We start from the raw sequence: 72,089 nt of genomic DNA, 5'->3' as shown, positions 1-72,089 counted from the left end.
GGCCCATTTTAAGTGATTTTAGCTTTCTTTATGATATTTTAAGAAAAAATCCAGATCCAAAACCAAAACCAAAAAACAAAACACCAAGAAAAAAAATCCAAAGCCAGATTCAGATCCAAAAACCAAAACATGAGGGTAGGAGCACATCTCTAATAATTAATATGTAAGTTTGATAAAAGGTACCCAAATATGATGGTCAAAAAAAGAAGCAAGTTAGGTTCAATCCAAGGTCTGGTAACAAGTATCAAATATGCTTTGCAAAGATATAGGCAGGTCATGCTCATTCCAAGGTCTGGAAAAAGGTAGCAGCATTGCTGACAGGTGCAGGAGTTAGGAGTCAAACATGGTATAGTATATAGTCACCAATTTGGTGGCTGGAATCCCCCTAAAAAGGCTTCCCCACCCTATGGACAACCAATCTGGATGTTTTGGGTACAGAGATAATATATTAATGAAACTACAGGTCCCAGCAAGGTTGGCTGGGCATGACTGTAGAAGTATTAGCATGCATGGACCTTAATGGACCTACTGGCACCTGTAATACAATCTATGGATAATAGCAGTGATGTGCAGGCAGGTGAGGTAGGTTTGCAGAGCCTTTCCTGTCATACTTATGTATACTCCAAAGTTTTGACTATAGAAATTACAAGAAAAGTTATACAAAATGTTATAAATATCTTCTCTGTATTATTTTAATTATTTTTGTAGAAAAAAAAATTGGAGAAAAAAGTGTATGACAGGTTAGGCACTGCCTCCCCTGTCTATATTTTGCACACAACACTCATAAAAATACACCAAATTTCCAGCAATATATACAGTACTTCTGTACCTTTGTATAATGCCCACATGTACCCTCGGGTTCATATATGTATCTGGCTCTTATACTATCCAGTGCCTCCACAGCCATTTAACTCACTGCATGTCACTGGATAATAGACAATAGAAAAAGAAGACCAATGAATGTCTTCATGGATCAAAGAGGAGTATACCAAAGGATTTGGTGAGTACTAGGGATGTGCTGGCTCTGATTAGTTTGATTTTTCCCACCAAGTTTGGATTTTTCCTGCCAGAAATCGGTCTTAGAGACAGGCAAAACGTCATCTTTCATGGACAAACATCATCATTCCTGGACCAAAGTCCAGGAAAGATGATGTTTGTCCATAACATTTTTCCTCTTTCGGAGACCTAATTTTTAGCAGAAAAATCAGAATTTGGTGGGAAAAGCCAAACTGATCCAAGCCTTCATATCCCTAGTAAGTTCGTTATTGGTGGGTTTTTTTAATAAAAGACCTCAACCTTCAATGCATGTGTACTGTTGTAATTTTAATATTTTCATTATAGGTGGACTACAGGTGCCAGTGGCCCATTGATGTCTGGGCATGCTGGCATTTGTTGGTCCACAAGTGCCAGGATCAAATAACAGCTAAAAAATAATACTAAACAATCTGCACATCCACTTATACTTAACCCTCTCTAGGTGCAATAATATATGTGGGAATAAAAATAATGTATCAAAAAATATTTAACTGTCTCATAGCATGAGATTATAATAAACAATATGCTAATAACTCTCTGGTATGGTCATCTATACAACATAATATAGTCAAGATGTCAAAAATTAGATTTAATTAAACAGCAATAAAAACTAACATATGGATACATACTAAATATTTTATTTACTCACAGTCCCAGCGGCTATAATCCTTGTTTTAGGCAATCGGTGGCTGAATAAGTCACCTGGCTATGTGTTGCAGTGTCCCTGCCAGTGGCAAAACTTTGAGGGTAGAGTATGCCCGTATAATGCGGTGGGCCACCCTGTCATCATAAGCCTTGTCAGGAATCCTATGCTTTTAAAGTTAGATATATTTTTATTAGTAATTCATTTATTTATTTATTAACAGTTAATAGATTAAAGCAATAATAAAAATGTTAGTATATTAAAGAAAAAACATCTCCAATGCCCCAATGATAAATTGTTATTTTCAGAATCAAACAATTGAATTAAGTTAACTGACAAATCAATCCATCCTTCCTTTTTTACTGTTTTCCACTACATGCATAATCCATCTCCCTCTAGCCTCTGATATAGTTCTTTATTAATGAAAACATTCTTGGATTCAACTTTCTATGGGGCTATTTAGTTTATTAAACTGTCATCCTGTGTGTCACTGCAGTCCAACTCTGTTTCCTAGATGTGCCATGTTTGAAGTTGAACTGACACATGTTTTTCCGCCCACTGCCGTGGCTTACCTAAGACAACTGGCTAACTTGGTGCAACCTTTTGACCAAAACTGGATAAAAACAATTTTGTGAGCTGTGAAGTCAAAATTTACTAAAAATGACTGAAAATTAATGTTCTTGATGTTTATAATACATCAGGAACCAAAACAGGCCCAAATTATATGACTTTACCTGTTTTATTATTTTTTTGCAAAAATAAATAAAATACAGATTCAAAACCAAAACACATGAGTGGGATGTTTTGTCTTATTTTGGGAACCAAATTTTGGGGAAGGACACATACTGTGACTCAGTTCTACACTGAAACCCCAAATTCAGTACTTTGGGATATCTTAGAATCCTAAACTTTCATCTCTATAAAAACAGAATGATTACCTAGTATAAGCCAGGCACAAAATCTGCCAACACAAGAAGGTAAGGGGGGGGTGACACATCTATAAATTACATACACATCTCATAAACTTTGTGTGTAAATATGCTATTTTTCCCAAGATTAACTTACCCTCATTTTGCAAACAACTCTGCAGTAGCCCATTACTCTTTTTTGAATCTGCCTGCTATGTTTTATTGTGATGTAACATATAAATAATACCCCTAAGACATAGCTAATGCAGAAGCAAACATTACTTATGCAAAACTAATTTTTAAATAAATGTATCATGCTGTGAGAAATGTAAACAGAAAATGATATAAACAGCTAAAACAACATAATTTGGGCCATTTTTTATTCCTACAGTATTATCAACCTTAATAACATTCATTTTCAGGCATTTCCAGACATTTTTAACCACCTCACAGCTCACAATATTGATTTCACTATTTTTCACCAATATAGGCCAAAGGCTGCAGTGAGCTGCCAAGCTAAAGTAAGCAACAGAATAGTGGCACAAACACACAGCAGTTTTAAAAAAAAATTGGACATATATGAAACATACCACACAGCAGTGACACACAGGATGGCAGTTTAATAAACTATAATAATGACATCTATGAAACATACCACACAGCAGTTACAGACAGGATAGCAGTTTGATAAACTATAATAATGACAGTCGGCAATGCCCCAAATTGTGCAAAATGTAAAGAAAAGAGTTGCAAGATGGAATTGTCCTTGGGCCCTCCCATACACACTTTCAGTATGTAGGAGATTAAAAAGAACATGCACAGTTTAACAAACCAAGCACTTTATCGACAAGGACTAACACTTTTGTAGCAGAAATATTTGGTTTGATTGGGCCCCACAAAACATTTTTTGGAATGACTACCTCCAACATTAAGAAGAAGGTTGATGATGAGGGTGTTGGTGGTGGAGATTTCATGTGCTGGTCCAAACTGCTGGTAGCTGATACTGGACTGCTTGTTATTAATTTACAAATTATTATAATTTTGTTAAACAAATTGCATGAACTCATTGCAAATCATGTAACAGGGAGGAGGTGCCTAGATTGTTAATATCCCATTTTCTGCTAACTTTGGCTTTACAAATGGTACAGATGTCTTTACAACTGTTGTCAGAATTTAGATTAAAATAATTCCACACCCAAGATGTGGCTTTTCTGTATTTCTTTTTATCACAATCAAGAACTGCTGCCACTGGTTGCTGATTTACACAAAAACATCCTCATCATCAACATGCTCATTAGTGCCAGGACACAAATTTTCCCCTCATCCTCCTTTTGCACTTCCTCCACACTGTCATCCTCATTTTCTATTATTTCACCATCTAATACTAGCACAGCCATCATGGAGTCAGTGATCCCCTGTGAAACTCGGTTATAGCTGTTATACTTACTTCCTCTATCAAAGGATTGTTTAATAGTCAATTGTTTTTTTTTAAAACTACTAGTAGTAGTCTTCTTGGTCCCTTTCTGGGATGAAGATCCACCCCCAGCAGCAGGAGCAGCAGCAAGCAACAGACATATCACTCAAGTATCCTTATGAGGAATCACGGATAGGAAAGAAGTCAGTCATGCTTATGAATTTGGATGCAGCAGGACAATTTCCAATTATGATTGAGGATATTGATGATGCAAGTGTTGGTGGTGGAGACTCTCTAACAGAGAGAAGGGATCAGCTAGGTGACTCTGGATTGATTGTTACGTTTTTAGCCAAAGTTTCTGAATTTTGCAAACACTTTTTTTTTATGCACTGCAAATGACATAACAGGGAGGAGGTTCCTAGATGGCTAAGGTCCTTACCTCTACTCACTCTTGCTTTGCAAACTTTACAGATGGCATGACAACTGTTGTCCGGATTTTGGTGGAAATTATTCCACACAAGAGAAGTGGAATTTTTTGTCTTTTGCCCCGGCATGACAAACGTTTTTTTCATATCATGGTCAACTGTTACCTGGTTTACACAAACAACATCGTCGGGATCAACATCCTCATCATCCTTGTTAGCAACAACTACATAAATATCCTCCACATCCTCCTGGTGCAATTCCACAGAAGCATCCTCAATTTCTACATCACCATGTTGACTTTTGCTGCTCATCCCCACATTTGCAGAGGGCACACAAATGGTGCAAGGAGGATACCTTTGAAGTACATTATTTTAAAGCTCAGGCTCACACATGGCAACTGCAGACACACTTGGACACTCCTCAGGGATCTGTGATATTTCTGAGCACACAGTTGGATCATGTGCCTTAGCGATTTTATTTTTTTTGACACTTCTACATGGAGAAGGGCTTACATCATCATAAGATGCAGAACCACCAGTCATAAATAAAGGCAAAGGCCTTTGATACTTTGTGTAGTAAATGGCATATTACCAATTTTTTATTTCACTGCTGCTAACTTAGCTTTTATTTTTTTTCTTTAACACTGTAAAACATTACTTGTTTGATCTTAAATGTGCTGACTTAAGCCCTTTGGCATCAGCCTTCATAGATGATGTTGACCATCTTGCACCATCATCATGACTGCTGGCAGCAGCTGCAAGACTTGTATGGGTTTCTTGCTCTCCTCTCATTTGATCATCATCTATATCAACAAACTTACACTGCTGTCTGACCAGCAGTGTCACCAAATAATATTTTTTTTAGACTGGGGAAGATCACCCTTGAATGAGGCAGCAGCCCTTTAATGAACAACACAGACAACAGCCTTCTATATGGACAACAAAGCACCCCTTTCAAGTGCGGGCAGACCCCCTGCACAGTCACAAATACATGGATGATAAACTGTGGCAGTGTCACCGAACAATAATAGAGCAGCTAAGTTGCTAATGCACACACACAAAAAAAGGAAAGAATAAAAGCACTTTAATTTTTTTTACAATGGGGAAAAGCAATGCCCCCCTGGACAACACAGCACCTTTTTATGGAGTGTAGCCCTAGCCTGATGGACAAGCCAATAACACAGCAGCAGCCACAGTTAATTGACAGGACAAGTAACACAATAGCTGCAGCATCCACTGAACGAAGCTCCCCTTTTTATACTGCAGTGTAGGCCCCTTTATGAACAAATCTGCAGATTTCAGCCCAAGACCCCGACTGGACACACACACTGAATGACTGACAGTGACTACATGTTGGCTAGCTTCTCTCTCCAAAGCCCTGTGAAAATGGTGCAGATCTCAGGGACTTTTATATATTCCAAAACCCACGAGAATCTGACAGTGGGAAGATTATGTTTTGCCTCATTTTGAGATTCGAGTCATGTGACAAAACCCGAGCCAGTCTTGGATCCAGCTCAAAATTTCAATGTTCGGGGGGGTCTGGTTCTTGGAGAACCAGACCCGCTCATCTCTAAATATAACGGGGTAGTCAATTCAATTAGACATTGTAACATCATGGAAATGCCACCAATTGCACTTACAACTCACCCCCATTGTGGTCATATGGGGCTGCAACATAAATCCAGAAGTCCAGAGCTATATTAAGTGATGCATATACAGTAGTCACACTTACTTACTACAGCAGTATTTCTGGAATGATAATAGGATAAAACTTCACATATACAAATAATTTAATATAATGAATTTGTTAAAATAATACAAAATAATAAAATATACCAAAATGTATAAAAATTAACCAAAATTGAAAAGATGTGATGGAAAATAGGGGCAGGTAAGGATGGGGGTAGGTACCACCTCTAATAACTACCTGTTTCACTGGACTCTCTGCTTGTTTAGATAGTATGGGGAAAAACTAGGTCTTCTGGGGTTATATAGGAGAGCAATAGCAAGGTATCGATGATGGACAGATATGGCAGAGACATGTACACAATGCCAGCTGACCTAAACTGTCATGTAGATATTAGGAGTTTATACTCTATAATACCATGCTGAGTTCCAATATCAGAGAGGATTTATGATATTATATATGTGCTGAGTAATTGAACTTAGAATTAATATTTAAGTTTGATAAAAGGTACCCAAATATGAGAGTCAAAGACTGAAATAGGTAAGGAACATACCAAGGTATACAAATATGTTTTGCAAAGATATAGGCAGATCATTCAAATTCCAAGGTCTGGAAACAGGTAGCAGCATTGCTGACAGACAAAGGAGTTAGGCATCAAACATGGTATAGTTTATTGGTAATGAGGAGAGTGCAATCGAAGGAAAGGTATCAAAACAACTTTACCAATAACAAAGCTCACGTACATCAAGGTTTAAAATCTCGCAAATCACCCAGTTCTCTGCCCTTAAACAGACATTCATAGTACCTCCTGGGTATCGCTGCCTCTGGATGGAGCAGAAGACGTCACCGCGTCTTACGTCAGATAGTCACACCCAACGCATTTCATCTATGACTTCATGAGGAGGTGTAGCTAACCCTTCTATTAGCTCTTTTTTATACTCGCTGCATCTTAGATGTTACAATTGTAATTATTGTCTAATTTTCTAGACACAGCTTTAAGAATTGATACATAATATACATATGTTGAACTACTTTGTTTCCAGCATTTATAAATACATTTTACAATCCATAAAAAACATTGCAAAGTGTTAAAAATATATAAAAGAATATCAATTACACGTTTTTCATTAATTACAATTGGAATACAGCCTTTAATAATAAAAACCATACTCAACATGATAAAAGACATGGTATAACAAAAAAGGGGAGTCAATCAACTATAATAAATTGACAATTGTCTTAAATTTTAACATATATCTTATCTTTCCTGAAAGAAAAAAACAAGAAATATATTATATAAAATTCTGACACAAATTGGCACATTATTCCTTAAAAAATACATATAAATAAATACATATAAAAGTAATATATAGACAATCTTCATAATCTGTCTCTAATATTTGTATTGGACATATATCTATCAATACTCACAGAGAAAGCTCTGATGGTAATTAATAGACATTTTCCAGAAAACCAAAAGATACAAACAATCTTTTTCTAAAATCCAGAACAACCAAGGTATTATTAATATATGGTATCAATAAATGGCCCTGATAAAACCTCCACCCGTCATCTCTAAATATCTCCCTATTTATATTCGCTAATCAATCTGGATTTTTTACAATGAACAAGAACAACAGGATGGTGGAATATATGTTATATATAGAAAATGGGAATGAAAAAATGACATCTAATTCACACACCCTAATCGCGTGGTGAGGCCATTTAAGAGGATGACTGGGATAAAAATACAACAACAGACATCACTCAATGGTGCCACTGCCTCAGACTAGTCATGCAGGAAAGGAGTGATGTCAGTTCTCATTCAATCCATATGGTAAAAGGCTATTTAAGATATAGATCCAATAAGTCTCTCGTTTTGACAGTTGTTTAAAGATATCTCCCTTACTTTCATCCAATTTTATTTCTTCAATAGCTTTAAAACTAAACCCTGCAAGGTCGGAAATTACAACATTGCCGTGGAACACTATGAGTTTTTAAAATGTGTAGGATATTCCTTGTATGCTCTAATATCCTTAGTTTAAGATAGTTTAAGATGATTTTTGGTCTTCCCTATGTATATTTTATTACATTTACAACTGAGTCTCCCTATTTTTTCACAATTGATAAATCTGTTATCCACATAAGACTCCATTTTGTAACAAGATGGATGATCTGAGCCTGTAAAGATATTCATAAGCTTTAAATGTGTAATTATTACAAAGACTGATTTCTGCTGAGCTATGAGCCAAAAAAACCTTGAATGTATAAACATGCAGATAACGTTATGAATAAGACTGTGTATCCCTAAACCCCCCTAACATACCCACATGTACAGATAGAATGCTAAAAAAAACTGCAGTGTTAAGATGTAATCATATGTTGCAATTTTATGAACACTGTGTTTTTAATTATTGTCTACATGAAAATATAGCCAGACAGCCCTTGAACACCAAACAGACTGTGTATGTGTGGATTCTGTCTCCTTAGGCCTTGGTAATACAAGTCTGACATACGCTAATGAGCTTGGGCTGGTGATTCATCACAATAGATTGGTTCCAATTTATCACTTGGAGCTTCCTACAGAGATTACCTTCACCGATCTGAGAGCGGACACGTCGGGAGTGACAAGGAAAGTGGATTCTAGTTTAAACCCAGGATGAGTAACTTTGCCCAAACTGGACTGCACTTTTTTGGGAAACTCCCGTGTCTGCCTGAGGATTAAGGTATGGAAATCTGTATCTCAGAATCTTGATTCTGTCTAATCTTAAATTTTGGGTTTTGTTTTATGAAATGACATGTCCAATGAATCTTTAAAAATGTATACAGATAATAATCCTTATAGATTTACATATGAGAAATGTAAATGTATTATTATGTTTAACGGTCTAATAATTTGTTTCCCTGATTAGCATATGTGTTGTCCCTTGATACATCTTGTGATCTTTATACTTCCAGAGTGCATAGACATAGAAGTACATTTTGTTTGTTGGTAGGTTGCCATATTGGTGGAGATTATCTCCAGACTATACAAGGAAAAATTTGGGTTTTGTTTATAACAACTTTGCCAATCAATTTACGTCCCAAAGGTATGGTTATAGTGTGCCCAGAATTATTAAGGAGACCCACTTTTGTAACAGAAAATATACAAAGAAATCTGTGTCTGGTTTCTTCATCTAAATAGAAGTACCTCATAGTACAGAGTATAGTTTTGGTAAACATACTGGGTATAGTTTTGGTAAACATACTGCATACTGAGTAGCGTTTTGGTAAACCTACTAGGTGAGAGTTTTGGTAAAACCTACCAGGTACAGAGTAGAGTTTTGGTAAAACCTACAGGAGATGGGTTTGTAGAACACACAGATATGGGAAATGCAGACAGTAAACATTGGTCCAGATGTCAAACCCCCATGGATATTATACGTACAGTGTCAGGTCCTGGGGTAACAGAAGGAATGGAAATATCACACTTGATCCAATTAAAATGACAACAGATACATAAGTTACATGGCTCCTGCATAAAGAGTAACTTTGAATTAACTACAAGTGTTAAACCAGAACTTTTTAAAGAAAGAGTCATGAAAAATTAATTGTATGTACCTTAAGGATTATTTTGAAGAAACATCTGTAAGAACAGTAGGTCTAAATTGTTCAGTAAAGAATATTGCTAAAAATAAGTAGCTACTGTATGCCTGATATAGACTGTACAGCATGTGATGATTTGGAAATTTGGTGAACAACAACTGTACAGTTTGTAAACTGAAGGTATCATTTATTGAACCCAGAAAAGATAACAAAAATAAGAATAAGAAGAAGAAAAATACATAGAAATGTGAACATCCTCAATTAAATTGTGAAGACTGCTAAATTGTTTATGATTTTAAATGTAAAGATAAGTGCATGTACAAATTGCAAAAGGTAGATTTCAGAAATGTGTTAAAATATTTCAGTTTATTCCTACATGTGTGGGGACGCCCATACAATACTGTAGTAGAGTTTTAAAAGAAATTGGTTTTGAATCAGATGCTGAAGTTATGCTTGTCAGATCTCAGACATACAATCTCCCTTCAAGACAATCTGAAGGGAGGGGGAGTGAGTGTTCAGAAGAGCTTGCAATGCAAAGGACCCTCAGAATGAAAATGTCTGATGATTTGCCAAAATGTTAAAATCCATATATGAGAATTAATGAGCTGAAGATGTAGTTAACGTAAAAGATAAATAAATTAAGGTGTATATTCAATGACATTTAAATGTAATGTTAATGAGATATTCAAAGATTTGAAAGTATGACATCATTGTTCACAAAAAACTCAGTGAAAAATCTGTGTATGCTGAGTTTTGTCATTCCACAGGCCAGTGATTGACATTTGTTTTAGTGATACTACATAAATATGTATAAGTGTTGTATGATTATGGTAATATGAGGACAATGTAAGTAATGCTGTCCACCTCTTCTTTAACCCTGTACAAGGACTTATTAGGTTATTGTTATTTACATATATGTTACCCACAGTGAATAAGTTGGATTATAGCATTGAAGTGTTTACAACAAGTGTTGAAATGTAACAGTTATTGAGAAGGTAACATTAATAACATAAGGGTTGTCCTCATCTAAGTAAACCTATGTGTATGTGTATTAGAATAGAACACCCATAGCCAAACAATCATAGGAAGATACTGTAGCCCTCAGAATCATCTACCTCTCAATATGACCAGTCATAGAGTCCCACAATATATTGTATCTATCTGCGCTTACTAAGAATGTTATTTAGTTCAAATTAATCTCACCAGAATGTGTGACCTCTACTGTAGTTTTCGACACTGGCCTGGATGGTCAAATACAGTATTTACAAAAGAATAGCCTTTGTTACAAGTAACACGCATCAAGAGATTTCATTAATATTGTCAACACTGAAAAGTCTATACTGAAATGAGATGTTTGCTAAAGTCCCTGATATGTTATGGGCACAAAATAAAATAGATATAAGGCTACTGCCCATTTGAATTAAACTTAAAACTAACATGTGTGGCCAGTTAAACAATACCCTCTAAGATCAGATCAAGTAACCAAATAGACAGAAGGTTACATGAAAGTAGGGGTAGTTACGGAATGCCATTCCAGTTGAAACTTGCCTTTGTTCCTTATTAAATGGAACACCCCAAATGCAGATTGATCACCCTCCTTTAAGATAATTCATAATTTAAGAGAGATTAATAAAAGGTTACAGGTGTAATACACTAACGATACCTAATCTGCACACCTTGTTGAATGGCATACCACCCACCTCATAGTGTTAAACTGCCTTTAGTCCCTAATAAAAGAAGCAGTATATTTAGTCTAAATTGCTACAAGGGTATGCTGCAAGTCTTAATGTTGAAGGAATTGGCTGTTTGCACAATCATAATCATTATACGATATATGGACAATTTAGTGTTGATTCAGAGCAAACTTGTTTGCATGAAACAATAGTATTATTGAGTATTCTGCACAAGTAAAACAAAATTATAAAGTATTTCAAGATAAATTGCAATCCATACAGACAAAAAGTTGATTTTTTAGGACATCGTATATCAGTGTAATTCAGAAATCAGATGTCCAAACAGCTTAAAGCCTTTTTAGGCTAATTTACATATTATAAGGAATGAATACTTCATGTAAATAAATTGTAACTTTTGTATAATGTAAATAAAGGATTGATGCAACAGAATCCCCGTACATAACATATAAATAAATTTAAGTTTTTCATGTTGTAGAACAAGTTATTGTAAATGCATCAGCATTGGTTTTACCTGATTATAGTATCGATACCTAATTTAAACCTCTTTGCGATCCTGTCTATACCTCCTAAATCCTGCCTATACTTTCTAGAATTGTCGCAATTTAGCGTAATGTGTTGCACAATAAATAAATGCCTTCAGACTTTGAATGTGGTTCCAAAGCACAAAAAGTTATTATTCAACATAAAAACAGATGGTTACATGCTGTGATCTAAAGACAATTAGCGCAAATAAATCATACAGACCCAAGGTACAGTTGTTATATACGCACGCGCTCTAGGCCCAGATACTGGCATCAGCATTATAAACCTCTGTCAATATCACAGCAAGAAGACTCAAGACTGGGGTCAGAGAACGCACTTATATAATATTTCAGGGATTGGCAATACAATAGGCAAGTTTGGCATGATTCCATTGGTTCTCCTTAAAGGTGTTTCTGTTACAGGATCATTTATTGGACAATTTCATATGGACACAAACAGCCTCCAACCGCCCTTTTTGTCCTTCTTCCCGCTGCATGCTAATCGAAGCTGCTAACATTACAGATTACATTTTAATGTTTTAACACTCTATCGTCCATAGTTTGCAGACGTCTGTTCTGATCTTCCCACCGATGATACTGGAAATCTGTGGAGACACAGTGGATCAGTACAACACCAGACACAGTCTGGTTACCATGTACTAAATACTAAACCTTAGATATCAAATAACCTTTATTACACAACATTAAAAATCACTGAATAAACCTTGAATATTACACTTTAATACTAGGGAACCTTTCATGTAAGTGTGCAGTGTGTAAGTATTGGGAAATTGGGAAAAGACGCAAGTTAGCATTGTGCGACTATGTGTTTGGTGGAGTACATTATGGTGTGTGTCTTGCAGGGATAATTAGTTTATATGTTTTAGCGACTGTCTGTATTTATGTGGTGAGGACTTTTAACTTCTTTCTATTGCATGGGAATCACACGACGCTAAATAATAGCATCGCCGTATGTACTTATAGTGGCGAGTTTTACTAAAATGGCGCTGGGCGGCCAGTCGCAAAATGGCGTCTCATTGCCATTCACAAAATGGCATCGGTCAGATCTAATTTTAAACTGATCCTGTCTCAGCCAATTATCCGGCTTCAACAATAGTAAGCCATTTATAGTGTTTAGCCATGAGTCTAACTCACATGCTCAGGGGGTCATTGAACAATCACATGGAAACTCTTGTCACCTTGACACTGTTAAATGCTGACATAGTGTTAGGACAAAGAAAAAGAGAGAGCTTACTATTGGACCTATTGTGTATACTCGTTGAACAGTTGTCGCTTGCTGTGGAGCCCCAGAGATTCAGATGTTTTATATCATGGCTGGACGTGCTACTGCTGTTTAAGTGGAAGCTGGGCATATCAGGAGAGCCACAGGATCGTGTATACCTGACACCCATGGAACCTTGGAGACATAGATACACTGCACAGCTGATACACTGTTGCAATTAAGGTTGAGGCTGGGCACAACACTTGAGTTACAGGACTGCATTTATTTGACAGATAGTTGATGCCTGGTACCTCCGTTTGTCTCCTTCTGTCCACACATTATATATATATATATATATATATATATATATATACTGTGTGCACACCGTATGATTCATACTTCAGAGCCAGCATTGTTATTAGGGATGTCCAACAGAACTCCACAGAACTTTGATTGAGTTCTACTGAACTAGCTACGGGACTCCAAATATATTGCATCAATTGATGTGAATTACAATCCTCAAGTATCACACATTACAAATTTTTATACTGTTAATACCAGCTTTTTTAGGATCAACCTCCTTCAGGTTTCAATATATATTGTAGTATAACATTGATTTATCTGTTTTATATTTAAACAAAAACATTTTTGTAGACATTATCATTGTATTATATGTGATTTTTATTATGTGACCGGTCATATTGTTGTTTTAGGATATTAAATTTCCTTTTATTTTTTGCTAAAACGTATTGTGTTTTATTTCAGTCTAGTCTTCTTTATACTTTAAAAAGGCTCAGAGAATCTCATTTATATATATAGTGTTAGGACACCCCTTCACTCTTATAGTATCACAAGTGAGTTATAAAATGTAAAGCTTAAAGAAAGCATTTATCTGTTGTTAAGCTTACGAAATACGAAGTAGCTTTGTTGTACAAGTATTGTCACTTTTAAAGGTACAATGTTGAAACCCTGTGTCATCATTTATTTTGCAGGTTTCAAAAGATGGGAGAGTTTAGTGATAATATACAAGTGAATAGTGACAGTGTCAAGGAGGACACTGAAAATATACAAACTTTTTATTTTCCTGATCATGATTGTATTATACTAATGAAGCAGGAATCATTGCCATTATTTAACTTTGCAAATGTTTCTTTTGAAGATGGAGTTCCATACACAAGATATGTTGGCTACGTCAGAGCACTGTCTACTGCATTCCAGTAATCCCAAAGGCTTGCAGTGATAAAAATTAGAGTACATTTGAGAGACTACACCTGAAGCTGGAGACAATAGACTGGTAGACCAGGTCACATGTGCTGCTGCAATAAGTCACTGCTCCCAAGTGCAACGCACTTATGTGGTAGATCCCGCCCCCAATATTGTCTTAAGTACCCTCACAGAGCTCCAGGTACAAGCTCCAGAGGCTGAGAAAAGCAAAGCTAGGAGCTAAAAGCAAAGCTAGGAGCTAAAGATATATGGTGAGTGGGAGGAAGGTCATCGTTTAGGTCTACCAAAAACACTTTATCCAGTTGTGGCCCAGATAATATAGGGTGAGGTGCACTTGGGGAAGGAAACAATGGTGGCTATCACCAACCGTAATTGGATAGCTCTGGGTTTGCACAGACAGCACAGGCCTTTGAAACAAGGTGTCTAATATGTGCATTGGACAATCCGGGTAAGACTGTACCAACCCCTTTGAAAAAGTACTCCCCAGACTCAGTGTTCCTTACAGAGGATACTAATTGATGTTATACCACTGCCCAAATGTTCTGAATGTGATGTCCTCTTGTACGAGCCTCATCAGTCACTAGCCCGTAGGGTAAATGTGTTGGAGGGCAGATGCAAACACAATGGCCAAGGTAATTAAGAAATATTTTTTTCCAGTGTGTTAAGAAAAATTATGATTAAGGTCAACTGAAGATATGGTGTGCTATGTATCAATCTTACAGAAACAATTAACTAAAATACATAGTTAGGTGTTTTCTTCTACTCCAGTCCTTTATCTTGATACAGGAAACCCCCGGTTTACTAACAGGAGATTGTATGTTAATTTGGAAATATACCAGGAAGGCTACTGAGCCCAGATTTGAAAGTTTATACCAAATCCTGAGGAGTACATTAATTTCAATGAAAATTCATGGGACAGACACCTGAATATATGTCTCCAATTGCAAAGTCTTCATCCGAGGGGAGTTGGAGTAATTTGATATTGTGAATACAGTAGATACAAGTTCCTAGACCCCAAGCCTGACAAAGGCTTGTGGAAATGTATATTTGACTTTGCTTTGTTATAAGTTTTATTTTAGCTTCAAAACTTTGAGATGTTATTACAAGTATTAAGCTGAGTAACTGCATATATAATTTTATATGAACTGACGAAGCAGTAACAATATCTAGACTCAATGTATAGTATGCTCATAATATAGAAGCTTTAAGCCAAATTGATAGATAGTGTTGCAAATGAAATATTTGATTTACTGAAGATGATCTCCAATAAACTGCAATTTAGAGTAAAGCTTATAGGACAGTTCAGACTGATCCTTGAGTACCTTACAGCTGCTTAATAAGATATGGGTCTTATAGTGAGACTAGCCTGCTGTAATGTATATAGCTGATGACATTTCTGACCTGATAAAGGGACACATGAAAACATCAAGGAACTGAAAGACCAATTTAGGAAAACACATGGTAATCCAGAGTATGATCTTGATGATAATGAATGGTTTTCCTAATTGAAACCAGTTAAATGGTCTAATGAATTTAGTAGATGGGTATCAGGAATTATTTCACGCATTGATAAAGGTTTAGCTTTGTTTGTAATCATTTGTATTGCTGTAAAACTTGCTATTTTTTCTGATTAAGAAGTTACTTACACTTGACTGTTATTTCTCCAAGGAAATAACAGTCAAGTGTAGGCCTTGATGATGATTCAGGTCTATGATAACATCTGTTCCTAAGACAACATTCCAAGCTGTATTATTTGTGGAACCAGCCTCATTGAGGATGACAAGCAAACATGTGAACAATGCAAGAATATAATCTTTTCCCTGAATATTCTTGACAAGATGGACTGAATAAGAGATAATTAGAGACTGAGGACCATGGACTTACTTTATAGGGAATGGAACAATGTGTAATCTTATGTATACAGTAGGTTCCTGTAGTTGGGACTTGTGCATAAATGTACCTATATTTAGTATAGCAAGATTGTGTTCCTCTTAGGTAGATCGTATAGTGTAAAGTTATGAATAAAAGATGGGAAAATGATAACTCTGTTTTCCACATAAGACTCGGATGATCTGAGCTTGTAAAGATATTCATAAGCTTTAAATGTGTAATTATTACTGTGGCCGGAGGCAGGCCACACAGGGTTAATGGCTGCCACAGCACTGAAGGGGCTAACCCCCGTGCTGTGCCGCCATTTTTAAAAGGACAAAAAGGTGCCAGGCGCCCATTGTAAATGTATACTCTGCGCTACGCGCTGATTGTTGATAAGTGTTTTTAATGTTCTATATGCCGCGGCCTGGACTTGCTGTACTGGGGGAGTGTAGGTAGAGTGTGTCATGACCGCTGCGGGACAGGGAGAGCCAGCTCCCGCTGCGACCAGCGCTGAAACTGTTAAAGTGGACTGTTTAAAAGCACAGATGTACATGGTTCATAGTAAACTGTATTAATATACCCATTTTGCGGTAAAGCACTGCATCTGCAATGCATTGGTGTATAAAGTAAAGTAGTATAGTCTATGACATGTTTGAATATATTTTTGTATGTAATATGGGTTTAAATGCACTTATAGAAATGTAAAATGTCTTGATCTCTGGAGACAAACTGCTGGTTAGACGTCCTCACCTAGGGATGGATATGGTAATTACCCTAGCCTAGCAGTGGGGGGTTAGGTGGTGACTGAAGAAGCCTTTCCTTTGAAATGCAGGCTAGGGAGACTCCTGTGTGTCTGTATACCAAGCAAAGTTGTAAAAGACAAGTTGTTTGTGTTTAGGAAACTTCTATGTTGTGTGAGAGCTTAGAAGGTGTAAGACTCAGAAAGCCAAAACTGGTTTAGTCATAGACATGTGAAGAGACGAATGCAATAGGAATTTGCATTATATTTACCTTTTCAGAAACAGTATATGCTAACTCAGTTTGTGCTTAGGAAAGCAAATGTTTTTGGGTGGCATCAAGGAAATTGATTTCATTAATGTGAAATGTAAGACGTATTTATTTATGTTTTGTGAGAGAGCTTGATTGGCTAGAAGGAACACAGGGTGGATTTGCCCCCCTGTGATGATGTGTGTAAGAATGACATAAAAAGAGGGACTGTGAGCCCTGTATGTGGTACATCTTTGAAAATCCTGTGTGGAGGAGACCTGCTGTATGATTCCTGTAACATCTTGTATGCTGATATTCCCCTTCAATCTGAAGGGAGGGTCTTTATTAAGACTTTGAGCAATAAACACCTTGCCTGACTTCAATGGTATCTCAATCCAGCGACCAACAGAATTGTGCAAAACGCTATTCCGTTCTCCTGCTGTTCTGGGTAAGAGCTCCGTGTCTCCAAGTTCAAGCCCTCTGCCAAGCTACAGTGCAGACAGGGTCCACTGTGAGGGATCAGGTGGGAACAGCCGACACCAAACAGGAGGTGTGGCCACAGCTAGTCAAACACATACGCAGCAGAAGCGGTTCCAGGTGCCGACGAAGGAGCCTGACTACGTAAAAAGCGGTTCCAAACGCTGATGGTAGAGTTTGATGGTGGCAGCATCATTAAACGCCCACGGCGCAGTGGGCAGAGTCAGTGACAGGGGGTCACTGACGGTGAGTGGGAGTCCAAAAGCGCTAACCCGTGACCAGGGCCGGCCTAGGCGAAAGGCGTCAGGTCACAATTACAAAAGACTGATTTATGCTGAGCTATGAGCCAAAAAAACCTTGAATGTATAAACATGCAGATAACATTATGAATAAGACTGTGTATCCCTAACCCCCCCTTGCATCCCCACATGTAAAGATAGAATGCTAACAAAGACTGCTGTGTTAATATGTAATCATATGTTGCAATTGTATGAACACTGTATTTTTAATTATTCTCTACACAAAAATATAGCCAAACAGATCTTGAACACCAAACAGTCTGTGTGTGGATTCTGGGCCTGATTCAGAGCCGCTCGTAAGTGACCGCTCGTTCGCGTGTGATGTGTGATGCGAACGGCAAAGGGGCGTCTTTACAAAATAGCGAGCGCATTTTTTGGACATTCGCTGAGACATAGAGGCATCAACACACCGCAAAGAGCGAGCGCTCAATTTAAATATCCGGCCCCTTTTTAAGAACGAGCGACCGCAAATAGCATCTGGGTCTGAATCAGGCCCTCTGTCTCCTGAGGCCTTGGTAACGCAAGAGTCTGACATACAGAACACTAATTAACTTGGGCTGGTGATTCATCACAATAGATTGAATCCGATCTGTCACTATGCTTCTCAATTTATGAGTCATAACGTTTTTTGTTATCTTTACAAGCATATTTGCACATCTTGCATTTATTACATGGGAATAAACCATTAGTTTTGATCAGCCAACATTTCTCTTTGATTGTAGGTAGTTTACTTGGTGCCAGTCTGGTTTTTAAGTTACATGCTCTTTTAAACACTAACTTAGGATGTTCAGTTATTACACCCTTTAAAACAGGGTCCAGCACCAAGATACCCCAAAGTCTGGTAAGAATTTGTTTTATTTCTTTTGCTTTGATGTTGTAAGAAGTAATAAAAGGTGCCATATTCAAATTATCTCTATCACAGGAACTACTATATATTCCAATAATTCAGTCCTGTTTCTTTCCCTTGCTCAGCTTTGACATTTTTTTTAGAATTTCACTGGGATATTTTTTCTCTTTGAATCTCTGTTCATATACTGTATGTTGGCCTGTTCTTCAAACATAGCCTCACTCCAACAGTTTATTTTTAATCTTACAAATTGTGAGTATGTTATATTATCAACCCATTTATTATAATGATAGCTTTCACAGTGTACATAGCTATTACTGTCTACATGTTAAAGTGTGTATAGGTACTTATCAAATCTTGTTAGTGTTTAAAAGAGCATGTAACTTAAAAACCAGGCTGGCACCGAGTAAACTACCTGCAATCAATGAGAAATGTTGGCTGAACAAACCTAATGGTTTTTCCCATGTATATAATGCAAAATGTGCATATATGCTTGTAAAGATAACAAAAATTTATATGACTCCCAAAATAAGTAGCATTGGGAAATAAAAGGGAGACTCAGTTGTCTTTCTACTCATGTTATATATATGCTCATTTGTAAATATAATAAAATATACATAGGGAAGACCAAACGTCATCTTAAACTAAGGATATTAGAACATAAAAGGAACATCCTTTCCTGCATCACTAGTCTGAGTCGGTGGCACCTTTGAGTGACGTCTGTTGTTGGATTTTTATCCCAGTCATCCTCTTATATGGCCTCACCATGCGATTAGGGTGTGTGAATTAGATGTAATTTTTTAATTCCCGTTTTCTATATATAACATATATTTTCCCCCCTCTGTTGTTTTTGTTCATTGTAAAAAATCCAGATTGAATATAAATAGGGTGATATTTAGAGATGGCGGGCGGAGGTTTTATCTGGGCCATTTATTGATACCATATATTAATAATGCCTTGGTTGATCTGGATTTTAGAAAAAGATTCTTTGTATCTTTTGGTCTTCTGGAAAATGTCTATTAATTACTATCAGAGCTTTCTCTGTGAGTATTGATGGATAAATCTCCAATACAAATATTAAAGACAGATTATGAAAATTGTCTATATATTAATTTTATATGTATTTATATGTATTTTTTATAGAATGATGAGCCAATTTTGTGTTGGATTTTTTATAATATATTTCTTGTTTTTTCCTTTCAGGAAAGACTAAAGATATATATTAAAATTTTCAGACAATTGTCAATTTATTATAGTTAATTGACTCCCCTTTTTTGTTATACCATGTCTTTTATCATATTGAGTGTGTTTTTTATTATTCACAGCTGTATTCTAATTGTAATTAATGAAAAACGTGTAATTGATATTCTTTTATATATTTTTTATACTTTGCAATGTTTTTTATGGATTTTTAAAAGTATTGATAAATGCTGGAAACAAAGTATTTCAACATATGTATATTATGTATCGATTCTTAAAGCTGTATCTAGAAAATTAGACATTAATTACAATTGTAACATCTAAGATGCAGCAAGTATAAAAAAGAGCTGTTAGAAGGGTTAGCCACACCCATTGATGAAGTCATAGATGAAACACGTTGGGTGTGACAATCTGACGTGAGACACAGTGACGTCTTCTGCTCCATCCAGAGGCAGCGATATCCAGGAGGTCCTATGAATGGCTGTTTAAGGGCTGAGAACCGGGTGATATTTGAAATTTGAAACCTGGATTTACATGAGCTTTGTTATTAGTAAAGTTTTTTTAATATCTTTATCAAGATTGCACTCTCATTATTATCCACATCCCTAGAAAATGCTTTATTTTTGGCAAAAGGATTAGGGAGAATTTGCGGCAATACATCTTGGAGGAAAACCAACTGGACACAGTGTGGGACATATTGTACTGAAGTGTAGAACATACCTATTAGATAATGGTATAGTTTAAAGTCAGCAAGTTGGTGGCTGGAATCACCCTAAAAATGGCTTCCCCTTCTCTAAGGACAACCAATCTGGATGTTTTGGATACAGAGATAATGAATTATTAAAAAATGTTGAGAGTGTTCTTTTCAGGTAGATTACATGTCCCAGCAAGGCTACCTGGGCATTATTTTGCAAGTGTCAGCATGTATGGGCATCAAGGACCTACTAGCACCTGTAATACAATCTATGGATAATAGCAGTGATGTGCAGTCAGGTAAGGCAGGTTTGCAGAGCCTTTCCTGTAATACTTATGTATACTCCAAAGTTTTGACTATACAAATGATAAGAAACATTAAAGAAAATATGATAAATATCTACTTTGTATTATTCAAATAATTTTTATAGTCAAAAACTTTGTAATAAAAAGTGTATGACAGGTGAGGCACTGCCTCCCCTGTCTATATTTTGCTCACATCACTCATCAAAACACACCAAATTTCCAGCACTATATGCAGTACTACTGCACCTTTGTTTAATGCCCACATGTACCTTCGGGTTCATATATGTATCTGTAAGTCTGGCTCTGATACTAACCATTGCCTCCCCAGGCATTTACCTCACCATATGTCACTGGATAATAGACAATAGAAAAAGAAGACCTATGGATGCCTACATGGATCAATGAGGAGAACACCCAAGGAAACAGTAAGTACGTAATTGGAGTTTTGTTTTAATAAAAGACCACAACCTTCAGTGTGTGTGTACTGTTTTTTTATATTTTCATTATAGGTGGACTACAGGTGCCAGTGGCCCATTGATGCCTGGGCATGCTGGCATTTGTTGGTCCACAAGTGTCAGGATCATATAACAGCTAAAGGCTGGTACCAATGTAATTTAAGAATTTACCTTTGTTTGCACCTAAAGAGAAAAATAGGGGCTTCCCAACAACCTGACAAAATTTATATAGCAATGAGTAACTTCTCTGGCGCCAACTAGGGTATTTTAAAAACCACAATAAAATGTTTATCTTCATTGGTCAGTCATCCTTACTCTGTCTGTTGGTTTGTAGACTAAGTGGGTATTTGGATAAGTGTAAGATGTTATTTGCAAATTATAAGAAATATCAACTGAAAGGTGGCAGAGCTGGATTAAATGGGGGTGCAGGGGACAAGTAAACCCAAACCCCCCTCCCGCAAGGGACCCCCTTTAGGAAACTTTGTGGTCAGGTCCAGCACTGCTGCTGCTAAGCTGCTGTGTGCTGAACAGTACTCTATGGGCCTCATTCAGAGCCGCTCGTAAGCAGCCGCTCGTTCGTTCTGACCGATGTTCGCTCATCTGCGCTTGCGTACGGATTGTAATATGCATGCGCGAACCAGTCTGTGCAGCTGAAAATCGTTTGTTCGCTATATAGCGAATGCCTGCTACTTTGAGTGACAGGAGGAGGCGTATGTGGGTGGTAACAGGGGAAGGTGCTTGAAAACGGGGAGTGGAATTAAGAACGCAGGCGTGCTTAAAGGTCAAAACGGGCGTTTTAAGGGTGTGCATAATTACAACAACAGCGTCATTGACCACGTCACCTGGTTGTTTTATAGTCAGAACTGCTCACAATATAGTGGTAGGAAAAACCAACCACAAGAATAGCGAGCAGTTCATATGCTGTTCGATGTACTCGATTAATCTAATAAATAGCGGACATGACGTATGGTGCGAACGGCAAGGGGGCATATTTTTCAAAATTTCGACTGCAAGTTTTGCTCGCTTGTTCAGACTTAGAGGCGTGAACAGACCGCAAAGAGCGAACGGTTCATTTGAATAGCCAACCCTTTTTTTAAACGAACGACCGCAAATAGCGAGCAGCTCTGAATCAGGCCCTATGTGCACTGCGGGGGCTGTGCTGCAGAAAGGATGAGGAAGCCTTTTTCTCCTCTGGACCCTCCCACCCCTTTGACTCTATTAAGCACCATCCCTTTCTCCCTCTAGCCTGTATTTAGGCTTCTCCTCCCCTAGACTCCTCCCAACACCCAGTCCTCTTCTCTCCCCGAGTTCCCTGTCTGTGTATGGGCAGCCTGTCTTTCCCCTCCGGAGCTTTGAGGTGACAGTCTGCTGAGACCAAGAAACCGTCTTCCTGCTGAGGTAAGTACAGTGTATGAGAAATTGTAGGGGGCATATTAATGCATTCTGGGGGTAGGGTGCATTCATGTTATCTGTGGGGGTAGTGCTAATGGGATGGGGAGTGTAATAATAGTATGGGGTTTATATTACTTATATAATGTGGTATATGCATTAATATTATTTGTGGGGGTAGTATTAATGGCATGAGGGGTGTATTCATATGATGGGATTACTGCCATTTGGGTGGCGGGGTGGGGGTGTAGTAATACTGGGCCTGATTCGGAGGTGGATGGATCTAGAATAGCAGCTGTGACCAAGTCGCAGCCATTACTGCATCTTTATGCTAATACTGTGATCAGTTGGCATCTTATTGAGATACCCACCAGCCAGAATGCTAATTTACCAATCTCCGCATGAAGACACACCATCAATCAAACAATGATTTCACCATCAGACATTAGAGCAACCTTATGGTTGCTCAGAATGTCTGCTGCTGGTGCCAGTGAAACTTTGTCTTTCAATGCAGCACTGACACCAAAATGCCCATCACTATTATAGTCCCCGCCCAGGAACACCTTTCGAAATTTCATAGATCTCAGTTGAATTCCAATATATGTCCCCTGGCAGTACCCACAGCTGCATTAACCTCGGAATCAGACTCACTATGTGGGATGATGGGTTATGTAATACCATCATGACGCAGATAAGGCAGAACATGCACCCACACACACACATTATATTGTAAAAAATACATATTTTATATAGAGAGAATGAGAGAGAGATAATTCATCTGCCTGCCTCTGCAATAGGGCCCCTTGTCTAAAGTAACCCGGACCCCCGGATAGCCTTAATACGGCCCCTGATAGGTGGGTTTTGGTAATTTATTCCATTTTAGAAGATCATTATATAATCACCTGCATACCAGCTCATGAGAAAGATAAACCATTATGTGATTATCTTTCTCATGAGTGGAACATAAATATTAACTATTATGTGATAATATTGATGTTCCGCTCATGCGAAAGATAAACCATTATTTGATTATATTGATGTTCAGCTCATGAGAAAGATGAAACATTATGTGATAATATTGATGTTCTGATCATGAGAAAGATAAACCATCATGTGATAATATTGGTGTTCTGACTCTTGGTGAATATACATCTCAGAGAATATAAATAGAATTCCTGAGCCAGTCAAATAAAAGAGCAACAAAGACTTGAGAGTCATCAAGTCCGAGATACAATAATACAAAATGTATACTAGCTGCCATAAATTCTATCATGAACATGGCTTTGATTCTAGAGAACATCTGGAAATATTTTTTTCTAAAAAAACAGAAATGGTTTTTGAAGAGGACATAATTAAATTTCCAATGGAGAATTTACAATGTATTTTCAATGAGGGTATGTATACTATACTATAATATACTGTCAAAAATACCCCTAGTGTGTGCGTGTGGGCAGTTGTCTGTCATGGAATTTAGAATATAAACTCCAATGGGGCAAGGATTGATGTACATGACAACTATATTGTCTTTACAGTGCTGAATAAAATACTGGGGCTATATAAATAAATTATGATAATGATACTTTATGTTGGAACTAGGATTATATATTTTTATTTTTAGATGTTGTTACCATCGGCCAATGCTACATTTGTGTAATAATTGTGGATTTAAGTGTCTGACGAATGCAAGAGTGTTATTCTAATACTCTTTGTGGTGGCAGCTTTATTAAAACCCATGTCACAACTGCCCATCTGCGTCAGGTTGGCATACCTGAGCACAGGCTGGGGTGCGGTGTTGTGACAAACTGATGGCAAGCAGTGGGATTTGATATTTTTGTTTTTATCATAAGAACTTAAGTGAATTAATGGTGTGTGCTTCTTAGAAAGATAGCCCCCTAATTTGCCAGAGAGTATGCCAAGGGTTAAAACTTAAAAAAAAAAACTATGCGCAACAAAACTTTTTACACGCTGTCATTATGGAGTATTGTGTGTAGAATTTTGAGGACAAAAATGAATTTATTCCAATTTGGAGTAAGGCTGTAACATAACAAAATGTGGAAAAAGTGAAGTGTTGTGAATACTTTCCAGATGCACTGCATATAGACAGGTGTACACCTTTCAAAATCCTGTCCAATCAACAAAATTTACCACTGGTGGACTCCAATTAAGCTGTAGGAACATCTCAAGGATGATCAGTGGAAACAGGATGCACCTGAGCTCAATTTTGAGCTTCATGGCAAAGACACTGAATACTTATGTACATGTGAATTCTTAGTGGGTTTTTTTAATTAAATTTGCAAAAATCGCAAAAAAACATTTTACATGTTGTCATTATAGGGTATTGTGTGTAGAATTTCGAGGACAAAAATACATTTATTCCATTTTGGAATAAGGCTGTAACATAACAAAATGTGGAAAAAGTGAAGAGCTGTGAATACTTTCCAGATGCACTGTAATGTCCCACACTTGACAGTGCCTGTCAGAGCACAAACCAAGCATGAAGTTCAAGGAATTGTCTGTAGACCTCTGAGACAGGATTGCCTCGAGGCACAAAACTGGGGAAGGGTACAGAAAAGTATCTGCTGCTTTGAAGGTCCCAATGAGCACAGTGGTCTCCATCATCAGAGAGCTACCGAGACCGAGAGCTACCTGGTTGATCCTGCCAGTAGCATATGCTTGTCTCAAAGATTAAGCCATGCACGTGTAAGTACACACGGCTGGTACAGTGAAACTGTGAATGGCTCATTAAATCAGTTATGGGGCTTTAGTAAAAAGCACATGGCAGCCCATCTGGAGTTTGCCAAAATGCATCTGAAGGACTCTCTGACCATGAGAAACAAAATTCTCTGGTCTGATGAGACAAAGATTGAACACTTTGGCGTGAATGCCAGACATTATGTTTAGAGGAAACGAGGCACCGCTTATCACCAAGCCAATACCATCCCTACAGTGAAGCATGGTGGTGGCAGCATCATGCTGTGGGGATGTTTTTCAGTGGCAGGAACTGGGAGACTAGTCAGGATAGAGGGAAAGATGAATGCAGCAATGTAGAGAGACATCCTGGATGAAAACCTGCTCCAGAGCGCTCTTGACCTCTGAATGGACATCGTCCCTAAACACGCAGCCAAGGTATCAAATGAGTGGATTCAGGACAACTCTGTGAATTCCCTTGAGTGGCCCAGCCAGAGCCCAGCCTTGAATCTGATTGAACATTTCTGGAGAGATCTGAAAATGGCTGTACTCCAATGCTTCCCATCCAACCTAATGGAGATTGAGAGATGCTGCAAAGAGGAATGGGTGAAACTGCCCAAAGATAGGTGTGCCAAGCTTGTGGCATCATATTCAAAAAGACTTGAGGCTGTAATTGCTGCCAAAAGTGCATCAACATAGTATTAAGCAAAGGCTGTGAATATATGTGATCTCATTATGGGGTATTGTGTGTAGAATTTGGAGGACAAAAATGAATTTATTCCATTTTGGAATAAGGCTGTAACATAACAAAATGTGGAAAAAGTGAAGCGCTGTGAATACTTTCCGGATGCACTATATGTAACTGACCAAAATGTGGTCCCTGATGTGAAATTAAATGTCAATAATTTTTCTCTACACACCGATGCCTATATGTACTGAAGAGTCAATATGTACTGAGGATAATGTTGTTGATAACTCTAGGATTAACTCCTTTCAGCTTCACAGGACAGAGACTGGAATGTGTAATTATTATAGATGTGCACCAACCCCCATGTTTTGGTTTTTAATCTCTATCTCCTTGTGTTTTGGATCTGGTTCTGGTTTTGGATTTTTGTCCTTGGTTTTTTGTTTTTAGGTTTTGGTTTTGGATCTGTATTTTTTCTAAAAAATTATATAAACAGCTAAAACCACATCATTTTGGCCTGTTTTTGTTCCTACAGTATTATTAACCTTAATAACATAAAGTTTCAGGTATTTCCATGCATTTTTAACCACCTCACAGCTCACAATATTGATTTCACTATTTTTCACCAATACAGGCCAAAAGGCTGCAGCGAGCTGGCTGGCTAATGTAAGCAACAGAGCAGAGGCACAAACGCATGGCAGTTTAAAAAAATATTGGACATCTATGAAACATTGCCACATAGAAGTGGCAGACAGGATGGCAGTTTAATAAACTATAACAAATAATGTTAGTCGGCAATGCTCCAAATTGAGCAAAATGTAATGAAAAGAGGTGCAAGATGGAATTGTCCCTCCCACCCACTCTTATCTGGGATATTAAAAAGGACATGCACAGTTTAACAAACCAAGCACTTTAGCCTCTAGGACTGACAATTTTGTGGCTGAACTCCTTGGTTTGTATGGGCCCCCACAAAACATTTTTTGGAAGGACTACCTTCAATTATTAAGATGGAGGTTGATGATGAGGCTGGTGGTGGTGGAGATGGCATGTGCTGGTCCAAACTGCTGGTAGCTGATGCAATACACATTAGACCCAGGTGTCAAATGGCACTGGGTATCAACATAAATAGAAGGATAAAAAACATAAATAAAAGGGTCTTTAATTATACTAAATCCTTAAGTCTATGACTCGTATCGAGATGTGATCACGTATCCTTTTTAAGGGTCCTGAAATGCAAAGATGTTCTCCAATATGGATATGAAAGTAGAAAAACATATAAAAAAAATACTCTCATTAATAACTCTTGAAAGGATCATTTAGTTGTGAGGGGGGGTACTAAACAATGTTCTAGATGCAAAACCTACCCAAATTACACAAAGCAAGTTGGAAATAAATGTGTAAAGGTATATTTCCTTATTTTTCTATTGCATGGGAGATCTGGACGTACCCCAACTTACACTCAAGAAAATGGGGTTAATCCTATAAAGATATCTTTTCCATAGAAACAAGATAAAATGCATACCAAAACTCACTTCACACAGAATATGTTCAAACTCATAAAGTTTCTTTTCTCTGGTTCTTACATACGCTTCTTAGTATTCTTCCAGAAAGACTGCACTTGGAAGAGATACAAACTCCGGCACTGGCTGATGACACAGGGAATGTCAGGCTGCCGATACAATACATCCCCAGCTTTACAAATGGAACAGATGCCTTCACAATGTTTTTCAGAATTTAGATTAAAATGATTCCACAACCAAGACGTGGCTTTATTGGCTTTCCTTTTATCATGAGCAAGAACTGCTGCGACTGGTGGCTGATTTACGCAAACAACATCAACATCCTCATTAGCGTCAGATAGGACACAAATTTCCCCCTCATCCTCCTTTGAACTTCCTCCACACTATAATCCTCATTTTATATTATTTCACCATCTAATACTAGCACTGCCATCATGGTGTCAGTGATCCGCTGTGAAACTGGATGACAGCTGCTGTACTTACTTCCTCTAGCAAAGGGCTGTTTAATAGTCAATTGATTTTTAAATTACTACTAGTATTAATCATGTCGGTCCTTTTCTGGGATGAAGAGATCCACCCCCAGTAGCAGCAACAGGCATAGCACTCAAGGATCCTTCTAAGAAATCACATATAGGAGAGGAGTCAGTTATTCTTACGACAATGGATGCAGGTTTACTTCTGATCACAATTGAGGATGTTGATGATGATGCAGGTGTTGGTGGTGGAGATTGCAGGTGATTGGACCCGGATAGAAGGGAGCAGCTTGGTGACACTGGACTGATTGTTGTTTGTTTTTTTGTCCCTAAAGTTTCTGAATTTTAAATATCCTTTCCAATTTGATGAATGCATTGCAAGTGATGTAACAGGAAGGAGGTTCCTGGATTGGTTAAGATCCTTAATTCTACTCACTCTTACTTTTCAAAGTCACTAATGGCTTGGCAAAGTTTGTCCGGATTTGGGTGGAAATAAATCCACATGAGAGGTGGATTTTTTGGTTCTTTGGCCAGGCAGCTGCCCCTTGATAAATGACACACACCGCAGCCCTGTGCAGTTATGTTGCTAAGTGTGGCTAAAGTGTACACACATACACAAAGAAAAAAAATAAACACTTTGATTTATTTATTTTATTTGGGGGGGGCACTTTGGGAGGCAGCAGCCCCTTGATAAATGACACAGGCAGCACCCCTGCGCAGCTACATTGCTGATAAGTGTGGCTAATGCGCACACACATAAAGAAAAAAATAAACACTTTGACTTATTTATTATTATTTTGGGGGCACTTGGGGGTAGATCACCGCAGAATAAGGCAGCAGCCCTTTGATAAATGACACAGGCAGCACCCCTGAGCAGCTACATTGCAGATAATAATTGTGGCTAATGCACACAGACAAAGAAAAAATAAATATTTTGATTTATTTATTTTTTTTCTGAGCACTTGGAGGGAGAGCAACCCTCAACGAGGCAGCAGTCCCTTTATAAATGACACAGGCAGCACCCCTTTACAGCTACATTGTTGATAATAAATGTGGCTAATGCACACACACACAAAGAAAAAAATAAACACTTTTATTTATTTATTATTATTTTTGGGGGCACTTGGGGGGAGAGTACTCCTGAATGAGGCAGCAGCCCCTTGATAAATGACACAGGCAGCACCCCTGCACAGCTATGTTGCTAATAAGTGTGGCTAATGCGCACACACACACAAAGAACAAAATAAACACTTTGATTTATTTTTTTTATTTTTTTGGCATTTGAGGGGAGAGCACCCCTGAATGATGCAGTAGCCTCTTGATAAATGACACAGGCAGCATCCCTGCACAGCTACATTGCTGATGTGGTTAACATGCACACACACAAAGGAAAAACAACTTTATTTTTTTCACACTGGGGGTGAAGAGCACCCCTGATGGATAGAGCACCCCCTGGACAACATAGCAGCACAGCCAGCCAGCACCTATGGACAACAGACAGCCATCCCCTTAGAACATTAAGCAGCCAGCCCCTGACAAGATACAACAGTAGCCAGCTCATATACACAGCAACAGTACAGCACAGCAATCACAGCCCCCTCCTTCCTCTTCACTATCCACAGCAGGAATGAAAATGGTGGCAATCGTGGGGAATTTTTATACAATCCAAAACCAGCTAGAATCCGACAGTGGAATGGTGACGTTTTGAATCATTTTGAGATCTGAGTCAGGTGTGAAAACCAGAACCGACTTGAATCTCGGGTTGGATCGCTAAGTTCTGGTGGGTTCAGATCTCTGATATCTGAACCCACTCATCTCTAGTGCTGAGCTCCCTCAGTTGCTTATTCTGAATGGTGCTGTCCATCCTATGCAATTGTCTACATCTTTTATCAAGACTCCTTCATGATATGCTGCAGTCCGGACTTGCCATTGGAATTCCTCTCATATCATCTGCCGCAGTCTGGATTTGCAATTGGGATTTATCTCTCAGTTATTATCTGCTAGAGTCTGGAATTTATCATTGGGAAAAATCTTAAATTAATCATCGGTTCCTACCGATCATCTCTAATAAAGTATCACCATAGGTTTCTACCAAGTTTCATCATTGGTTCTTACCGATCATCTTTAATAAAGTGTCACCATCGGTTTCCACCGATCATCTTTAATAAACTTGGCATCGGTTCCTACCAATCAACTAACATTGGATCCTCATCTAATTTATTATCATTCATCAAACATTGAATCCACATCAAATCAATTATTTTTCAAACATCGGATCCTCATCAAATCAAATTTCATACTTCAAACATCGGATCAACATCAAATCATATATCATTCTTCATGTATGGACATTCTTCAACTCTTATCAAGTTTGTTCTATTACACTGGACTTTTTATCTATATCAAGTTATTTCAACCATCATTTATCTTCTGTCTATGCAATTACCAAGTTCTCATAAAATACACTTTATTCTTCCAGTCCACATTACTCTATATTCTCAGATCTGATAATTTACATCCCCAGGTTTTTGTTTCCTATGAAATTTATACTGTGATTTTTAGTGTGAATTGCACTATAAACTAATTCTCTCCTTCTTATAGTACTCTTATGATCTAAGTCCATATTTTATATTATTAATTACCTTTAATATATATTCCTAATAGTCTCTATATGATTACCCGAGTTGACTACAATAGAATAAGGGATCCTAGCATCTGTGTTTACTTATGCTAATTAAATTAGCTGAACATAATCCTCTCTCTAGAACACTGCACACATTGGCTCAATGAAATATGCTGCCTATTGGCTGTTTTGACAACCACTTGTGGATACCTCATTATGATTGGCCTGATCCTAGGTAAAAGATAGGAAGGGAAAGAGACTCACAGCAAACAGGTGACCAAACTCTGACACACCGACTCTCAGGGGCATATCTATAATGGGTGCAGGGTGTGCGGTGCACATGGGCCCCCAGGTCCGGGGGGGCCAGCTCCATACACCCTGCACCCATACTTTGTCATACTTACCTCTCCAAAGTCCTGTGTCAGGTGTCCAAGCGCTGTTCAAATGGATGGAAATGGCCGCGCCATTTCCCCGGTGATCTGTGCATGTGCAATAGACCCTGGGCACACTCTAGTGCCTAGAGACTATTGATTCTGCAGTGTCCAGCCAGCCACATCAGTTAAACTTTTTTGGGGGCACTCTTAGCTTGAAAAAGATTATGGTAATGTTAGTTTGGATACATATAAAACAACTTTCAATTAAAAAACCTTAAAAAAGAAAAAGGTACCTGGTAAATAAAACAAAAATAGTAAAAGTAGCATATATATGTATGTATATATATATATATATATATATATATATATACACACACACACACACACAGTACATATATACTGTATATATATATATATATATATATATATATATATATGTTTTATAGCCTGACGGTGGGCGATTACAGCCCAAAACATTGCCAACAGCACTGGTGTGCTTGTTCTTTATTACATGATCAACATACCGCTGAGTGCCGCCATTGGAGGTGTGTATATATATATAAATAAATATCATTTTTACTCACTAAAAGTAATTGAATAATTACTCCAAATCCAAATGGATGTATTTAATCATGTGGTAGTTGCTCAGATGCAATTATTTTCTATGGCGAAATTTGTTAATTATTCTCTGTCTCTGTGATATAAATCAGATGGTCACTAACCATCAGGGATACACACCAATCAATCATAAACCTAATTACCTCCATCAAGTTTTTAGTAATCATGAATAGGACCCTAAGTCCCTCACTTATCAGGTACAGGAGTGCTATTAAATAAATCTTATAAGTCAGAATATCTTTAAATCTTTGTGTCAAGCATTAAGAATATATAGTTCAAATATACACTATAGCCCAAAATAATACATGTGATTATAGTTATATATACACAAATCTTTACTCAGTCTCTTACCCAGATAGCATACAGTTCAACAATAAATCCACAACACATAGAACAAGTCTGGAGTATTCGATCTAGATAATATATGCAGTGTGATGGGTGAATGCTGTTTCACAAATCAGCCTGGAGGGCAAAAATCCTTGCATGAAGTAATTTATATAAATTCACATTTATTTATTTATTAACAGCTTTGCAGCATATTCAGTTGCGCTTTACAATTGCAAACATTAATAGAACAAAACAGGGTAACAATAAAAGACAAATACATAGGTAGGAAGGCCCTGCTAGCAAGCTTACAATCTATAGGGAAAAAAGCATTGATACACAAGTATAGGTGCTACATTTTGCAATTTTGGTCCAGCCAAAATGCAGAGTTTCTTGGTGGGCTGCAAAATCCATTCACACAGGAATGTTGGTCAATTGTCAGGAGGATGTGAAAGAAAGACAATGTGTGAGATTATGTCAGGACTCTGAAAGGGGATGTAATAAGACATGGAAGTTATGAAGGTTATGTGGGCGGTTCTAGAATCTGATAAGCTTGCCTGAAGAGGTGAGTTTTCAGGGAATTCTTGAAGGATTGGAGACTAGAGATAAGTCTTATTGTGTGTATAAGGCATTCCATAGAGTGGGTGCAGCCCAAAGAAAGTCCTGTAACCGTGAATGGGAGCAAGTAATGTGTGGGGATGAGAAATGTAGATCTTGTGCTGAGTGCAGAGGTCTGGTTGGGAGATATTTTGAGATGAGTGAAGAGATGTATGTTGGTGTGGGTTTGGTTACTGGCCTTATGTGTAAGTAAAAGTATTTTGTATTGAATACGATAGAAAACTGGCAACCAATGGAGGGACTGACAGAGCGAGGCAGCAGACGATGAACATTTGGCAAGGAAGATAAGCCTTGCAGCTGTATTCAAAATGGATTGTAATGGTGATAGCCTGTTTTTGGGAAGACCAGTAAGGAGACTATTGCAATAGTCAATGCGGGAAATAAAATAATAAGTGCATGGATTCGATTTTTTGCAGTGTTTTGTGTGCAATGTGGTCAAATTCTGGATGTTTTTTAGATGTATGTAGCATGATTTAGAGACAGATTGAATGTGGGAAACAAAGGACAGTTCAGAGTCAAGGATGACACCAAGGCAGCAAGCTTGAGGGGCAGGTTGGATTGTCGAGTTATCAACAGTGATAAAGAGATCAGGTTGGTAACTGTTATTGGAAGGGGGAACTATAATTAATTCTGTTTTAGAAATATTAAGTTTTCGGTGGCAAGATGACATCGAAGATGAAATGGCAGAAAGACATTCAGTGACACGGACCAATACAGATGGTGATAAATCTGGGGAGGATAGGTAGATTTGAGTATCATCTGCATACAGATGGTACTGAAATCCAGAAGAGCGGATTAGTTTACCAAGAGAGGAGGTATAAATTGAGAATATCAAAGGACCTAAGACAGAGCCCTGTGGTACTCCAACTGATAGAAGTAGCAAAGGGGAGGCAGAATCAGAAAAATGAACAGCAAAATAGTTATCAGATAGGTAGGAAGAGAACAAAGAAAGGGCTAGGGATTGTAGTGTTTGTATGAGAAGAGAGTGGTTAACAGTGTCAAAAGTAGCAGATTGAGCTAGAAGAATTAGGAGTGAGTAATGGCCTTTAGCCTTGGCAGTGACCAGATCATTTACTACCTTAGTCACTGCTGTCTCTGTGGAGTGTTGGGAATGAAAGCCAGACTGAAGTGCATCCAATAAGTTGTGTGAGTTTAGAAAGTGTGTGAAGCGGGTGTAGACAAGTCTTTTAAGTAGCTTGGAGAGGCATGGGAGCTTGAAGATAGGACATTAATTTGAGAGAGTGTAAGGGTCAGAATTTTGTTTTTTCAGAATGGTAGTAATCACTGCATGCTTAAACAGTGAGGGATAGATGCCAGTAGAGAGAGAGAGAGATTGTTAGATGCAGCCTGCGTAAATCAATCACAATACATAACAACAAAATGGACAGGGCTGATGTGACAGAGTGTCAGGAGATAATGGATTTGCCATATGGAAAAAAGTAAGGTCCAGGGTGGAGAAAACGACATATCACTTCTGCTTTCCCCTGTCTAACATCAAACAGGGGATGAGAGAGTAAAGAGAGTGTAGGACCCGGTAGCAGGGCCGGCAAAAGAAATATCGGGGCCTGGTACACTGATGTCTCTGGGGGCCCCACCTTCTCACCAACACCCCCGATCCTGCACATCACTCCCCTGCTTGTGTGATATGTGAAGCATGATAATGTAAACTGAAAGATATGCCAGCCTTTAAATAAAGTAAAAATACACTATGACTTACCACTCCATCTCTCACTGAGGATGTAGGCTGTAGTTCTTCTCTGCCATCTCTTGCAAGGTATTCTTGATGACAATGATGTGGATGCCTCAGGGGTAGGAGTGATGGTGTCTGCAGCCAGCCATCCATAGTACTCATAACCTTCCTCAAATTAAGCCTCTCAACACCATCCACAGCCCAGAAGTACCCATCAGCTTTCTCTGTCCACAGTCCCCATCACCTTCTGTCCCATCACCTTTCTCTGCCCCAGCCTGTGTCATCTTCTACCCCATCACCTTCCTCTGACCCTTCATCTTCCTCTATCCCCAGCCCTTATCACCTCCTCTGTCCCCAGCCCCCATTACCTTCCTCTGCCTTCAGCCCATCTCACCATCCTCTACCCCCAGCCTATCTCACCTTCATCTGCTCCCAGCCCATGTCACATTTTGCGCATGCACCATTACGTCCATAAAAGTGGCGCATGTGTAGCACTGAATACAGCTGCAGTAATTCTGAGTCACCCCAACCCCACATCCTCCCCTCTGCACACTTCCCTGCCCCCACCTACCTGGCAGCTGCGGCCGCCTCTGGCTCCGGCTGCTGCTCTGACACTGTGATCTCCAGGCAGAACACAGTAAAGTTTAGAGAAAAAAACAACAGAATAAAACCATTGTTTTTTTTCTAAACTTTACTATGTTCTCCTGGGATAACACAGTGTCAAAGCAGCAGCTGGAGCCTGAGGAGGGACCAGGTAACACCAGAGGGAGATGAGGAGTACCAGCCCAGCTGAAAGCAGGTAAGCATCACCTGCTATACACCTTATGAGAGTGGCATACAGTAACACCATCAAATTCTGGAAATACATAATTTTCAGAATTTGATGAATAGCCTAATTTCTACATCCCCATACTAATGTACTAATGTATGGGGAGTGTGGAAATTAATGCAGGCGGACTTAACCAGGAGATATCAGTGATATCTCCTTTGTTAATCGTGTTAATGAATACTAAAATAATGGTAGTTAAGGAAAATGTCTTTAAAACCGTTATTTATTGTTGATGAATAGGCCCCTTATTCTCTAGTTATCTCTCATATATGATTTATTGGTGTGTATCCCTGATGGTTAATGACCATCTGATTTATATCACAGGGACAGAGATTAATTAACAAATTTCACCATAGAAAATTATTGCATCTGAGCAACTACCACATGATTAAATACATCCATTTGGATTTGGAGTAATTATTCAATTACTTTTAGTGAGTAAAAATTATATTTATTTATATATATACACACCACCAATGGCGGCACTCAGCGGTATGTTGATCAGGTAATAAAGAACAAGCACACCAGCACTGTTGGCAACTTCTCTGGCTTTAATCGCCCGCCGTCAGGCTATAAAACTATATATATATATATATACATATATATATATATATATATATATATATATATATATATACACACACAAAGTCAGAAATCCACTGCACTCGCCACTCCTAGATTTGGGTGCAGACCTGCACTCGCCATTCCCAGGACTGGGGTGCAAGTGGCCTGTGACCACATTGCTTAAATAAATAAAAACAGAAAACCCAGCACTCACCATGTTTAAACACTCACAATGATGTATAAATAAGTAAATAAATAATGGGGATTTAGTTCATGGATTGATCAATGCATTTAAGCCCGCAGCCCACATCACGGGACCCCACTTTCTGCAGGTCCTACACTATCCGTCACACTGATGGAAACCTGTTAGCTGCTATCACATAGTTTAGACTGAACAAATGTTACCTGGTTTAAAGCTCACCTGCCAGCTAAAGGCTTTTAAAGGTAAGGCAGTCACCTGACATAGCTTCTATCACACTACCAAAAAGACAGCTGACACAGGTTAATATAAACGAGTTTGCACATAGGGTGCATGGGAAAGCTATGATCACAAAAGGTTAATAAAAATTAACCGCATAAACAAAGTCAGAAATCCACTGCACTCGCCACTCCTAGAATTGGGGTGCAGACCTGCACTCGCCATTCCCAGGACTGGGGTGCAAGTGGCCTGTGACCACATTGCTTAAATAAATAAAAACAGAAATCCCAGCATTCACCATGTTTAAACACTCACAATGATGTATAAATAAGTAAATAAATAATAGGGATTTAGTTCATGGATTGATCAATGCATTTAAGCCCGCAGCCCACATCACGGGACCCCACTTTCTGCAGGTCCTACACTATCCGTCACACTGATGGAAACCTGTTAGCTGCTATCACATAGTTTAGACTGAACAAATGTTACCTGGTTTAAAGCTCACCTGCCAGCTAATGGCTTTTAAAGGTAAGGCAGTCACCTGACATAGCTTCTATCACACTACCAAAAAGACAGCTGACACAGGTTAATATAATTATAAACGAGTTTGCACATAGGGTGAATGGGAAAGCTATGTTCACAAAAGGTTAATAAAAATTAACTGCATAAACAAAGTCAGAAATCCACTGCACTCGCCACTCCTAGATTTGGGGTGCAGACCTGCACTCGCCATTCCCAGGACTGGGGTGCAAGTGGCCTGTGACCACATTGCTTAAATAAATAAAAACAGAAAACCCAGCATTCACCATGTTTAAACACTCACAATGATGTATAAATAAGTAAATAAATAATGGGGATTTAGTTCATGGATTGATCAATGCATTTAAGCCCGCAGCCCACATCACGGGACCCCACTTTCTGCAGGTCCTACACTATCTGTCACACTGATGGAAACCTGTTAGCTGCTATCACATAGTTTAGACTGAACAAATGTTACCTGGTTTAAAGCTCACCTGCCAGCTAATGGCTTTTAAAGGTAAGGCAGTCACCTGACATAGCTTCTATCACACTACCAAAAAGACAGCTGACACAGGTTAATATAAACGAGTTTGCACATAGGGTGCATGGGAAAGCTATGTTCACAAAAGGTTAATAAAAATTAACCGCATAAACAAAGTCAGAAATCCACTGCACTCGCCACTCCTAGATTTGGGGTGCAGACCTGCACTCGCCATTCCCAGGACTGGGGTGCAAGTGGCCTGTGACCACATTGCTTAAATAAATAAAAACAGAAAACCCAGCATTCACCATGTTTAAACACTCACAATGATGTATAAATAAGTAAATAAATAATGGGGATTTAGTTCATGGATTGATCAATGCATTTAAGCCCGCAGCCCACATCACGGGACCCCACTTTCTGCAGGTCCTACACTATCCGTCACACTGATGGAAACCTGTTAGCTGCTATCACATAGTTTAGACTGAACAAATGTTACCTGGTTTAAAGCTCACCTGCCAGCTAAAGGCTTTTAAAGGTAAGGCAGTCACCTGACATAGCTTCTATCACACTACCAAAAAGACAGCTGACACAGGTTAATATAAACGAGTTTGCACATAGGGTGCATGGGAAAGCTATGATCACAAAAGGTTAATAAAAATTAACCGCATAAACAAAGTCAGAAATCCACTGCACTCGCCACTCCTAGATTTGGGGTGCAGACCTGCACTCGCCATTCCCAGGACTGGGGTGCAAGTGGCCTGTGACCACATTGCTTAAATAAATAAAAACAGAAAACCCAGCATTCACCATGTTTAAACACTCACAATGATGTATAAATAAGTAAATAAATAATAGGGATTTAGTTCATGGATTGATCAATGCATTTAAGCCCGCAGCCCACATCACGGGATCCCACTTTCTGCAGGTCCTACACTATCCGTCACACTGATGGAAACCTGTTAGCTGCTATCACATAGTTTAGACTGAACAAATGTTACCTGGTTTAAAGCTCACCTGCCAGCTAATGGCTTTTAAAGGTAAGGCAGTCACCTGACATAGCTTCTATCACACTACCAAAAAGACAGCTGACACAGGTTAATATAAACGAGTTTGCACATAGGGTGCATGGGAAAGCTATGATCACAAAAGGTTAATAAAAATTAACCGCATAAACAAAGTCAGAAATCCACTGCACTCGCCACTCCTAGATTTGGGGTGCAGACCTGCACTCGCCATTCCCAGGACTGGGGTGCAAGTGGCCTGTGACCACATTGCTTAAATAAATAAAAACAGAAATCCCAGCATTCACCATGTTTAAACACTCACAATGATGTATAAATAAGTAAATAAATAATGGGGATTTAGTTCATGGATTGATCAATGCATTTAAGCCCGCAGCCCACATCACGGGACCCCACTTTCTGCAGGTCCTACACTATCCGTCACACTGATGGAAACCTGTTAGCTGCTATCACATAGTTTAGACTGAACAAATGTTACCTGGTTTAAAGCTCACCTGCCAGCTAATGGCTTTTAAAGGTAAGGCAGTCACCTGACATAGCTTCTATCACACTACCAAAAAGACAGCTGACACAGGTTAATATAAAAGAGTTTGCACATAGGGTGCATGGGAAAGCTATGGGCCTGATTCAGAGCCGTTCGCTATTTGTGGTCGTTCGTTCAAAAACAAGGGGTGGCTATTCAAATGATCCGTTCGCAAATTGCAGTCTGTTCCCACCTCTAAGTCTGAACGAGCGAGCAAAACATACGCTCGTTTTTTTGATAAAAACGCCCCCTGGCCGCACGCACCATACGTCATGTCCGCTATTTATTAGATTAATCGAGTACATCGTACAGCGTATGAACTGCTCGCTATTCTTGTGGTTGGTGTTTTCAACCGCTATTTTGCGAGCAGTTCTGGCTTTAAAATAACCCAGTGACGTGGTCAATGACGCTGCTGTATTAATTATGCACACCCATAAAATGCCCGTTTTGACCTTTAAGCACGCCTGCATTCGGATCTCCACTCCCCATTTTCAAGCACCTTCCCCTGTTACCACCCACATACGCCTCATTCTGTCACTCAAAATAGCAGGCATTCGCTATATTGCGAGCACATGAATTTCGGCCGCACTGACTGGTTCGCGCATGCGTATAACGATCCGTATGCATGCGCAGATGTGCGAACATCGCATGGAACGAGCGTACTGCCGCTAGCGAGTGGCTCTGAATGAGGGCCTATGTTCACAAAAGGTTAATAAAAATTAACCGCATAAACAAAGTCAGAAATCCACTGCACTCGCCACTCCTAGATTTGGGGTGCAGACCAGCACTCGCCATTCCCAGGACTGGGGTGCAAGTGGCCTGTGACCACATTGCTTAACAGAAAACCCAGCATTCACCATGTTTAAACACTCACAGTGATGTATAAATAAGTAAATAAATAATGGGGATTTAGTTCATGGATTGATCAATGCATTTAAGCCCGCAGCCCACATCACGGGACCCCACTTTCTGCAGGTCCTACACTATCCGTCACACTGATGGAAACCTGTTAGCTGCTATCACATAGTTTAGACTGAACAAATGTTACCTGGTTTAAAGCTCACCTGCCAGCTAATGGCTTTTAAAGGTAAGGCAGTCCCCTGACATAGCTTCTATCACACTACCAAAAAGACAGCTGACACAGGTTAATATAAATGAGTTTGCACATAGGGTGCATGGGAAAGCTATGATCACAAAAGGTTAATAAAAATTAACCGCATAAACAAAGTCAGAAATCCACTGCACTCGCCACTCCTAGATTTGGGGTGCAGACCTGCACTCGCCATTCCCAGGACTGGGGTGCAAGTGGCCTGTGACCACATTGCTTAAATAAATAAAAACAGAAAACCCAGCATTCACCATGTTTAAACACTCACAATGATGTATAAATAAGTAAATAAATAATGGGGATTTAGTTCATGGATTGATCAATGCATTTAAGCCCGCAGCCCACATCACGGGACCCCACTTTCTGCAGGTCCTACACTATCCGTCACAGGCCACTTGCACCCCAGTCCTGGGAATGGCGAGTGCAGGTCTGCACCCCAAATCTAGGAGTGGCGAGTGCAGTGGATTTCTGACTTTGTTTATGCGGTTAATTTTTATTAACCTTTTGTGATCATAGCTTTCCCATGCACCCTATGTGCAAACTCATTTATATTAACCTGTGTCAGCTGTCTTTTTGGTAGTGTGATAGAAGCTATGTCAGGTGACTGCCTTACCTTTAAAAGCCATTAGCTGGCAGGTGAGCTTTAAACCAGGTAACATTTGTTCAGTCTAAACTATGTGATAGCAGCTAACAGGTTTCCATCAGTGTGACGGATAGTGTAGGACCTGCAGAAAGTGGGGTCCCGTGATGTGGGCTGCGGGCTTAAATGCATTGATCAATCCATGAACTAAATCCCCATTATTTATTTACTTATTTATACATCATTGTGAGTGTTTAAACATGGTGAGTGCTGGGTTTTCTGTTTTTATTTATATATATATATATATATATATATATATATATGTACTGTATATATATATATGCTACTTTTACTATTTTTGTTTTATTTACCGGGTACCTTTTTCTTTAAGGTTTTTTAATTGAAAGTTGTTTTATATTTATCCATACTAACATTACCATAATATGTTTCTATTTAAGAGTGCCCCCAAAAAAGTTTAACTGATGCGGCTGGCTGGACACCGCAGAATCAATAGTCTCTGGGCACTAGAGTGTGCCCAGGGTCTATTGCACATGCACAGATCACCGGGGAAATGGCGTGGCCATTTCCATCCATTTGAATAGTGCTTGGAGACCTGACATGGGACTTTGGAGAGGTAAGTATGACAAAGTATGGGTGCAGGGTGTGTGGAGCTGGCCCCCCCGGACCTGGGGGCCCATGTGCACCGCACACCCTGCACCGATTATAGATATGCCCCTGAGTGTTGGTGTGTCAGATAATTTCCTCCTGGGGGTCATTGTGTCAGAGTCTTTCACAGTATGTGGACTTTTGGCTTCAAACTGTGGTTCAACATACAGACTTTTACTTGAAAGACACGACCCATTTTTTGAACAAATTGAATACATTACCTATACCATCCAGTGGTGTCTTATTAGTTACATTTGATATTGTATATTTGTATACCAATATCCCACATGAAGAAGGGATGGAGGCTGTGAGAAATGCGGTTGCCTCCAGTCCACACTACAGGAGTCCACCGGTTGATTTTTTGATGCTTTTGATTCATATTATTTTGCACAAAAATTATTTTTTGTTTAATAATTATTTTTTTTTGCAATGCTGGGGAACTGCGATGGGATTGAATATGGCCCCAGTGTATGCTTATTGTTTATGCAGAGTTATGAGTTAAAGTATATATTAGCCCATCCATTGTCTATGCACATTTTGTTTTATGTTCGCTTTATTGATGACCTCTTTGTAGTGTGGACTGGAGGTTAGGTGGATCTCTTGAAATATTTTAATGATCTAAACACTATTGATAGTACTATTAGACTAACCCTGGATTTTAGTTCATCAATGATTCACTATTTAGATGTGATGATTAAAATAGAAAATGGTCATTTTGACACTTTGGTCTACAATAAAGTTACAGACAAAAACACATTGTTTGCAGCAGATAGCTTTCACCCTCTTCGTTTAAAGAAAGAACTTCCTTATTCACAATTGGTATGGGTGGCCAGAATTACATTAGACCGTACCAAATTACCAGCTGAATTAAAAAAAATGGTCGATAAATTTCTTGATAGGGGATATGCCGCCACAGAAGTTGAAGAGGCGATCAAGAGATGCATGGAGATAGATCGATCCATGTTATTGAGGTCTGAAATTAAAACAAAACCTGAACGCATTCAATTTACCACTACATTTTCAATCAGTTCCACAATTTTAAAAAGTGCTATATTACGGCATTGGCACATAGTACAAGCCGGTCCAATCCTGGGAGATCTGTGTAAAGAGCCTCCATTGTTTTGTTACAGACGGAGCAATAACTTGAAGGATGTGATAACTAGATCCGATGTGAGCCTACAGAAACCTGCAAATTGGTTGACAACTAGGAACGGAGTGTTTCGTTGTTCAGGGTGTATTAATTGTAGGTTTCTCATTACAGGCGATGTCTTTGAAGATCCGGTTGACAAAGAGGATATACAAAATTAAGCATCGATTCACATAACAGAGTGATTTCGTAGTGTATGTAATCAAATGCCCATGCAATCGTATTTACGTTGGAAAAACGTTTAGAATGCTCAAATTACACCGCTCCTCAATAAAGAAGGATTTTTTAAAAGTGGATGGTACTACTCCCCCTGTGGCGAGACATTTTGTGGATATTAAACAGAATCCATTGGATTTTAAGGTTATGCCCATAGATCAAGTTCCACCATTGAAAAGAGAGGGTGATTGCAATAGAAGCCTGCTGCAATGTGAAAGTAGATGGATTTATGATTTAAAGTCTATATCTCCTATTGGTTTAAAATAATAATTACGTTTTTCTTGTTTTCTATAACCACTTTTTTCATATTTGTGTTTTTTCTTTTCCATTATTTATATTTATATTGTTTATTTTATTAATGTACAGCATGTATTTGTTATATCTGTTCACCTGTACACCACTTTTTTTCCCTATGACATTATACGCTGTTATTAGACTATGCTTTATTTAACAAGGTGTTTATGCAGACTAGCACTAAAAGCTGAATGTTGATAGGCAATGCTGGCTTGTGTTTCAATGAAAGGGAATCCGTCAGTGAGTCACTTCCGGCCAATGAGTGGATTCAGCATATTGAGAATTATTATGTCTTCAGCCTATACGTTGTTTAGCAATGCTTGTTAGCTTGCGTTCCAACTTAGAGGAAGTTTTTCATTGTGTCACTTCCATTTTTGGAGCGCAATGACGCTGTCTGCAGATAGATTCTGGTGCTTGGCGGCATTACACAGGTGAGCGCATGATTAAGGGATCATTGTGGGATGTTACAGGTGGACCGGTGGGTATATTTAGCAGAGTTTGTTAGTTGTTGAACACACTTCCCCAGGAAGAAGGTGCTGTTGCACCGAAATGGCTGTCGGCCATTGGGCTGCTCCCCCTGATTCTTGTTCCCTAATGGAGTGATAAGTACTATGTGCCATGTTAAAAATTTGGAAGACTGCTTTATAATATGCACTTTATGCTGATTTTGCACTATAGCACTTTTTGTGGAACTGATTGAGGGATACATGCACTGTACTACATAAATATTTTTGCATTTTGAAACTGGAGTGCTGATCGTCTTTTATGGACTGCTAATGTATTTACCCTTTATGTTCATGCACCCTAATATAATTGTGTCAGGTTTGAGTGTGCAGATCTTCTCTATTTTTATATATATATATATACACACACACACACACACACACACACACGTATTTTGCTATATTTGTTTTATTCACCATGTGCATTTTCCTTTTTTAAGGTTTTTCATTAAATGTTATGTTTTATATTTATCCATACTAACATTACCATAATATTTTTCTAGCTAAGAGTACCCCCCAAAAAGTTTAATTTGTCCCTTTTTTGCCATTTGCAAAATACATACTCCTTCCAGTCATCGCCTTCGGGCATCATTCATCACAGCATCCTCATATTCCTTTATGAGGAAGTCCTAGTTAAAACCACCCACATTTGTGCTCACTTCTTCAGTCTCCCATGCCTGTCGGAGTCTAAACCAAACTTCAGACATGACACCCATTACAGAATGATGCACAGAATAGATATAACATAACATACTGTATTGCAGTTTGTAATGATTTAAATCTTCTCCTGCAGGTCACATTAAGGGAGACCTTTTGATTGACATAAGCAATGGATCATTCATTCATCATCTCTGTACAGCCAGTGAATTTTTCAAACAGATCTGCGTGTTGAAGTGCTCTGAGAAATGCATTATGGAAATGAACAGATGGATTAATACACGTACAGGAGCGTTTGATTGGTCTCACCTAAATGAATATATCAATAAAGGCCCAGAAGGAAACTGGTAAAATATCTCACCAAACAACTATCTTAAAGTAACCCCAGCTTCAATACACACTAAACTTTTAGCCTGGGCTTAAAAAATACTTCCTTTTGTGTAGTACAGTACTTTACAGGCCACGGCCTGCTGGTACATGTAGTTCAGCAAGTTTAGCTAATATTAATTAACCCCTAATGTTTGAATAATTTTTTGGAAATAAATACTATACTTGCTGAAATTTTTTTGTTTAAACTTAAGTCATCATCTAAATTAGGGGTGGGAAAAAAAAATTCTGCCAAGGGCCATTTGGATATTTATAACATTATTGCGGGCCCAGTGCAGGCCATGCCCTTTCCACATAATGTCACACAGAGGAGGCAGGGCCACAATTGCCGGTGATTACAGTAATGTCAGGTGCATCATACTCTAGGGAGCTGTAAGGGCAGCAGTGTGACCATCTGAAGAATCCTGAGAAAACTCCAGGCGGCATTGCTGCATAGATTCTGGCTGCAGGGTGCCACTCTAGGCACCCTGCTAGCCAGATTAGGCTAGCAGAAAATTACTCTTAGATTTACTGAATTTCGAGCCCCACTTGCAGCTGCCTTGGTAGAGCCAGACTATATGATTTTGCAGACCTTATACAGCCCGCAGGCCGGATATTCCCAACACCTGATCTAAATCCATATGGAATCTTCCTTTCTCTCCTGTAATAATGAAAAACCCTTAATGAGCAACATGATCTTGCCACACATGGATGTTTGACATTAATTAATTAAATGGGTCTTGCAGCAAATAACTAATATGTGGGTTTTGCTTTGGTTGCAACATGGAAAAGCCACTCTTTTGACTGTTCGCCTATCGACCTCATATGGTCAATGAATGAACATACTGTACTTTTAAGTCAGGTCAATTAAAGTGTTGATTTCTACACTTGAGGTGGGGGAGGGTATAGTATCTGCATTAGTGGGAATCAGCCCCAGCTGTAGCATTGATGCAGGCTACTCATTTTAGACAGTTGCACTTTAAAAAAAAAATATTAGCAGTTTCAAATACTTTTGTAGAAATTAAGTAATGGGACCGTTCATTTTAATGGTAATTACAGATATCTTCTGTTTACCTTTCACTGCCAATGTGACATGCATCAATGCAATAGTATTGTAAAGTATAGTATGGGGAACTAAATTCATCAAGCTTTAATAAATACAAAAACTTTGAAACTTGACTGTGGGAACAGATGGTGTTAGTTACCAGATCCCCGATTCTTTTTATTAGGTGGTGGTCTGGGTTGAGAAAAGGGATCCTTTCAGATCTCCCCACCCCCATTTGGATATTTTGCAGCCTGCTAGTTACTTTCGTATGCATACGTGATAGTGTCACTGCTTCTGAAAAAGCCAAAAATATGTCAGGGAAACGCATTAAGGATTCCCTTGCTCACTGATCAACATATGCTGATGTTAATATATTCACACTTAGACAATACCTCTCTGGATTTGTTGCCAGGAGTATTTCTGCCACTAACATCTTTTGAGCCAGAACAAGCTTCCTCATTATATTCAGTGAAGTCAAAGGGGCTACCCGTCAACTAGTGCCAGCTGAAATGTGGCTTACACATCCACTTTATCCTGACCTTCTTGGATATCTTCAATGTAGTGGAGAAGCATGCTGCTGGTCTATTTTTCTTCGACAGTGTGGTGTCCCAGCCATCTAAATGACCTTGGGTTTGCAGTGAGCTAAAAATGCTTTCATATGGTTACAGACTTAGGGGTAAATTTACTAGAAGTGGAGATATTGCCCATAACAACCAATCAGATTCTAGCTATAATCTTCTAGAAGGTGCTTGTTAAATATTAAGTAAAATCTGATTCGTTGCTATGGGCAACATCTCTACATCTAAAACTCTCACTTTAGTAAACATACCCTTTAGTCCTGACCAGTATCAATAATGGAGAATAGTTATCACTAGAGATGTGCAGTTTGGTTCTTCAGAAATCCAAAATTCACCCTTAATTTTGTAAACCTGGACAGATCTGAGTCATGGTTCTGATCTCCTGAGGAGATCCGGACAGATCTGAGACACAGATCAGATCTTTCCGCAGTTCAGAAATCGGACTTTAAATTTTGGGTTTTGGATTGCAAAAATTACATGACTTTAGCTGTTTTCAAAAACTTTATAGCAATTTTGTTTAAAAAAAAAAACCCAGATCCAAAACCAAAATCAAAACATCTAAAGATGGTTTAAAGATGGTTTTGTAAAGCTAATACCAAAACCAATGTATGAAAATTAATCCAGATCTAAAACCAACACCAAAACACTGGGGTCAGCGCACATCTCTAGTTATTACTATTACAATGAATAAATATAAATAGATACTCTTACTTATGCAAAATATCATCTTCCCATTGTCAGATCTTCTTTGTTTTGCATTGAATATAAAAATCCCTTCCTTGTGATTGGGTGCCATTTCACACAGGAGAGTGGAGTTTAGAGGGTGTGGGACTGTGGGTTAGAGCACTGTAATCTAAAAAATTGCCATAAGTGTGCGATAATGTGCCATTAGGACTGGAGTAGTAGGGGTATATTTACTAAAGTGAGAGTTTTTAGAAGTGGAGATGTTGCCCTTAGCAACCAGTCAGATTCTACTTAACATTTAACTAGCCCATACTAGAAGATAATAGCTAGAATCTGACTGGTTGCTAGGGGCAACATCACCACTTCTATAAACCTGCACTTTAATAAATGTACCCCGAAGTCTGTTTTGAACTAGGACAAAGTTTAGTAGGCACCCGGGAAGGGCTAATGTTATTGAATGTATCATTGTCAGTGTATGTGTGTTTGTTGTTTGTCAGTCACACACACTAACTGCACACACTGCAGCACAAGCAAAAAATCTACTGTGTGTGGTGTTGTTTTTTATTGTTTTATTAAAGTGAACCTTTAACTTTTTTCCCCTTAGGAAATATATCACTGTAGAATACTATTATATAATATATAGATTTTTTATCTATCCAAAAAATCCTCTACTGTGTTTTAGGCTGCTACACCCCAAGAAGTTCTTTTTGTTTTGAGTTTTTTTCCCCAGTCATATGTGAAAAAAAAGCAAAAACTGTATATATCTATATATGTTCCTGTTTTCTAAAACAAAAATACCTGCAATCTTTTCTAATTGAATGTAAAAATATGATGTACTTAAAGAACTGTGTGTTTAGATGTGTGACACAGATTGTCTTACTGTTCTGTGTGTTGTGGTATTCACGAATCATATGCAACCCAAAACAATTCTTACACAGAGCCTAAAAAACAAAGCCATTAGTTTAAAAAAAATTATTGTATACTGTGTTATCCCTCCAGTGTAAGCAACAGTGTGTACAGTGGTGCCCCTCATCATATATACTTCAACACAATTCTCACAAAGATGATATGACAATGTATCCCACTTCTGTTTCTCCTGCAAATGCTGCTTCCAGGAAATAAACTGACATTTCCCAAGAGTCATCTCAGTTCACCAGAATGAAACACCAGTATGACATCTGGTCAGGTTTAACAAAATTGCTAGGGTATTTAGATTCATATGTAACTTGCAATGCCATCCATCACCAGCTTCTCATCCAAGCTTATACAGTAGGACCAATTTCCTAAAGCTTCTCCATTAATACAGTATAATATCTACTAGGCTGTTACTCTCCCTTCAATATTTTGAATTGTCCTAAGGCCTGTGATTTGCTGTGTGGATTCAGTTTCCATTTTAAAAGTGTAATTGGGATTTTGGAAGCTTGTTTAATAGACACCAACATTTTTTAAAGCTAGCCACTGATCACAAAAGCTATCATTATGAATAGATTTATAAAATTAAATGGAGACTGCTGCTCCAATCAGAGGAATTACTGGAGCCCTCACCACAAAATAACATAGAACAAACAAAGAAGTGCTGGATCTAGATAACAAATTATTAACACAATTGAAAACCACAATTAAAATATATTATAATTATACATGGCCAGAGTTTCAAGTAAAATGTAAAAATACATATGCAGCAACCATATATATATTGACTTAATTAGAACAGTAATGACATGATTAGTTATCGCAAAGTTGTTAGTACCAGTCCATATGTAGAAATCAATTCTGTAATTAGTCCATGAATCACTTTGCTGCACAGATTAGATAGGTCCAGTTTAGAGTACAACAATGTATTAGTGGAAGTTGTTAATAGTTAGCAATTAACTTGTTAGTATTACTTATGGAACCTTCTGGAATCAAATAATTTTTGGGGGAATTAAAAATGTTATGCACCCTTCATGAAAACAATAATTATCTACACTTTACCTTCCCACCCATTGAATCTCCATTAATTATTCAATTTTTACTCTAAAAATCCTAACATTCTTAATGATTGCCCATCACCATTGCCTGGGAGAGGGGGAGAGATTGTGGCATGGTGTAGCTGCAGTTATTTCAGACTGTGGCCGATCATGTTAAATTCAAAGATTTTAAAGTGGACATGGAAAAAGAGTAGAAAGCCACAGCTGTCCTCATCCGTTTGAGCTTGGACTGCAGATTTACCTTATTCAATCTTATTAGAATTGATCATCACTGTGTATATGCAGGAAAATTGTGTAGGCATTTCTGACAGGTTGTATCAGATGTTATAGGGTCAGTGAAATCCAGACTTGGAATGGTCACCTCGTAAGTGGTTAAAAATATTGTTCCACAAAATGACATCTTATTTTTCATGTGGTCTCATGGCTAATCCTAGATCCAAATGAACCTTATTGTGTTTGTATTTTTCAGTGACAAGGGCAAACACGAAACATTGAAGACGACAATAACTAAGATCGTGAAATGTGACATTGACAAAGAAAATCTCACAGACCCGGTGGTGCTGCCACTAGCAGACTGTTTAATCAGTGTATGGATGCTGGAACTAATCAGCAAAGACCAAGATGATTATATAAAAAATCTGAGGAAATTTCTGAAGCTACTAAAACCTGAAGGATACCTGATATTAATTGGGTCTTTCAATGCATCTTATATGAAGATTGGTCAGGACAATATACATATGTTGAAATATGATGAGAAATATTTAAGAAAAGTTCTTGCTGATGAAGGGTTTATTATTGATAACTGGGCAGTTCAAAATAGAACAGCAGTGAGTGATGTTATTGACTATGGCGCAATTGTCATTTTGGTGGCTCACAAGGAGAATTAAGGCTGGGATGCAAATACAACATAAATGTAACAGATTTGCATATCAATTTCCAACTTCTGAACCTTAATAAAATATATATAAAATATATAACTGTGGTTTTGCATTTTTTGTGGAGTTCTTGGTTGATTAGCCCCATGACTGGTACGGTTGTATAAGATGCGACCATGCCAAGCCTGTATTTCCCTGGCATGGTTAGATCTGAAATGACTGTCAGAAACACCCATTGGCAGCTGCTGGAAGGTAATCTTCAAGCATATGCTAGGGTTATTTGACTGTGTCGGTTCCCTTGTTATGTCAAAACACCCTCCCCCGGTCTCCTCCTCCCACCCATGAAAAATTAGGCAAACAGGATCACCCAGTTGCAGCTGCAAGAAGACAGTTAGACCAACCTCACAGGGCTCAGGGCAACAGTGGCCTCTTTTTATTGCCACACAGATGGTGATCATTGATCCTAATAGGATTGCCCACAGTATGAGATCTCTGTTCTAGTCACAGCTCCCCCAACATCAAAATGTCAGATGACTCCCAAGAATTATAAAAGTTTTGGTGCTCTACATGACATTTTATGCCTGCCTGGGCTGTCACACAGCCCCCTTTTGATGGCAATCTCACTTGTGTATACTACTTAATTGATATGGTCCTTTGTCATCATTCAGGTATGCATGGGTGACACTCTGCAGATCAACCTCATATTGATGGAAAGGACAAGCTTGGAATGTATAAGGCTAAATAAATGTAACATTATCTGTCTATTCGATCATTTGCTGGCAGCCTCATGGGCTATACTTAAATCTGAAAAGCCTCCTTCTCACATGGCAACTTTTTAATCAAAAAATTAACCCTGCAGCTGGATGTTACATTTCAAGAGCCAATCACTGGTCACCGTGCTGGTAATTAAAATAAATACACATAATAAACATAAGGGTTACATGTTGCCTAATATCTTGTGATCCATAACATAATCACAATATATCCCCTTTAACAAGGGGAACATTGAGTCATGCTCTCCAGTCATCAAACTGTCACCCTGCCTGAAGAGTCTGTCTACAATATCATTTTAAGAACCATTTATGCACTGGATAGTAAAGTTATATTGTTGCAGGGTTAAGCTCCATCTTAGTAGCTTTCTGTTATCTCCAGTCTCGGTATGGTTGTAATTTCTGCAAGGCCCATGCAGATTAATTGTCTAAATCAATTAATTGTCTAAATCCCACTGCATTAATGATGGATACTGGACACACATCTAATACCAGCATAGCTGTTATGGCGCCAGTAATCCACTGTGCAACTGATTGACTGCTGTCACACTTGTTCCCCCTTACAAAGGATTGTTTGACAGTCAATTGTTTTGTTAAATTACTAAAATTAGTCTTCCTCCTGGTCCCATTCTGGGATGAAGATCCACTCACAGCATCAGCAGCAGCAACAGGGTAGCACTCAAGGATCCTTCTGAGGAATCATGGATAGGAGAGGAGTCAGTCATTCTTATGAAATTGGATGCAGGACTACTTCCAATCATGATTGAGGATGTTGATGATCATGCAAGTGTTGGTGGTTAATACTGCAGGCACTTGAATCTAACAGAGAGAAGGGAGCAGCTAGGTGACGCTAGACTGATTATTTAGTTGTAGCCACAGTTTCTGAATTTGAAAACTACTTTTCAATTTGATGAATGAGCTGCAAGTGATGTAACATGGAGAAGGTTTCTAGTTGGTTAAGGGTCTTACCTCTACTCACTCTTGCTTTGCAAACATTACAGCTGGCTTGACAATTATTGTCCGGATTTGGGTGGAAATAATTCCACACATGAGAAGTGGAATTTTTTGTCTTTTGCCCCAGCATGACAATGGGCTGTTTCCTACCATGGGCAACAACTGTTGCCTGATTTACAAAAACAAAATCCACAGCATCAACATCCTCATCAACTTTATTAGCACCAACTACAGAAATATCCAACTATCCTTTGTAATTCCACAGAAGCATCCTGGATTTCTATGTCAACATGTTGACTTGTGCTGCTCATCCCCACATAGGCAGAGGGCACACAAATGGTGGAAGGAGGATCCTCCTGAAGTACAGTATTGGAAAGGTAAGGCTCAATTATGGCAACTGCGTGCATACTTGGACTCTCCATGGGGATCCATGACTTTTCTGAGTACACAGTTGGTTCATGTGCCTTAGCAATTTAAATTTTTTTGACATTTCAACAGGGAGAAGGGCTTACATTATTATAAGATGCAGAACCGCCAGTCATAAATAAAGGCCAAGGCCTTATCCTTTCCTTGCCATTTTGTGTAGTAAATGGCATATTGCCAATTTTTCGTTTCTCTGCAGCTAAGTTAGTTTTTATATTTTTTCTTTACCACTGTAAAACATTGCTTGTTTGATTTTGCATACCCTGACTTAAGCCCTTGGGCATTGGCCTTCAAATATAATGTTGCTGGCTTTGTATTGTCATCATGACTGCTGGCAGCACTAGTATGTGGTTCCTACTCTCCTCTCATTTTATCGTCCTCCATATCAACAAACTTACACTGTGCTCTGACTGGCAGTGTCACTGAACATATAGCATATAACTACTAAGTAGTGCACACACAAAAAAAGTTCTTTTTTTGTGGAATGCAAATATATTTAACAATTATTTTACACTAGGGAAAATCACCCCTGGATGAGGCAGCAGCCCCTTGATGAACAATACAGCACTCATTTATGGACAACAAAGCACCCCTGCATTGACAGAGCTCCCCTGGAAGACACAGCACCCCTTTATTAACTGCTGCCCTAGCCTCTTTATGGACAACATAGCAGCAGCCCTTTGTGTTCTGCAGCCCAAGCACCTTGATTGATAGGACAACAGTGAGTGACACAGCAGTACCCCCACTTTATGTAATGCAGCACCAGCCTGACAACACTGCACCCTTGAACAAATAGTGAAAAGTCACTGACAACAACACACAACACTGACTGCACCCTAGAAGAACAGAGAACGTCTGCTCTGTACACTCTCTACATCCGGAGTGAAAATGTCACCAATCACTGGGACCTTTATACAATCCAAAACCCTCTCCATGCACTCTCCTGTTTGAAATGGTACCTGAAATCACAATGCAGGGGGTGGGATCACTTATATGAACACCAAAACACACAAGATTCGAGATTTCCGGGAAAATTTTGCTTTGTCTCATATTGGGAAACAAGGGCCTGATTTGGAGATGGACGCAATGGCAATTACATACACAAATCAAGTGATTGTTTGCCATCGTTCATGCTTATAGGTTGGACTGCACATGCACAGTTATCTCATTGTGATTACAGGTGCACAGAGGAATCCATCACTAAGTGAGTGACAAGTTGTCAGCATTTGGGGTGGTAACAGGGTTTTTTTTAATAAAAAGCAGGCATCAGACTGTTTAAACACTGTTATAGGGGAATGCATAAATTAGAGCTGCCGAGTCTGGATCTGGTCAGATCTGCTGCAAGGGCAAGATGGTTTATGGATGTGCTTTGATTTTACCCATATTGATGCAAGTATGTATTGTCATATGCACAAGAAGGTAGCAGTGGGCATCCTTATGCTTGGGTAAGCTTTGTAACCATTAGCATATTTCCACAACTGCGTTGCATAAGAAATTGCAGCTGCGATCACATTAGCATCCATCTCTAAATCAGACCCCAAGTTTGGTGGGAGGACACAAACTTTGACTCATTTCTACTCTGAAATCCCAAATTCAGTTCTATGGGATCACTCAGAATCTGAATCACTCACTTCTAGTAAACACAGCATGATATTATGACCTAGTGTAAGCCAGGCACAAATATGAAGGGGGGGCAGACATATGCCTGAATTTGTTTTGCCCTACATAGGAGGTGTGCATATACAGTATGCTACTTTCTTTTTAGGTTAATTTACCCCTGTTTTGCAAACAAATCTGCATTAGCTCCTTCCTCTATTTTAAAACTATGTTTTATTTTTATATACCAGTTAAATAATACCTCTAATGCATAGTTAATGCAATGGCAAACATTATTTAAGCAAATCAATATTTAAAATAAATGTATCAAATGTGAGAGATGTAAACATAACTTATGTTATTCTTCAATATCATTGATTATTGGTACAAATGAATTGAAATGCTGACATAAACACTTTCTGCTGTAAAATGTAACTAAATTTGAACACCTGTATAAAGCGCTCCATTAACCAAAATCGCCAAAATATCATGACATGATACAAAAGACACAAAGAAGTGTAGACCAAAAAGTACAAATGGAGGCATATATGCACACAGAAAATAAAATGTAATCAAGTAAGTATTTGATAGTTCTTAAAGTACAGTCCACAGTGTACAGGATGCAGAGATACTGTGATAAACCATATCAGTAGTCTACAGCTGTGTTACTTCCAGCCTTGTGCTTCTTGTGTCACCTCCTACCCCGTGTGTCATTTCAGCCACATGTCTCATGTCACCAGGCTCCTGCTCCCTGTGTATTTCCATCCACATCCTCCACCAGTGTCTCTTCAGTAGCCTTCTCAATCCTCCTGTGTAACAGCAGTAGCCTCATCTCTATTGTGAATTTCTATCAGACTCATTCCACCCCCCACTCCCCCTGAAATTCTACAGCAGGCCACATCCTCCTCCCTATGTCTTTCTCGCTCCAGTTTGCCACATGTTACTTCAGCTTTCCCAGGTAAATCAGATAACACACTACAGGGAGCCAACAGCTGGCTGCTTAGCTGTCATCCACCCCAGAGGCTCCTGTTTCATTTTACAGCACCGAGCCAGGACTGAAAGTGAATATCCCCCAGCTTGGGTGCACCCTGCCTGCACCCATTGTTAATACATGTCTACCCCATTTTTCTGCAGCAGAGGCAGCAGTTACCCGATCCTCTGTTGCCCTCTGTGCTCATCGTGACATGTAACTGACTAATAGGGCTGCAGCCTGCCTTACATTCACACTGGGTGGGCAGTCCTGCTCCTCTTCTCATGACAGCTTGCCCGACTCCTCTTCACTTCTAAGGTGTGCGACGTGACATCACGTTTGCAAATTGTTATAAATTATAATTGGGAACAAAGTAGCAGCAAGCAGACTCTGGACCTCATTCAGAGCCGCTCGCAAAATGGAGCACTCGCTCTGAATGAGGGCGGCCGCTTCCTTATTAAAATCTGGCCTCCTGGCTGCTTGCTAGTGATGTCAGTGGGGCTGCCCCCAAATGGCGGCGTTCCTTCGGGAATGTCTCCATTTGGCCAGACACCCCCCACCCTGCCTACAAAATGGTGAGAGCTGTCGATCATCATCGACAGTTGCCCCTTTTGTAGTGAGCCCTGGAGCGAGAGAATATCTCTCTCGCTCCGGGGCTTGCGCACAAGCAGTGTGGCTGCTGCGCGTGCGCAGGTCCTCAACATCACCCCGCTTGCAATCGCTCTGAATGAGACCCTCTGTTCGCTTCCCATGGGCTGCAAAGTTAAAAAATAATGTCTGAAAATGATAGGGGTGGCACTTGCCCCCCCCCGAATCCACCACTGGACACTGTCTATAAAAAAGCCATCTACTGTTTGTGTTGGTCACTGCTGGTCACTTGCTTTAAAACAAACTAGAAAAAAAATAACATTAACTGTTTGTGGTGGTCATTTGTTTAAAAAATTTGAAAAAAAAAGTTTTCTTAATTTGTATTTTAAACTGGTGTGTGTTTCCTGTAAACTTCAGACAGGGCAGGCCAGTGATACAACACAAATGCTCAGTAGTTTAAGTGCTAATGCCTTAATATCTGTGCAGTATGTCACAGTCGTGGGGAGTTTTTCTTTTAAAACAGAACTCTTTTTCTTGTTTAAACTTTTAATTTGTGTGTGTTTAGTGAATACCAGGCAGGCCCGTAAAACAACACTAATGTTCAGCAGGTTTAGGGCCACTACCTTAACATCTACGCAGTGCGTTGCAATTGTGAGAAAATTTTTTTTTTTTAAAAACAAAGCTTTTTTTTTTTTAAACTTTAAATTTGTTTGTGTTTAGTGTATACCAGGAAGCGGTCCATGATACAATTGTATTGTGAAGTGGTTCCAATGCTTCCTGTGATCTAATGAAATTCTTATCTTTTTGGTATTTTTCTCCAAAAAATATCTGAAAAAGAAAAAGAAACTATATAGTGTAAAACTGTAACAATGTTTTATAAATTGTGAAAAGTTGATATACACTCACCCCCCAGAAGTGAGTTGTAGACATTGGACCCAATTTTCACTGTGGTACTGCGGTGGTTGCAAAATGCAACACTGTCCTTTCTTCAATTCCAACCACACAAAGTGTTGTAAATGGGGAAATAAATACAACAAGCCTCCATGGTACAGATCAATTTACCCAATCCAAGATTTTACACAATATGCAGTGCACTCACCTTGAATGGGATATATTATACGCCTCGAACATTAATTTTCTCATCCCGATGTCCATTGGTATATTACTATGGGTCCTTAAATCCTGTCCAAAATAATTGTGGATATAAACTAATTTCTTTATCAAACAGTAATTTTATTTCTTAATCTGTATATGATAAAAAAAGGTCTTAGCGGTATGTTGTTAATTTCACCAGAACTCAAAAAACATACAATTTCTGCTTAAATTAAAATAAAATATATATAAAAATGCAAAAATAAATAAATAAATAAAGTAAAGATAATTCCAAAACTTAAAAGTAGAAAAAGGAGAAATTAAAGAGTGGAGGATTCTAATAATGAATACGTAGCAACATGTTTCTCAGATCCTACGTCTGCTTACTCTTACTTTGGAGAAAAATACCAAAAAGAAAAGACTTTCATTAGTTCACAGGAAGCGCTGGAACAACTTAACAATACAATTATCTTTAGAGGGGCCTTGTTGAAAGCTCCTGCTGTTCCTGGCTGCATTCTGGTTCTATTGTTAGACTTCACAGGCAATGTAGCGCCAGCCACTTACATCTGTAAAGCCCATCATACAATACCTAAGCTCAGTAGATTCAGGGTCAATGCCTTAATAATTGCACAGTGCATCGCAGTTTACAGGAGTTTTATTATTATTTTTCTTATTTAAACTTTAAGTTTGTGTGTGTTTAGTGAATTATAGGCAGGCCTGTGATACAACACCAATGCTCAGTTGGTTCAGGGCCACTGCCTTATTATCTGTGGAGTATGTTGCAGATCTCGAGAGTTTATTTTTTAAATAAAACTTTTTCTTGCTTAAACTGTAAATTTATGTGTGTTTAAGTTCAGGGTCACCGTATTAATAATATCTGCACAGTGAGTCAGCAATCAATCAATAAAACAGAAGTAGCAGCAAAAAAGTGCCAGCGCAGCAGATGCTGCCACCAGTCATGATGATTCTAGTCTTTCAATGTATCTACTAAAGTAAGTGCTCAAGGACATAGAGGGTTTAAGTCATGGCATCTGGAATCAAAACAATATTTTACATTGCTAAAGAAAAAACATGACCTCTAATAAAAGGAAAGTTTACTGAAGAAAAACAAAAAATTGCCATCATGCTTTACACCATACACAGTGGCAAGGAAAGGCTTAGGCCTTGGCTTTTATTTGTGAATATTGGTTCTGCACCTGGTGTTAGTCAGGCGTGCCTCACATGACAATGCAAGACTTTCTCACTCAGAGTCTAGAAAAGGTGTCAAACAAATTAAAACCAGAAAAATCAGGGCTGAAAAAAAATGACTATTGCAGAAGAGCAAACTGTGTTCAGAAATGTCACAAATTCTTGAGAAGAGTCTAATCGTGTCCACGAGTGCTATATGTGAGCCTGACCTTTCTGATACAGAACAAAGATGCCTTCTTCCACCATTTCTGCACCCTTTGCAAATCTGTGGATGAGCAGCACAAATAAAGATGCTGACATAGAAATGAAGGATGGAAAGTGCAACAGGATGAGGGGGATATTTGTGTAGCTGATGCTGTTAATGAGGATGTTGATGATGAGGATGTTGTTAATGTGTGTAATCAGGCACCAGTGGAAGCAGTTCTTGCTTGTGATAAGAAGAAGGCAATTGTTATGCCTGGGCATAAGACCAAAAAATCCACTTCTATGTGTGGAATTATTTTTACCAAAAACTTAACAACAGTTGTCAAGATATCTGTAGCATTTGAAAATCAAAGGAAGTAGAGGTAGAAATGTTAATAATCTAGTAAACTGTTCCCTGTTACATCACTTTCAGCACATTAATGAAAAATTTATGACAAAATCTTAACATTTTGTTAAAATAATAGCAAGCAGTCTATTGTCAGTTAGCTCCCATTTTTTCATCATCAATCACCTCATTAATGATCTGAGCTAGTCCTGCATCCAATTTGCAAAGGATAACTGAGTCATCCCATATTCAGAATTCCTTAGATGAGTCATTGAACACTAGGCCTGCTGCTGCTGCTACTGGGGGTGAATCTTCATCCCACAAGGGCTCCAAGAATACTACTAGTAGTTTCAAAAAACTATTTACAGTATTATTAAACAATCCTTTGCAAGAGGAAGCAAGCATGACAGCTGTCACTCAGTTGTACAAAGGGTCACTGAAGCCATGACAGCTATGCTAGTGTTAGATCTGCATGCAATATTTGCCATTAATGCATCAGGTTTTTGACAGGTACTGAATTCTCATTACTGAATTCTTGTTACTGAATTCTTGTAACAGAATTCCATCTCAGTTCCATTTTACCAGAAAATAATTTCATTGCCACTGCCTGGACGCTAAAATACCTAATTCTTCTCTTAAAAAATGCCATTGTACCCACTGTCCACGTAACCATAGATGTGAAAAAGCAGTACTGGGTAAAAGAAAGTTTACATGACTGTAACAACCCACCAGGTGGGTGCATTGCCTTTAGCAGCAGAAGTAGCAGTAGGTAACACAAAATGCCAGCTCACTCCCAGATACACTGCTCTCTGTATCATCAGCTTCACTAAGATAAATAATGGTGTCAACCTGTTAGAAAAATTAAGGAATGTCATAGCAAAATGGCATACCCCGCTTGGACTATCCTCAAGATTTGTAATTTCTGATATTCCACAATTATTGTGAAAGCATTATAGCTGGGTAAATTTGAACACATCACATGTATTGCTCACACAATCAGATATGTGGTGCAAAAAAAGTTACAATAGATACTTTCTGTGGCCTGAAACATATTTCATGACATTTTTCCCATTCAGCAACTGCATGTAGAAGATTGCAGCGGTTGCAAGAAAAGTTCAACTTTCCATTCCACCATCTGAAGTATGAGGTTGTAACAAGGTGGAATTCCACCCTTTATATGCTTTAGAGAATGGAAGAACAGCAGCAAGCCATCCAATCCTACACAACAAGCCATGACAGAGGGAGAGGGATTGGCAATTTTTTAAATAAAGTATTTGCAGCTCTGCAGTGCAGCTATTAATTTTCTTGACTTCATTAGTCTTGTCAGGAATCCTAGAGTTTTAAAGTTGGATTTTTTTTTGGTTATCAAATATGTTATAAATTACTAATTTGCAAGAGCAATAATAGAAATGTTGGTCTATGCAAAAAAGACCATCCTCTTCATGATGCACTCTCCAGATTTAAATAACACCTGAAATCACAAGGGAGAGAGTTATATGAAATCCAAAACACAGAAGATCCAAGATTTTTGGGAAAATTATGTTTTGTCTCATTTAGGAACCACATTTGGTGGAAGGAACTTAATTGTGACTCATTTATATACTAAAACTCCAAATTCAGTTCTCTGGGGTGTCTCAGAATCTAAAACACTCATCTCTAGTAGCTACAGCATGATAATGAAGACCTAAGAATCAAGTCTGGTCGAGTTAGCAATCTCTGGAGAGTTTGGGCATTTTTTTCCACTCGCAGATTTACTCATGTTAAACTCAGGAGATAAATCTCCTTTGCTACGGGAAAATACTGGAGAGTTAGCAAACTCTCTTCAATTCACCATCGACTAAGCTCAAGAACCTTTTATACTAGTGAAGATAGGATTCGGGAATTTACCAAGATGAAAGTTTATAAACTCTCATGAGAGCAGACAACACTCCTGTAAAAATTTGTGAAATCAATTCACCTGCCTGTGATCTTTGAGTTTGGCAGAAACATACCCAGATCAGTGTGATCCATGTATGTTTCTACCTGTAAATAAAAAATAAAGGGTTACATTTAAAAAAAAAAAAAGACGTAGGGTCCCCCCCCAAAATCCATAACCAGCCCTGGACTGGTCAGCCAGTCCTGGTTCCTAAAAGTACAGGGAACAAAATGAGTAGAGTTCCACTGTAATTTAGGAACCGAGTCTCCAAGGCCAAAGAATTCTCACCCCAAGCCAGTCAGGCCAAGCCGGGGACCTCAAGGGAGGTGGGGACCCCCCAAGAAGGGGTTCTACCTCTCCCAAGCAGCCCAGACTTGGTCTAAAGCCCTGGGCTCTTCCCCGTACTCCTATAGCAGTGGATACAGGGGTAATAAAGTGTTAAAAAGTTGTAAACTATTGTATTTTACAGTGGATCTACAGGTGACAGCATGCCTGTCTTTTGTCACTTGTGGAACTACAAGTGACAGCAGGCAGCTAGCACCCGTACCTCCACTGTAAAATAAATAGTTAAATAATACACAACACACACTATACAAGTTTAATAAATACACCTATCCCATTCACACATACTTACCTTCTGCCAGATGTTTCTCTCCACTTCTCCAAGTAGAAATCCATGTGGATGGACCTGCAAAAAAGATCATATACTCACCTAGCTCCCTCCATATGATCCAGGGTCTTGTCAAAACAACAAGCCAACTTACCTGAAACAATGCTGAACATGTGTAAGTATATGCTGTTACATATACTTACACCTCACGAAATGACAGATTACCAAAATCATCTGTTATTTCTCATTGGCTGCTAGCCAGTCAGCCACCACTTTATATGTAACGGCCGCTCATTGGCTGGGACCCATGTGTAACAGCATATACTTACACATGTTTGGCATAGTTTCAGGTAAGTTGGTTTGTTGTTTTGACAAGACCCTGGATGGTATGGAGAGCAGTGCCAGGATGTAGGTGTGTATAGGATCTTTGTTGAAGGTCCATCCACAAGGATTTTTACTTGGGACAAGTACACTGACTGGCTGGTAAAGGTAAGTATGTGTGATTTAGGTATGTGTGTAATAAATTTATACTATCAACAGTATGTGTGTACTGTCTTTATTTAACTATTTATTTTACTGTGGAGGTATGGGTGCCAGCCGCCTGCTGGTACTTGTAGTTCCACAGGTGCTAAAGGGCAGGCATGCTGACACCTGTAGTTTCATTGTAAAATACAATAGTTTACTATTATTTAACACTTTATTACCCCCATACCCACAGCCCAGGGGTGCGGGGTATGGGGGTGCCCTGGGCTTCAGACCAAGCCTGTGGTTTTGGGAGATAGGGGAACCCTTTTTTGGGGGTACCCACCTCCACTGAGATCCCCAGGTTGGCCTGACCAGCTTGGGGTTTACTGCTTTGGCCATGGAGCCCCGGTGACAAGGTCTCCTGGCTGTGGAATTACACTATGGTCGTTTTTGGTCTGGTGCTGGTTTCAAATATAGAGGGACCCCTACGCAATTTTTCTGCCCTATATTTAAAATCAGGACAGGCCTTGCAGCCTGGTGCTGGTTCCTAAATTACAGTGGAACCCTAGTCTTTTTGTTCCCCATAATTTTTGGAACCAGGACTGGCTGACAAGTCCAGTGCTGATTATGCTTTTGGCGGGGCGACACTGCGTCATTTTATTTTAACAATTAACCCATTTTTTACACGTACAACACACAATCAGCCTTCACATGTCTCCCTGATATGTGCAGGCTGCTTGCTAGGGAGAGTTTTGCAGAGAGAAAGCACTGCAATCTCAGGTGAGTAATCTCCTTCAAAACTTGGTACTCGGGGTAGAAATCTCATTCTGCTTCACCATCGGCCAACCTGCTCTCAGATAAACTCACTTTTTGTAAATTTGTGAGTTTCAGGAGCCTCAAATCACCTGAGTTTCAGCAATGCTAATTGAGTTGAAAGAAAAAAAACTCCATTATTAGTAAATTTACCCTCTAGTGTAAGTCAGACACTGAAGCTGCCAACTTGGGGTGGGGGGGGGGTGATTTACTCTACATAGGCTGTGTGTGTAAATATGCTATTTTCTCCATAGATTAATTTACCCTTGTTTTGCAAACAACTCTGCATTAGCCCCATACTCTTTTTTTTAATTGCCTTCAATGTTTTTCTTTGATATGATATGTAAATAACACCCCTAAGGTATAGTTAATGCAGAGGCAAACATTATTTATGAAAACCACAATTTAATATAACTGTATCATGCTGTGAGAAAGGTAAACAGAAGGCAAAAATATAAATATATATTCAAATTAAGAAGACCAGTCGTTGTGTTATTCTTTCATTTTAATTGCTGATACACAGTATTTGTAAAATATGTAAGTATTTATTATAACAGAGGGGTCAATGCAATTAGATACAAAGTTTTCATTGTAACATTGGGCCTGATTCAGACCCACTCGCGAGTGGCTGTCCACTCGCAAGTGGGTCGATGGTGTGCACTGCGCATGCGCACAACGGAGGGAGCTCTGTCGTGCGCATGCGCGAGACGCGACAATAGAAGGACTTTCCTTCGCTCGTTGTGTCTGATCAAAGGGGGCGTGCCGTCGATGTTGATTGACAGCACGCCCCCTTTGGTGGGCGTGCCGGGGGCATGCCTGCCAGACGGAGGCGTTCCCAAGGGAATGCCTACCATCAGAAGCCGGCCCCACTGACATCACTAGTGATGTCAGTGGGAGTGATTTTGGCTCTGATAGAGCCAAAATCACTCCTGGCCTTGCGTTTGAGAAACTCAACCGCAGGCTTCTACTCGCACTGGCGATGGTCACGATGGTCAAGACCATCGCGACCATCATCCTGCACGCTCATATAGGTTGTGGGTGGTGACCCACAGCTATATGAGCATCCAGGAGGACGCTCCATATTTATGGAGGTGGGCCCTGATTCAGAGCATATACAGTAGCCACACTAACTCAAGACATGGCAGTGTTTCTGGAATGTTTACAGTATAAAGCTCCAAACATACAAATAATTTGAAATAAATAATTAGTTAAAATGATACAAAATATGAATATTTATAAAAGTAAATGAAAATTGAAAAGAGATGATGGAAAAATGGGTTGATAAAGAGGAATTGGTAGGAAATACTAACAGATGGGATCCAGGAGGTCAGAATTCTGAAGCATGGATCCCGACAGGGTTAGCACACCAACACTTGGTGGTCGGTATGAAAAACCCCCCTCTCCCTACCCTAACCCTCTCTCAATGGTGCATGAACCTAACCTCCCCTTAGTGCCTAAACTAATCCTCCCTGCACCCTAAACGTATGCCTCCCCCTTAGTGCCTAACACTAACCCTCCCCCTAGTGCCTAACCCTAATGCCTAAACCTAACCCTAATCCCCCCCATGCTTATTACCTTCGGCATCTGGCGGTTGCGATGCCAGAGTCAGGATTATGACTGTAGTCAGTATTCTGTCACCGGTAAGATAAGCATCGGCATCCAGACCACCAGTATGCTGAATACAAACCGGTAAGGATGGGGACAGGAGTCCCCTCTAAGTGCTACATGTTTTACAGGACACTCTACTTCTTTAGATAGTTTGAGGAGAAATTAGGTCTTCTGGGGTTATATAGGAGAGTAATACCAGGATAAAGATGATGTACAGATCTGGCAGAAGGATGTAAACAATGCCAGCTGACTGACTCTGTAATTTAGTTACTAGAGTTTATACTCTTTAATAACAAATGATGGGTTCCAATATCAGAGAGGTTTTATGATATGATATATGTGCTCAGTAAAATATTGTATAATTATTAATCAAGTTTGGTAAAAGGTACACAAATATGATGGTCAAAGAAAGAAGCCGGTCAGATACAATCCAAGGTACCATATATCCAAATATGTTTGGCAAAGATAGAGGCAGGTCATGTTCAGTCCAAGGTCTGGTAAGAGGTAGTGATGTGCACCAACCCCATGTATTTGTTATAGTTCTAATTCATATTTTAGTTTTGGATCTGTATTTTTAAATAAAATTATAAAACATCTAAAATTACATAAATTGGGCCTATTTTTGTTCTTACAGTATTATTAACCTCAATGACATTCATTTCCAATCAATTTTAACCAACTCACAGCTTACAATACTATTTTCTTCCTGTTTAGTCCAAAATGTTGGATCGAGCTATCTAGCTGACTAAGCTCCTGTAAGCAACAGCAGTGGGTGGCAGAAACACATGGCAGTTTAACTTCCAACATGGCACATCTAGGAAACAGAGTGGCACTGCAGTGACATACAGGATGGCAATTTAGTAAAACTACATGACCCCATATTAGAAACCATTAATGTTTTTATTAATCAAGACCAAATCACAGGATTAAGGGACATGGATTATATACTGTATGTACTGGAAGGCAAGGAAATGAAAGAAGGATTGATTTGTTTATAAATTTAATTTAATGTTTTGATTCCTGAAGCAAATTTATGAGGGGAGAACATAAAGTTATTATAATTATAAAAAAGAATACCAGAGAGTTGGAAAGGATTGTTAAAAAGCCTGCATCTAAAATCCCAATGAATGTTGATTGATTGATTGATTAATTAATTAATAATTACATTTAGGTGAACATGTGTCATCTTTGTCCTTCAACATTAACTTGGTGGTTCATAATTTTAAAAAAATAAATGAAAAGAGCATGCAGAAGATGCTGTCTGTGGCCATAAAAAATTCTGGACATTTTCAGCATTTGGAAGTTCCAACATGGCACATCTAAAAAACAGAGTGGCATTGCAGTGGCCCATATTAGAAACCAATAATTTTTTTTATTAATCAAGAACTAGATTAAAGGCCCAAGGGTGGTAGAGTATTTATGTAGTGGAAGGCAGGGAAAGGAATGAAGGATTGTTTTGTTTGGAAGAGTAATTTTATTGTTTTCTTGTAAAGCTAATTTATGAGGGAGGAGGGGGATCAGATGGGATCTGAGTCCAGGTTCAGGTTTTTCATGCCAGGCTTAGATTCCAAATCAAGGCAAAATGTCTTCACTCTGGCATTTAATTTTGTGGGTTTTGGATTCAATGTATGTCTCTTGCATGGGGATTCAGGTGCCATTTCACACAGGACCACAGGAAGGAAAGCACACTCTACACTGCCAGGGCAGAAATTATTTATGAATTACAACTGGGTAAACATGTCCCATGTTTTGCAGTTTAATAAACTATACAAACCCATATTAGAAACCAAGGGCAAAATGTGATAGGGCAAAAGTTTTGAAAATGTCCTAGTATAGAGCTATACTTTTAGTATTATTATTTATTTATAAGGTGCCACAAGTGTTCTGCAGCGCCTTACAAAGTACAAAAACAAATAGGTTGACCAGTGACTTACAGTACAATACAAAACAGGATGAGGACAAGGATAATATACATTGCTACATTAGCAACCATAACACCCAGATAAGCAACATAGCAAAGCAACCAAGTGTTAGGTGCCCTAGTGGGGAGTAAGAAGTAGATGAAAGTAAAGTAAGGAAAAGCACAAGAGTTTAGAAGGCCCTGCTTTTAAGAGCTTACATTTTAAAGGGGAGGGCTAGACAAACAGGTGTGACACAGATGGGATAGAAAGGGAACAACGAGCATTCAGCAGCAAGTTAAGATGAGAGCTGGAAGGCTTTGATGAAGTAGTGGGTCTTTGATAGCCCATTTGAAGGATTCTTGAGAGGTGGAGTGCCTGATGGGAAGAGGGAGAAAATTTCCAAAGGTGGGAAGCATCTTGGAGGTGGGGGCGGAAGGAAGTAATCAATTGGCATGAGAGGCAGCATCCATTTGTTGAACAAAAAGAGCAGACAGGAGAGTGAAGGGAGATGAGGTAAGACATGTAAATAGAAGAGGAATGGGTGAGGGCTTTGTGAGTGTGAGAACCTTGCTTTGGGTTCTGAAAGGGAAGGGGAGCCAGTGGATAGCTTGTAGGAGAGGGGAGGCAGATGCAGAGTGTTTAAAGAGGAAGATAAGCCAAGTAGCAACATTGAGGACAGACTGTAGAGAAGAGAGAAGGGAGAAGGGAGTTGGGGAGACCAGATAGGAAGAGGTTACAGTAGTCCAATCTGGAGATGACCAATGAGTGTATGAGGGTTTTAGTGGCATCCTGGGTAAGAAAGGGTCTAATCTTGGAAATATTTTTAGATTGAAATGACAGGACTGCGAGAGATTCTGGATATGTAATTTGAAGGAGGGGGGGAATTCCAGGATAACTCCAGGACAGCACACTTTGAGGCTAGAGGAGATAATTGTGCCATCAATTGATTAAGAAATGGTGGGAAGTGCATTTATGTTGGATGTTGGGAAAATAATCAGCTCAGTCTTTGACATATTAAGTTTAAGAAATCGCTGGGACATCCAGCAAGAGATAGCAGAGAGACAGATGGAGATACGAGTGAGGAGAGAGGGGCAGAGGTCAGGGTAGGAAAATGTAGATCTGAGTATCATCAGCATAGAGATGATAGTGGAGGTCAAAAGAGCTGAATAGTTCACCTAGTGAGGATGTGTAGAGAGAGAAGAGTGGTCCAAGAACAGAACCTTGGGGAACACCTATTGTAAGAGACTGCAGAGGCAAAGAGGAGTAATGAGAGGAGACAGAGAAGGATCAGTCAGAGAGGTAAGAGAATAGCCAGGAGAGGGCAGTGTCAATGCAGACCAGGGGAGTGAAGGCTTTGCAGCAGGAGAGGGTGGTTCACAGTGTCCAGAGCAGCAGAGAGGTCAAGGAGAATGAGCATAGAGAGTAGTATTTTTAGAACTCATCCTATGTAAAAGGGTGTGAGAACATGCAAACTCGCATGTTTCTCACACCCATGCAACTCGCAATGACAAAGCTTGCATCCAGATGTTTTACCATTGTGAAAATATAACTCGGGAAATGTAATAGAGTGCAAGTGTTTAACTCGCACACTACAACTGACTAAAAACTCATAAAAAAACAGACCTGCTTCAGCCTAGTAATTATAGTCTGGACAGTTCTTAGTTACACAGAAACATGCACAAATCCAGGGGATCCATGCAAGCTTCTGTGTTTAAAAAAATAGTAAAATGTAAAAAATAAAAAATGCAGTGTTCCCCCTAAAAGCATAATCAGCACCGGGATTTTCTCAGCCAGTCCTGGTTGTGAAATTACAGGCGGAGCTAACGTAGGGTTCCCCTGTATTTTCATGAACCAGCACCAGGCTCTTTGAACCAGTCCTGTTTGTGGAAATACAGAGGACAAAATAAGTAGGGGTCCCCTGTATTTTTCACAACCAGCACCAGACTCTTTATAGTGGGAGTGTAATGCCACAGCTAGGGTACCCTTTCACTTGGTCCCCTGGCCAAAGCTTTCTCATCAATAGAGGGGTTCCTCCTCTCCAGGGAACCCCAAAACTGGTCTGATAGCCCAGGGTTTATACCCAGCTCTCCTGTGCCTGTGTGTGCCATGTTGGTTGTGTAAAAGTTATATTCAATAATATTGTCTTTTGCAGTAGTACTAGTGGTCCCAGAAAGCCTCCCCTACATGCTGGAACATGGAGAACCACAAGTACCAGTATATGGGCCATTAATGGCCCACTGGTAGCTCTAGTTCACCAGTAAAATAAATATTAAAGTTTATTGCACAGACATTCACACTCACCTATAATCCTTGTAGACATTCATGTCATTTTTTCTATGTGGCATCCATGACAACTGAAAATAAATAATCCTTACTCACCTACCACTTGGTTCCGGTCCTCTTTGGTCCATGTAGGCTTCCAATTCTTTGCAAAAAACAAACCACCATTACCTGAGCCCATGAACAGTTCCATCCTCTAAGGATGATACATTGTGAGCGAGGGCTCATCTGTGTCTTTTCACAAAGAAATTAATATGATGAGCATTCATTAGCTGAGACTCCACCTCTCTAAGCCAATAAGCGGTTCCTACTATTGACTTCAATGGTGGGAACCGCAATGTAACCTTTTATAACAAATGCCCATCACCAATGGCCTCAAACAGCCCATAATTAAAAAAAACTTAGGCAAGATGGAGTTATCCTGGGGCCCTCCTTTCCACCCTTATGTTATATATTATAAAAGGCATTCACAGTTTAACAAACCAATCACTTTAGTGACAGGAACTGCCACTTTTGTGGCTGAATGGGTAGCTAACAGTTTCGTTGTTAATTATGGGCTTAAGGCAGCTATACTAACAAACTGACAATGATCTCTATAGTGGCAAGATGTCATCGTAAAAGTCATCCTCACCCTTACCCTCATTTGTGTTTATGTCACCTTCACACAATATTAATTCATCCCCGCTGGAATCCACCATAATTGCTGGTATAGGTGTTTCTCTTAGAATTTTTTTTGTCTTTTCCACATTTTGAGGAAGTAGCTTCCTACACTGATCGCCGACTAGGTTCCTGGCTGTGCTGAAAACTCTTTCCAAGTACACACTGAAGGGTTTCATGTAATCTTTTGTCTGCCCAGTACCGCTTGTACACATATCTGTTTAAGTGGACAGTTGGTATGATGGCATTTTTTTAACATCCTGGTACAGGTAAGGAATTGCTTTTCTAGTAAATGGAATCAAGATGGAATTTGGAAGCCAGAACAGAAGACCTCAATTAACTGTCTAAAACCCAATACATTAATGGCGGATATCGGATGCGGATCTAATACTAGCATAGCCATCATACTTTCTTCCTCTTGCAAAGGATTGTTTAACAGTCAATTGTTTTTTCATCTACTACTATTAATATTCTTGTTCCGCTTGTGGGATGAAGATCCAGCCACAGCAGCACAGGCCTAGCTCTCAAGAATTCTATTGAGGAAACCAGGATAGGGAAGGACTCAGTTAGCCTAAGCAAATTGGATGCAGTACTAGCTCTGATTATTAATGAGGATATTGATGATAAAGGTGTTGGAGATTGCAAGTGCAGGGATCTAGCTGAGAGACAAAAGCTAGCTGATGCTGGACTGCTCGTTTGTTTAACATAATTTTTGTGATTTTACAAAAAATATTTAATGAATGCACTTTAAGTGACATAACAGAGAGGAGGTTCCTAGATGGTTAAGGTACCTACCTCTACTTATTATGGCTTTACAAATGCTACAGATGGCAATGCAATTGTTGTCAGGATTTGGGTAATAATAATTCTGCACATAAGAGGTAGATTTTTTTATCTAATGCTCAGGCATGACAATGTCCTTCTTCTTATCATGGGCAAGAACTGTTTCCACTGGTAGCTGATTTCAAAAACATCCTCATCATCAAAATCCTCATTAACAGCATCAGCTACACACATACCCTCTCACTCTGTTGCATTTCTACAGTACCATCCCCAATTTCTATGTCAGCATCTTTACTTGTGCTGCTCATCCCAACATTTGCAGAGAGTGCATAAATGGAGGAAGGAGGCTTCTCTATGAGTACAGTATCAGAAAGTTCAGACTCAAACATAGCACTCATGGACACACTTAAACTCTCCTCAAGGATTTGTGATGTTTTAGATGAACAGTTTGATTTCTGCCTTAGGTTTTTTTAGCACTGATTTTCCCGTTTTAATTTTTTACACCTCCTCTAGCAACTGAGTGAGAATTTATTGCATCATCATGTGATGCAGAAGAAGATGCCTGACTGACAGCAGTTGTAAAACCATCAGCACTCATAAATAAATGCCAAGGCCTGAGCCTTGCAACTATGTGTGGTGGATGGCATGTTGGCAATTTTATGGTTTTTTATGTTGACTGGTGGCAGCAGCTGCATCACTAGTACTTGTTTGCTGCTCCTGCTGTTCTATCAATTGATCTTCCTGATCCATATTAACACATTGCACAGATATTATTGACACTGTGAACCTGAAGCTACTGTGCAGTAATCTTGTATCACAGTCCTTTCTGGCATTTACTAGTTTGAAAGACACAAATTATTTTATACAAGAAAAATACGATTTGATTTTTTTAAAACTCTGTATAAACTGTCTGCAACACACTGCGCAAATAACATGGTGATCCTGAAGCTACTGTGCATTAGTCTTGTATCACGGGCCTGCCTGGCATTCAAAAGCCTAAAATACACATATTATTTTAAACAAGAAAGTTACGAATTGATCTTTATAAGTCCACACAAACCATCTCCAACACACTGTACACATAACACGCTGACCCTGAAGCTACTGTGCGTTACTCTTGTATTATGGGCCTGCCTGACATTCACTAATCTGAAAGACACAAATTATTCTAAACAAGAAAAATATGATTTGATTTTTTTTAAAACTCCACACAAACTTTTTGTGACTGCATAGATAACACCATAATGCCAGATAACACCTGTCAATCATTAGTCTAGACAAAAAACACACAAATTTAAAAAAAAAAAAATCTAATTTTATTTAAACTAGTGACTTCCACAAACAATGTAAATGGTCTTTTTAATATTTTTTTTTTTTTTACAGGTGTCAAACAATGACCACCCAAACAGTAATAATACACAGGGTTTTTTTCTTTTTTTTTTCAAGAGATGACCAGCAAAGTCCAGACAGTATGATACAAAGGACCGGATTCAGATCCGGTCACTAAGGTGTGCTCGCTCGCTGTGAGTGATTTTTGCCTGTCTGCACATGCATATAATTCGCAGTGCGCGTGCACAAGCCAGTCTTTGCAATCTGTTTTTGGTTGCTCGTAAGCCACTATCAGGTCGCTTCTTTGAGTGACAGATAGTTCCATTTGTGGGTGGTAACAGGGGAAGGTGCTTGTAAACGGGAGAGTGGTTTTGCAGACGCAGGCGTATCAGGCCGCCAAACGCTGTTTAAAGGGTGTGCATAATTAGCAAAGTAGCGTCATTGTACACATCACCTGCATGTATTTCAGTCAGCACTAATCGCTGTGCTTGCGGTGGGGAAAGGCAACCTCAAGGGCTGCAAGCAGCTCCGATGGCTCTCGATGGTACCGATTAATCTTACAGTTCCCAGAGATGACGTGTGTTGCAAGTGGCAAGGGGGCATCTTTATACACTTGTGACTGCACTTGGCTGTAGCTCGCTAAGACAGAGGGCGTCCTTACACGACGCAGTGTGAGCACTTCATTTAAATATCCGGCCCCTTTTTGCCAGCAAGTGGCCGCATCTTGTGATCATGTCTGAATGAGCTCCAAAGTGCCCACTGCCCCTTCTTGAGACTGCAACACAGCAGCCTTCCTAAGTCCACTCCACACAGACACAGTGCCCCTGCCTTTTATACAGATAAGGGACACTCTGTGACTGTTCACTGCTGCTAAGTACTGCTGCCAAGCTAACTAAACTAGTCCTTTTTTCTTTTTAGTGCTGGAACCCTACCCTCACTACCTCTCCCCATTTCGCTGTCAGCCACTTTGATGCGAGAGGCATTGGTTTTACATTGGAGCTCCTAAATGATTTACCCCATGCACATTAAAGTGAATGAACCCGCTCTCTAGGTGTGGTGACTTGATAACATTCAGAAGGTCAGAATGGTCATTCAGCCAATTAATGTGTAGACATGTATTTATTTGGACATGGTTAATATTTCGAAATGGCAGCCAAACAAATGGGAGGGACTTTTATATGCAACCCAAAACAATGTGAGATCCAACAATGGGAAGATGACGTTTTGCTTCATTTTGGGATCCAATTCTGATGGAGATAACCGAGTCAGGACTCGGATCTCCCTTGGGATATATGCAAAGTTTGGGTGGGTTTAGTTTTTGGAAAGCTGAACATGCTTATCTCTAGTCTCAAGTATGAGCATTGCTGACTGGCCCAGGAGTTAGGAGTCAAACATGGTTGTATAGTATACAGTCAGCAAGTCGATGTCTAGAATCCCTAGGGAAGTGGGGAATCCCCCCAAAAAATTGCTTTCACACTACCTAAGGACAACCAATATTGGATTTTGGGTACAGAGATAATTACTAATATAATTAAGACTGTTCTTTACAGGTAGACTACAGGTCCCAGCAAGGCTGCCTGGGCACGATGGCACAAATGTTAGCATGCATGGGCATCAAGGACCTGCTGGCACCTCTAATAAAATCTTAAACAAAAGAATAGTCTCACATTCAAAAGGCCTAATCCAGAGTCAAATGAAGCCATGTCTTTGTGTGCATCTTTTGCCGGTGTTGCGAATGTGACTTTATGCTAATCATACCTCAATCTGTTCCTTTGGGTACATGTGTGTCTGATTGTGCATTGATGGAGATGCCCACTTTGAGCAGCAATACCACTCAGCACATCTTTAGATGTTACCATCAGTCGCATTATCGAAACTTGCACCAGGTCCATGCTAGGTCTCAGATCTCTGTAGATGCCTACATGGACTAAAAAAGGAGGAAACCCAAGGATTTGGTAAGTACATAATTATTGTTTGTTTTAATAAAGGGCCACAACCTTCAGTGTGTGTGTACTGTGGTTATTTTCAGTACAGTTGGACTACTGGTGCCAGTGAGCCATTTATATCCATACCC

The 72,089-nt window shown here is 39.1% G+C and overlaps 1 protein-coding gene across 1 annotated transcript; it reads left to right on the top strand.

Moving 5' to 3' along the window:
* Positions 1-24,126: 24,126 nt before the first annotated feature.
* Positions 24,127-49,556, top strand: LOC148509640 (nicotinamide N-methyltransferase-like). The gene is made up of 3 exons (XM_088442897.1): positions 24,127-24,277; positions 44,163-44,373; positions 49,139-49,556. Exons 1-3 carry the CDS (start codon positions 24,127-24,129, stop codon positions 49,554-49,556), a joined length of 780 nt encoding a protein of 259 aa, XP_088299023.1.
* The last annotated feature ends 22,533 nt before the right edge of the window (positions 49,557-72,089 follow it).

The sequence above is a fragment of the Taudactylus pleione genome, unplaced genomic scaffold (genome assembly GCF_031769625.1).
Source record: "Taudactylus pleione unplaced genomic scaffold, aTauple2 ptg000318l, whole genome shotgun sequence".
Taxonomy (NCBI): domain Eukaryota; kingdom Metazoa; phylum Chordata; class Amphibia; order Anura; family Myobatrachidae; genus Taudactylus; species Taudactylus pleione.
This window is presented reverse-complemented; position numbering and strand designations above follow the sequence as displayed.

What these genes read in the sequence shown, in the direction of transcription:
- LOC148509640 (XM_088442897.1), top strand. Translation starts at nt 24,127, where the DNA reads ATGTATACTAGCTGCCATAAATTCTATCATGAACATGGCTTTGATTCT. An exon ending in ACAATGTATTTTCAATGAGG is followed by an intron (nt 24,278 to 44,162) that starts GTATGTATACTA and finishes CTTCTCCTGCAG; the next exon opens with GTCACATTAAGGGAGACCTT. An exon ending in AAAGGCCCAGAAGGAAACTG is followed by an intron (nt 44,374 to 49,138) that starts GTAAAATATCTC and finishes TGTATTTTTCAG; the next exon opens with TGACAAGGGCAAACACGAAA.